This window comes from Salvelinus namaycush, chromosome 7, assembly GCF_016432855.1.
Source record: "Salvelinus namaycush isolate Seneca chromosome 7, SaNama_1.0, whole genome shotgun sequence".
In the NCBI taxonomy this organism is placed as follows: domain Eukaryota; kingdom Metazoa; phylum Chordata; class Actinopteri; order Salmoniformes; family Salmonidae; genus Salvelinus; species Salvelinus namaycush.
The window spans coordinates 58,947,198-59,019,286 of record NC_052313.1 but is presented as its reverse complement, the minus strand read 5'-3'; the positions used below and the strand labels follow the sequence as shown (position 1 = coordinate 59,019,286).

The 72,089-nt window shown below is 42.3% G+C and overlaps 2 protein-coding genes across 5 annotated transcripts; both read left to right on the top strand.

The window, feature by feature from the left end:
• The first annotated feature begins 33,076 nt into the window (after nucleotides 1-33,076).
• LOC120050876 (OX-2 membrane glycoprotein-like) lies at nucleotides 33,077-59,963 on the top strand. The gene is made up of 4 exons (XM_038997400.1): nucleotides 33,077-33,081; nucleotides 37,659-37,858; nucleotides 59,527-59,728; nucleotides 59,897-59,963. The coding sequence occupies exons 1-4, from the start codon at nucleotides 33,077-33,079 to the stop codon at nucleotides 59,961-59,963; spliced, it is 474 nt and encodes a 157-aa protein (XP_038853328.1).
• Nucleotides 59,964-65,256: 5,293 nt separating this feature from the next.
• Nucleotides 65,257-70,265, top strand: LOC120051535 (OX-2 membrane glycoprotein-like). Of its 4 annotated transcripts, XM_038998469.1 has the most exons (10): nucleotides 65,257-65,388; nucleotides 66,320-66,658; nucleotides 67,318-67,623; nucleotides 68,272-68,307; nucleotides 68,479-68,572; nucleotides 68,672-68,734; nucleotides 68,934-68,963; nucleotides 69,047-69,100; nucleotides 69,687-69,725; nucleotides 69,823-70,265. In XM_038998469.1, exons 1-10 carry the CDS (start codon nucleotides 65,337-65,339, stop codon nucleotides 69,848-69,850), a joined length of 1,041 nt encoding a protein of 346 aa, XP_038854397.1. In that variant the 5' UTR covers nucleotides 65,257-65,336; the 3' UTR covers nucleotides 69,851-70,265. The 4 variants fall into 4 exon arrangements, with proteins under 4 accessions (XP_038854397.1, XP_038854400.1, XP_038854398.1 ...); XM_038998472.1 differs by lacking the exon at nucleotides 68,672-68,734; XM_038998470.1 differs by lacking the exon at nucleotides 68,934-68,963.
• Nucleotides 70,266-72,089: the final 1,824 nt, after the last annotated feature.

Here is a 72,089-nt window from a genome sequence, read left to right as displayed (position 1 = left end):
ATAGGTGATTTTACCCACGCACCCCTACTGGAGCACAGTCCATTTTTATAAATGACGCCCCTGGACGTTATTGCCCTGCTGCAGATGTATTAATAAGGCCTTGGTATATAAAGGTAATAATTTAATGATTATAATGTTATATCATAAACATAGCACTGGGTAGGTTCATTTCCTGTTATTAACCTGGAGGACCCGATCTAACACTCTATTGCACATCAAGTAACTCATGCAAGCAGTAACATTAGATATAAAAAAAACACCTAATCGAACAGCAGGGACTGTGAAGCAACACACACACGATAGCATGCGCACTATATACACACGTACACATGGACTTTGTACTGTATATATGTGGTAGTGGTGGAGTAGGGGCCTGAGGACACAGTCTGAATGTATTGTAATGTTTTTAAAATTGTATAAACTGCTTTAATTTTGCTGGACCCCAGGAAGAGTAGCTGCTGCCAAGGGGATCCATAATAAATACATATACAAATAACCATCACTTACATACACTTGATATAAACCCTCCTCAGTCTTGTGGTGGTGTCTATCATCTATCATTGTTGCTGGAGCAGGAAGTGGACCTCTTGATACAGAGTTTATTATTATATGTGGTGGTTGTACCGCATAGCTCCTAGACACAGCCCAAGAGATGTGTTGTCATTGTGAAAGTCACCCATAGAAGATAGAATACATTTACACAGCACCACTTCCTCCTCTCTGCCAGCACCAGATCATGTAACTGTTTCAACCTGTCAAAGGACCATCACTTTGGTTTGCTTTGGTTTGACTTTTGTTCTGCTGTCAGTCTGAGCAGAAAATGTTGGACTAACGTTTGATTCTGCAGTTGGTCATTATGTGTGGAAGACGAGCATTCAGGCTTTCTCTGCTTCTGCTGGTGTGGGGTGTGTGCACAGCCTTTCAAGGTAAAATTTGTCCTTTTCTCAAACACACAGCATGCATGTATAGTTTGTACAACACTGAAAAAGGAATTTGTGAAATGTTAATGGCATTAGCATTACCTCGTATAACAACAGGAGTTCCACTCAGCACAATCTGAACTGAATTTAGATAAGAAGCAACATTTGTGTCCGAATATTCTCTTAATTTATAAATGTGTAATTATTCTTTTTTGTTATACACCTTTCTCTAATGCAACCAACTGTGCATTGCAAATGTAATGCTAGTCAATGCAAAACAAACATTTTAAATTAAACAATATGCTCAAACCATTTTCCTTCATGTTTACAGAGATTCAAGTGAAAACATTGGAAAGAGGAGCAGATTTGGGCACTCTAGCCTGTCCAAAGCAAACCATCCATGACATGACGTATGTAATATGCAAGTTAGATAGAGTGATAAGTGGTGGGAATGAGTGTCAAGTGTCTCTTCGGTTTGACCAAAATGGTACAACCAGCACTTGTGACCCCAGAGTCACACTGCAGACAGAGAGTGACAGAGTGTTTCTACACATCACCAACATACAACCATCTGATGAAGGGATCTACACCTGTGAGTGTGTACATCATGGAGAAACACATTTTTTGCATCTCAATATTTCTGTCAATGGTAAGTGTTTGGTTTGCGTGTCACATTTAGCTTGATCTGTGAATGTTTGGTCTCATTTAGTAAATTCTACCATCTCAGTCCAAGTGAACTGGATTGTAATAAAAATAGTGTTCAAACTGAGCATCTGTCAACAATGTAAATGACCAGAGTGCAGGAAGAGAAACAAGCCATATAGGATCATAATGACTTCTTCTCTTTTCTTTTTCAGGATCACATGTCTCAAACAACCTTTATTTCTATTTCATGATAATAACAGCCTTTGCAGGATTTGTAGCTGTCGTGGTCCTTGTTGGAATAATCATGAGGAAATGTCATCTCAGGTAAGATATTCTTATTAGCTTGTTAAAAGAAAAGTTGATGGGTATTTTACATATTTGGTCATTTAATGAATCAATTCCTTTGTTATGGTACTGTAATAATACACTGTAAGTGCAGTATTGGTTTGTGCTCTCTTGCCAACTAAATATCAATGTTGTGACTATGAGTGAGACAAAGATCTGGCAGGAGAGCATGAACAGATCTAACTGAGGTCATATGAAATACATGAGGGTATGAAATAGGCTACTTGACCTACATTCGAGTCTGACTCGATAAGGTTATTGTAGGTCACTAATAACTGAACTGTTGAGGGTTCTCACTTCCTGCCTTGTCAAAAATGAGTGTCAGAAAAAAAACATGCATGCAGCCACGCACAAACACTTTGCTCCAAAAGCATCAGCTGTGTAAAACCATGTTATGTTACGTTCATTCACTGGTCTTCTCTTCTTTTGCACAGCGGGAAAACACAGCAGAAAGCGGTGTACACCTTTAAAGAGGTGATGCAACAACACTGTCTTTTCTGTCAGGGCTGTTCTTGCTTCCTCTGTTACCTGTAGTCATAATACTGTCAGGGCTGTTATTGCTTGCTGTTACCTGTAGTCATAATACTGTCAGGGCTGTTATTGCTTGCTCTGTTACCTGTAGTCATAATACTGTCAGGGCTGTTATTGCTTGCTCTGTTACCTGTAGTCATAATACTGCCAGAGATGTTATTGCTTGCTCTGTTACCTGTAGTCATAATACTGTCAGGGCTGTTATTGCTTGCTCTGTTACTTGGACTCGTAAGGAATCTGCAGACTATGCTCTTTCACATTTTCAATTGAATTTGCCAACATATTTCCACAGCTCCATATGACATTTTACAGTGTAATATGGTGACATATTGTTAATGTCTTTGTAGGAGGAGCAACAGGACATTGAGCTCTACTGCACGCTCACAAGGAGAGACAATGGCCTTTACTCAACCCTCCAGCTCACACATTCTAACCCCTGACCTCTGGCACCAATGACAACAGGGCATTAGATACCTTTTTCTATCACTAGGGGTTAAATAGTATTTCACCAGCCCTGGATTTACAATTGTACAGTATATCCATTTACTGTATATCTTGATTACTGTAATGCCCCTATTTTTTTACAGCTGATACACTTCAACTTTATATAGTTCCATTGATTGGTTACTGACACCTGGCTGAATAGGTCCTTTACTGTAGATCGTCTTCTGTTGCTGTAAATATCAGCACTTACTGTATGAATCCTGCACAGTATGTTACGTAGAACCAATGTTGCTGTGGACAGATGATATCAGTTACGTGGAACCAATGTTCCTGTGGACAGATGATGTGAATCCTGCACATTATGTTACGTAGAACCAATGTTCCTGTGGACAGATGTGATCATGTGCATTTCCACCAGGTGTCAGTGTATTGCATTTGTAAAAGATATTCCCTGCAGCAGTAGAGATGTACAGTCATCATCACAACAATCTTCATGCTTTTTGGGGGAAGGGGGGGGGGCTTGCCTGTTTTGCATGTTATTTTGGCATTAATACGTGTCACATTTCAGTTTGCGAACAATGTAAAAAAAAAAGATAGGATTGAGTTAATAAAGCCGCATACAAACATGGTTTCTTTTTTGCTTTCTTGAGACTAACATTAGCCTGCTATTCCTTGAGTAAGGCAGCTCCAATATGCAGGTGTTTCAGCCTAGCTCAGTGCTTTCTGTGGTGGTGAGGCAGGCCAGCAGAAAATAGGAGCACGGCCCAGCAGAGTCATTTGGAAGGAATCAGAGGCTAACTGCAAGCGTTGAAAAGAAACCACTAACATTAGCCTGCTATTCAATGGAGTGGCTGTGTTCCCACCAAAAATCCAGAGAATGCCAGACTTTGATGACAAAATTTGCCCACAAAGGACCGCTGTGCCACCTTCACAAGGTGAGTCCGAAAATGTCTTGTATGCTGCTGCATAAATGATGTAATATGCAAGGGAGAAATGTATACTGTAGCTAAGAAAGTAATACTAAGTGTATGTTGTGTAGTACGCTGTTAGTAGCCCATGTGCCTCACCCTAATAATTTGGTCTATTTTCACCAACATAGTATTGTAAACACATCGTTCGTGGTCAGGGGTGTGCTTGTTTGGCTACTTTTTTGTACAGCTTTGATAGTGCAGTGCTACTGATAGTAGTGGTGGTGGTTGGCTTGCACGTGCAACTTCAGCGCACAAAACATTCTATAATAGAATTGTGTTATTTGACATGTAAAATTAAAGCTAATTTAACGCGTCAAATAGTATTTTATGACGTGTATCTTTTTTGACACGCAAAGACCCAAATGGCATTCAATGTCCCTCACCCTAATAATTTGGTATATTTTCACCTCTTAAATTTTGCCTACTGTTCTAACTCGGTGGTGCACATAAAGCCTATAACCTGTTTTAGAGAAATGTAATCATTGAATATTGTAAGTGTCACGTCCTGACGATAGTGCTTATGTGTTTTGCTTGTTTTAGTGTTGGTCAGGACGTGAGCTGGGTGGGCATTCTATGTTGTGTGTCTAGTTTGTCTGTTTCTGTGTCCAGCCTAATATGGTTCTCAATCAGAGGCAGCTGTCAATCGTTGTCCCTGATTGAGAATCATATATAGGTGGCTTGTTTTGTGTTGGGATTTTGTGGGTGGTTGTTTTCTGTGTCAGTGTTTGTGCCACACGGGACTGTGACGGTTAGTTTGTTTTGTTATTTTGTAATTGTATATTGTTTTCATGTTATTAAATCATGGAAACTTACCACGCTGTACATTGGTCCTCCGATCCTTCTCGCCTCTCCTCGTCCGATGAGGAGGACGAAATAGACTGCCGTTACAGAACCACCCACCTAACTCGGACCAAGCAGCGTGGCTACAGGCAGCAGCAGCGGCCCACTACACAGGACTCCTGGACATGGGAGGAAATTATGAACGGTAAAGGACCCTGGGCTAAGGTTGGAAAGGATCGCCTCCCATGGGAACAGCTGGAGGCAGCTAGGAGAGCAGAGGCAACCGGAGAGAGGAACCGGCGTTATGAAGGTACGCGGCTAGCACGGAAACCCGAGAAGAAATCCCAAAAATTTCTTGGGGGGAGGCTAAAGGGTAGTGTGGCGAAGGCAGGTAGGAAACCTGCGCCCACTTCCCATGCTTACCGTGGAGAGCGGGGGTACGGGCAGACACCGTGTTATGCGGAAGAGCGCACGGTGTCTCCTGTACGTGTGCATAGCCCGGTGCGGGTTATTCCACCTCCCCGCACTGGCCGGGCTAGATTGAGTATTGAGCCAAGTGTCATGAAGCCGACTCAACATATCTGGCCTCCAGTACGTCTCCTCGGGCCGGTGTACATGGCACCAGCCTTACGCATGGTGTCCCCGGTTCGCCAACACAGCCCAGTGCGGGTTATTCCACCTCCCCGCACTGGACGGGCTACGGGGAGCATTCAACCAGGTAAGGTTCGGCAGGCTCGGTGCTCAAGGGAGCCAGTACGCCTGCACGGTCCGGTATATCCGGCGCCACCTTCCCGCCCCAGCCCAGTACCACCAGTGCCTACACCACGCACCAGGCTTCCAGTGCGTCTCCAGAGCCCTGTTCCTCCTCCACGCACTCTCCCTGTGGTGCGTGTCTCCAGCCCAGTACCTCCAGTTCCGGCATCACGCACCAGGCCTACTGTGCGCCTCAGCAGGTCAGAGTCGGCCGTCTGTCCAACGCCGCCTGCACTGCTCGTCTGCTCAACGCCGCCTGCACTGCTCGTCTGCCCAGCGCCGTCTGAGCTGCCTGCCTGCCCAGCGCCGTCTGAGCCATCCGTCTGCCCAGCGCCGTCTGAGCCATCCGTCTGCCCAGCGCCGTCTGAGCCATCCGTCTGCCCAGCGCCGTCTGAGCCATCCGTCTGCCCAGCGCCAACTGAGCCATCCGTCTGCCCAGCGCCATCTGAGCCGCCCGTCTGTCCCGAGCCATTAGAGCCGCCCGTCAGTCAGGAGCCGCTAGAGCCGTCCATCAGTCAGGAGCCGCCAGAGCCGCCAGCCAGTCAGGAGCCGCCAGAGCCGCCAGCCAGTCAGGAGCCGCCAGAGCCGCCAGCCAGTCAGGAGCCGCCAGAGCCGCCAGCCAGTCAGGAGCCGCCAGAGCCGCCAGCCAGTCAGGAGCCGCCAGAGCCGCCAGCCAGTCAAGAGCCGCCAGAGCCGCCAGAGTCGCCAGCCAGTCATGAGCCGCCTTCCAGTCATGAGCCGCCCTTCAGTCATGAGCCGCCCTTCAGTCATGAGCCGCCCTTCAGTCATGAGCTGCCCTTCAGTCATGAGCTGCCCCTCAGTCAAGGTGTGTTATAGGTTACAGCTCCCCCTTATTACCGTATTAACCCCTCGTTTCATGTGTCTCTCCTCAGGCCGGTGGTAGCTGGTCCGCTTCAAGGAGCTGAGGTGCGGAAGGTCCCTCAGCCCCCCCTGGACATCGAGGGGGCCCCGGCGTACACAGTACGATCCATACTGGATTCCAGGCGTCGGGTGAGGGGCCTGCAGTACCTCGTGGATTGGGAGGGGTACGGTCCGGAGGAGAGATGCTGGGTGCCGGTGGAGGACGTCTTGGATTCATCTCCGCTGAGTCAGTTTCACCGCCTCCATCCGGATCGCCCTGTGCCTTGTCCTCCAGGTCGTCCTCGAGGCCGGCGTCGGCGTACTGCGGGAGCCGCGCGTCGGGGGGGGGGGGGGTTACTGTCACGACTTCCACTGAAGGTGGCTCCTCTCCCTGTTCGGTCGTCGTCGCCGGCCTACTAGCTGCCACCGATCCATTTTTTTTTTCCTTTTCGTTTGTGTCTGTCTGTATTGTTTCACCTGTGTCCTATTAGTTGATTTCGGGGGGTTTATTTACCTCCGCTGCCTGCTAGTCTTTGTGCGGGAATGTTTGCTGTGGTATCTTTGTTAGGGGTGCGTGTCTGCACCACGGGGTTTTCTTCTTACATGCAGTTTGTACCGTTTGGTATGTGTTTAGGAGTAGAGGTTTCTCCTCCCCGTGTAACGTTTATTTCCCTGTGGGTGGCGACCTCGTTTGGGAGTATTCTCCCCCATGTTGTTGCTGAGCTGGGACGTCTTAAATAAACGATTGTGCCACTGGGACTTCCTTGTTCTCCTGCTCCTGATTCCTGCACCTCCCTCCTTTAAGGAGGCTCTTAACAGCCCTGGCTTGAGAGGATGGAAGTTCAACATGTAGCTAGATGTAGTATGCTAATGTTAACTAGCTGGCCTGGTGTATTATTGTCCATGAAAGGAAGTTAGTCTAGCGAGCAAGTATTTTAGCCAGGTAGCCTAGGACAACAAAAATAAAAGCATGTACTGTATGACAGAGTGATAGTCCGTTTCGGCAACATGAAAGAGGAGGATGTCATTGGCGTTTCTCTACAAGTAGGGTGAGTCAACTTGTTTTTTCTACTTGCACGCACGCACACACAAACACACAAACACACACACAAACACACACACACAGAAATCACTACCATGGACAGCCACATATTTAGCTTACATTGACCGGACTAAATAGTTTTGGGTATCTTTTAGTTATCACTTCATTAGACTAAGCATAGGTGATTAGATGTTGAAATGTTGAAGTTGAAACGGTGCTGGAATAGTGGAGGCAGCTCCTGTTTTCTTTGTGACTTGTGGTAACTCTCCATGGTTCTAAATCAATAGTTGTTTAGTGGTCTGAAAATGTCGGCAACATTAACTTGCTTGACCATTGTCACGCCCTGGCTATAGAGAGGCTTTTTATTCTCTATTTTGGTTAGGCCAGGGTGTGATTAGGGTGGGCAGTCTATGTTCGTTTTCTATGTTGTTTTGTTTCTATGTGTTTGGCCTGGTGTGGTTCCCAATCAGAGGCAGCTGTCTATCGTTGTCTCTGATTGGGAGCCATACTTAGGTAGCCTGTTCCAACCAGTGTTTGTGGGTAGTTGTTTTTTGTTTCGTATCTGTACCAGACAGAACTGTTTCGGTTATTCTTTTGTCATTTTCGTGTTAGTGTTCGGTTATTAAATTAAATATGAACACGCACCACACTGCACCTTGGTCCTCATCTTCTTCTCTTGAATGCCGTGACAACCATGCTGTCGGTCATATGCTGTCGGTGCGTGCGTGCTAGTAGAAAAAACAAGTTGACTCACCCTACTTGTAGAGAAACGCCAATGACATCTGTTTGTTACATAGCAATATGTTTTGTAGACTTCACTGGACAGATGTTGCTCTCCGGTTTTATAATTAAACAAAGATGTGGTTGAATTTATTCTGCCACTGCGTCTTCTTATTATCTCGGCCTTTAGGCCTATATATCACTGTGTCAAGGCATATGAACTAACAGGTTACAGAGCAAACAATGCAATTATCACAACACAGGTTGTAATATGGCTTTTATCTGATAGTGGCTTCCCTGGTGATTTTACCAACGCACCCCTACTGGTGCACACACATTCTGGGGTCTATTTTATAAGTATGAAGGGTTTATAAATGAGGCCCCTGGACTTTATTGCCCTGCTGCAGATGTATTAATAAGGCATTGGTATATAAAGGAAATAATTGAATGATTATAATAATTAGTTATATCATAAACATAGCACTGGGTAGGGTAATTTCCTGTTATTAACCTAGAGGACCAGATCTAACACTCTATTCCACATCAAGTAACTCATACAAGCAGTAACATTAGATCTGCCAAGGCAGCGGCTAATGGGGATCCATAATGAATACAAATAACCATCACCTACATACTTGATATAACCCCCCCCCCCCCATATGTGGTGGTTACACTGCAGAGCCCCTAAACACAGCCCAAGAGATGTATTGTCATTGTGAAAGTCACACATAGAAGCTAGAATACATTTACACAGCACCACTTCCTCCTCTCTGCTTGCACCATAACATGTAACTGGGTCAAACCTGTCAAAGGACCATCACTTTGGTTTGATTTGGTTTGCCTTTTGTTCTGCTGTCGGTCTGAGCAGAAAATATTGGACTAACGTCTGGTTCTGCAGTTGGTCATTATGTGTGGAAGACGAGCATTCAGGCTTTCTCTGCTTCTGCTGGTGTGGGGTGTGTGCACAGCCTTTCAAGGTAAGATTTGTCCTTTTCTTAAACACACAGCATGCATGTACAGTTTGTACAACACTGAAAAAGGAAAGAGGTCCTGTCCTCATGTTTCATTTGTGAAATGTTAATGGCATTAACATTACCTCGTATAACAATCTGAACTGCATTTAGGGAAGAAGCAACATTTGCATCAGAATATTCTCTTTTTATATATATACACACATCTTTCTCTTATGCAACAAACTGTGCATTGCAATTGTAATGCAAAACAAACATTTTAAATGAAACAATACACTCACAAACCATTTCCCTTCATGTTTACAGAGATTCAAGTGGAAACATTGGAAAGAGGAGCAGATTTGGGCACTCTAGCCTGTCCAAACCAAACCATTCATGACATGATGTCTGTAATATGTAAGTTAGATAGAGTGATAAGTGGTGGGAATGAGTGTCAAGTGTCTCTTCGGTTTGACCGAAATGTTACAAACAGCACTTGTGACCCCAGAGTCACATTACAGATAAAGAGTGACAGAGTGTTTCTACACATCACCAACATACAACCATCTGATGAAGGGATCTACACCTGTCAGTGTACATATAATGGAGGACATCATGAGCTTCATGTACATATTTATGTCAACAGTAAGTGTCCAGTCTGATGGGGTTGTTCATTAGAATTGTAAAATGACCCTCAGTATACAGTTAATCTGATGTGTAATGGTAGAGAGAAGAGCCATGCTGGATCACAAGCAGTTTCTAAGGATTTCTTTCTCAGGATCCCATGAGGACATGGACAGCAGACATTTCCATATTGAGATAATAGTAGGCCTAGCAGCAGCTGTTCCTGTCACGGCCTTTGCTGTCGTAATCATGAGGAAAATGCATTTTAAGTAAGAGATTCTCTTTAGCTCTGTTCTGTAATGAGTATTTGTCCATTTTGGTATTTGTATAATTACGTTTTAATGGAGAAACTGTAATAATAAAAGTGCCTACTCAAAAAAATCATATTTATAATTCAGGTACTGAACTTTGTCTCAGAAAGGCATCCAATGCTGTAGCCTGCTGAGAAACAATGTGAAATACCTAAACACTATGTCACATAAAAAGTAGGTCAATTAGCCTAGGTTTTAACTCAGAGTTTGAGGTTTTTGGTCATTAATGTGACTAACAATTGCACATTTGTGGCTTCTCGGTTCCTGTCTTGTCAAAATGTAGTTCACTGAAGGAAAATGAACGCACACGCATGAGCAAACATTTTTTTGCGCCACAAGACATGCACTGAGTAAAATCATCTTCCATTTGGTGTGATGATGATATCTACTGTATCTACGTTCATTCACTCGTCTTCTCTTTTACACAGCAGGAGAACACAGCAGAAAGCGGTGTACACCTTTAAAGAGGTGATGAAACAACACTTTTCTGTTAGGGCTGTTCTTGCTTGATGTTACCTGTAATCGTTAGACTGTCATGGCTGTTATTTCTTTCTGTTACCTGGAGTTGTAAAACTGTCAGGGCTGTTATTGGCTGTTACCTGTTGTCGTGATACATCTGCAGACTATGCTCTTTCACATTTTCAATTGAATTTGCAAACATTTACAAATATTTCCAAAGCCCCATATGAGATTCTACAGTGTAATATGGTGACATATTGTTAATGTCTTTATAGGAGGAGCGACAGGACATTGAGCCCTACAACACGTTCACAAGGAGAGACAATGGGCTTTACTCAACCCTCCAGCTGCCACATTCTAACCCCTGACCTCTGGCACCGTTGACCAATGACGACATGTCATTAGACACCTTTTTCTATCACTAGGGGTTAAATAGTATTTCACCAGCCATGATATACAATTGTACAGTATATCCATTTACTGTATATCTTGATTACTATAATGCCCCTATTTTTACAGCTGATACACTGACTTTATATAGTTACATTGATTGGTTACTGACACCTGGATGAATAGGTCCTTTACTGTAGATCGTCTTCTGTTGCTGTAAATATCAGCACTTACTGTATGAATCCTGCACATTATGTTACTAGAACCAATGTTCCTGTGGACAGATGTGATCATGTGCATTTCCACCAGGTGTCAGTGTATTGCATTTGTAAAATATATTCCTTGCAGCAGTAGATGTGCAGTCATCATCACAACATGCTTCATGACAATGTATTTTCCTTGCTTTCAATGTTCCATCTCCATGTATCATGTAGGCCAACTTGAATTACATGTTCAAGTGAAGAGATGTAACGACAAAACTAAACCATTCATTAAAACTTCATTTCCAAACAGATCCATGACCTCTATAGTAATATGTATACTGTATGGCCTGTATGTATCTAACCCAGCATGTACACTCTAGAGGAAAACTCACTATTATCCACATCAGGCTTATATGATATAAGAACCCTTCAGCCTTGTGGTGGTGCAGAATCTATCATTGTTTGTGTCTAAAGAAGGAAGTGGACCTGTTGAGGTGTCTGCTGTTAATATGTTGGCCTCTCTGTGGTGCTTTGCAAAGACCAAGATGCACTAGCAGAGGTCCAAGTGTTAATGTGAAACAGTAAGACAGGTAGAAACTAGAAAACAGAACCACTTCCTCCTCTCAGCCCTCAAGGTCCATTATAACTAGTCAACCCAAGTTTGACTTTGTTTCTCTATTGAACTGTTAAAATGGCGCCGGAAGAAATGGCAGCAGTTTTACGGGCGCCCAAACAATTGTGCTACTGTAATATCCTATGTTTCACGGAGTCGTGGCTGAATGACGACATGGATATTCAGCTAGCGGGATATTGTTATGAATTTGATGAATAATGACTAAATGATGTATACATTTAACGTAGAACTATAACTAACAGAATTCTACCCTGTCACTGTATGATTGTATGAAATTTATTAGAATCATAAATCTATAAATATGATGTGTGTAGTTTTAGTCAGAATTAGAACAAGGACTTTTTGTTCCATTTTAGTATGTAAGCAGGGTGCAAGTGTGAAACAAATGATAAGAGGAGCTATTGACAGACAAGCTGTACTACTGTGTTCCTTACAGAACATTCTGTCCCCACCCAGGGAGGGGAGAGACCTTGGGCTTGTAGTAGATTGTATAACAGGTGGCAGACAATGTATGAGTAGGAGAAGACTTGTGAACTATATTGTCATTGTCTCGGAGAGGAGGAGGGACATTTATGACGAAATGTGAGGTATATAGACCAATGTACAGGAAATGATTTGCAGAGCTCTCGTAAATAAACATTCTGACTATTGTAGACTGGCCTCTGTCTGTTTCATTTCAACAAGAACCTTACAAATTCTTGGTAACAGACCGAGTAGTTTAATTGAAGTTCAGTTTATGAACACTGAGAACATAGTTATCTTGACAGATATACGCTGCACCGGCAAGATAGAACAGCACACTCCGGTAAGACGAGGGGGCCGGTCTGTGCATATTTGTAAACAACAGTTGGTGCAAGAAATCAAAGGAAGTCTCTAGATTTTGTTCGCCTGAAGTAGAGTATATTTTGATACATTGCAGGGCACACTACTTGCCTAGAGAGTTGTCAGCTATACTTTTCATGGCTGTTTATTTACCACCACAATCAGATGCGGGCACTAAGATCGCACTCAGTCAGCTGTATAAGGAAATAAGCAAACAGGAAACCACTCACCCAGAGGCGGCGCTCCTAGTGGCCGGAGACGTCAATGCAGGGAAACTTAAATCAGTTCTACCTAATTTCTACCAGCATATTAAATGTGCAACCAGAGGGAAAGAAATTCTAGATCACCTGTACTCCACACACAGAGACGCGTACAAAGCTCTCCCTCACCCTCCATTTGGTAAATCCGACCACAACTCCATCCTCCTGATTCCAGCTTACAAGCAAAAATGAAAGCAGGAAGCACCAGTTACCCGGTCTATAAAAAAAGTGGTCAGATGAAGCAGATGCTAAACTCGGTCCTCTGGACAGCGAATGTCACACATCACTGCCTGGTACGGCAATTTCTCAGCCTCCGACCGCAAGGCACTACAGAGGGTAGTGCGTACGGCCCAGTACATCACTGGGGCTAAGTTGCCTGCCATCCAGGACCTTTACACCAGGCAGTGTCAGAGGAAGGCCCTAAACATTGTCAAAGACCTCAGCCACCCCAGTCATAGACTGTTCTCTCTACTATCGCATGGCAAGCGCTACCGGAGTGCCAAGTCTAGGACAAAAAGGCTTCTCAACAGTTTTTACCCCCAAGCCATAAGACTCCTGAACAGGTAATCAAATGGTTACCCGGACTATTTGCATTGTGTGCCCTCCCAAACTTTTTACACTGCTGCTACACTCTGTTAATCATATATGCATAGTCACTTTAACAATACATTCATGTACATACTACCTCAATTGGGCCGAGCAACCAGTGCTCCCGCACATTGGCTAACCCGGGCTATCTGCATTGTGTCCCGCCACCCACCACCCCCTCTTTTACGCTACTGCTACGCTACTACTCTGTTCATCATATATGCATAGTTATTTTAACCATATCTACGTGTACATACTACATCAATCAGCCTGACTAACTGGTGTCTGTATGTAGCCTCGCTACTTTATAGCCTCGCTACTGTAGACAGACTGTCGTTTTACTGTTGTTTTATTTCTTTACTTACCTATTGCTCACCTAATACCTTTTTTGCACTATTGGTTAGAGCCTGTAAGTAAGCATTTCACTGTAAGGTCTACACCTTTTGTATTCGGCGCACGTGACAAATAAACTTTGATTTGAACAACTGACGTTGGATAGACGTTGAGTTCTGTACTCAGTCTGAGCAGACAACATTGAGTAAGTAATGTTTGGTTCTGCAGTTGGCCAGTATGTTTGTATTCAGGCTACTTCTGCTTCTGGTGCAGTTAGTCAATAAGAAATCAACTTTACTTTTTGCTCAATCTAAATTCCATGAAACAGTACACTCAATCTGTTTCCCTTCATGTTGGCAGTGACTGAAAAAAAGACATCTGTCTGCCCAATAATTTTTTGTAATATATAAGACTGAGTGATAAGTGGGGGGAATGACTGTCAAGTGTAATTTCGGACCAACCATAATGGTACAGACTTCACTTGTGATCCCAGAGTCACACTACATATAGAGAGTGACAGAGTGTTTCTACACATCACCAACATACAACCATCTGACATAGGGAACTACACCTGTGTGTACATCACGGAGGAACATAATTCTTTCATTTCAATATTTCTGTCAAAGTGTTTCTACACAGTGTTTGGTCTGATGGTGTATATTATCTTTGCTTACTTCACTGAAATTCAGTGACCTTTAAATTGCTACAGTGTGATAATGAAAGTCACAGTTGACAGAAATGTTATAGGTGCAAAATCCTCTCACAAGCTCCCTCACAGACCACAGGGGCCACATTTATAACCATTGCGTACATTTCACACTAAATATATGCGTGTGCCATTTCTGAAAAGACTGCACACCTGCATGTTTCCCATTATAAATCAGACCTGTCTTGAAACTGTACGTGTGGGAAAGAGTATTAAAACTCTGCCTGAAAATGCTCATCATTCATCTGTGAATGGTCCTGGTGCACCAAAAAAAAAGTGTCAATGGAAGCCAGTTTGGATTTGGCTTCAGACCAATCACATCACAAGGCAAACGTCTTTATTGACAGAAAAAAACGTGAATTGTTGCATCTCGTTGTGTTGTTGTACTCGGGTGGCTAACTAGCTAGATAAAAATCTGCCCTTTCCTAAATTAGCCATGGATGGAGATTTAGACTTGTGGTTTTACTTAATTCTCCGTACTGGCCAATGATTACAACAGCGATTCTGATCCAACCATAAATTAATATATTGTACCCCTGGCTTGAGAGGATGGAAGTTCAATATGTAGCTAGATGTAGAAGGTTAATGTTAACTAACTGGCCTGGCGTATTGTTGTCCATGAAAGGAAGTTAGTCTAGTGAGCAAGTATTTTAGCCAGGTAGCCTAGGACAACAAAAACTAAAAGTGTGTACTGTATGACAGAGTCATAGACCGTTTAGGCAACATGAAAGAGAGGAGGATGAAATTGGTGCTTCTCTACAAATAGGGTGAGTCAACATGTTTTTCTACTTGCACATACACACACAGAAATCAGTACCATGGACAACCACAACATATTTAGCTAACGTTGATCGGACTAAATAGTGTTTTGTATCTTTTAGTTGTCACTTTATTAGACTAAGCATAGGTGATTATATGTTGAAATGGTGCTGGAATAGTGGAGGCAGCTCCTGTTTTCTTTGCGACTTGCTGTAACTCTCCATGGTTCTAAATCAATAGTTGTTTAGTAGTCCTAAAATGCCGGAAACATTACCTTGCTTGACCATGCTGTCGGTCATATAACTGTTTGTTACATGCAATATGTTTTGTAGACTTCACTGGACAGATGTTGCTCTCTAGTTGAGTAATTAAACAAAGGTGTGGTTGAAATCATTCTGCCATTGTCCTCTTATTGTCTCAGCCTTTAGGCCTATATATCACAGTGGCAAGGCATATGAACTAACAGGTTATAGCGCAAACAACTCAATTATCACAGCACATAGGTGATTTTACCCACGCACCCCTACTGGAGCACAGTCCATTTTATAAATGACGCCCCTGGACGTTATTGCCCTGCTGCAGATGTATTAATAAGGCATTGGTATATAAAGGTAATAATTTAATGATTATAATGTTATATCACAAACATAGCACTGGGTAGGTTCATTTCCTGTTATTAACCTGGAGGACCAGATCTAACAGTTGATACACTTCAACTTTATATAGTTCCATTGATTGGTTACTGACACCTGGCTGAATAGGTCCTGTACTGTAGATCGTCTTCTGTTGCTGTAAATATCAGCACTTACTGTATGAATCCTGCACAGTATGTTACCTCGAACCAAGTAGAACCAATGTTGCTGTGGAAAGATGATATCAGTTACGTGGAACCAATGTTCCTGTGGACTGATGATGTGAATCCTGCACATTATGTTACGTAGAACCAATGTTCCTGTGGACAGATGTGATCATGTGCATTTCCACCAGGTGTCAGTGTATTGCATTTGTAAAAGATATTCCCTGCAGCAGTAGAGATGTACAGTCATCATCACAACAATCTTCATGCTTTTTGGGGGAAGGGGGGGGGGCTTGCCTGTTTTGCATGTTATTTTGGCATTAATACGTGTCACATTTCAGTTTGCGAACAATGTAAAAAAAAAGATAGGATTGAGTTAATAAAGCCGCATACAAACATGGTTTCTTTTTTGTTTTCTTGAGTAAAGCAGCTCCAATATGCAGGTGTTTCAGCCTAGTTCAGTGCTTTCTGTGGTGGTGAGGCAGGCCAGCAGAAAATAGGAGCACGGCCCAGCATTGCACCGTGTTTGGCTAGGTGTTCTGTCACTCATGGGGACACTACGTCACCCGCCTTTATTAAAGGGTAGACATCAAGAATGTGAGCCCTTTGGGTCCTGCCATAGACTTAAATTAGAAGTGCCCTTCCATGAAGGCTCAAGGTCATTGGCCACAGATATCCTTGTCATATGAAGAGAAATAATGAAGAGAAATTATAGATAAAACGTATCGTTGCTCATCGGCCATTGGACATAAAGATTACACAACGAGTTTGGAAATCGCAAATTCAACAATGAGTCATTTGGAAGGAATCAGAGGCTAACTGCAAGCGTTGAAAAGAAACCACTAACATTAGCCTGCTATTCAATGGAGTGGATGTGTTCCCACCATAAATCCAGAGAATGCCAGACTTTGATGACAAAATTTGCCCACAAAGGACCGCTGTGCCACCTTCACAAGGTGAGTCCGAAAATGTCTTGTATGCTGCTGCATAAATGATGTAATATGCAAGGGAGAAGTGTATACTGTAGCTAAGGAAGTAATACTATGTGGATGTTGTGTAGTCAGCTGTTAGTAGCCCATGTGCCTCACCCTAATAATTTGGTCTATTTTCACCAACGCGGTATTGTAAACGCATCGTTCGTGGTCAGGGGTGTGCTTGTTTGGCTACTTGTTTGTACAGCTTTGATAGTGCAGTGCTACTGATAGTAGTGGTGGTGCTTGGCTTGCACGTGCAACTTCAGCGCACAAAACATTCTATAATAGAATTGTGTTATTTGACATGTAAAATTAAAGCTCATTTAACGCGTCAAATAGTATTTTATGACGTGTATCTTTTTTGACACGCAAAGACCCAAATGGCATTCAATGTCCCTCACCCTAATAATTTGGTATATTTTCACCTCTTAAATTTTGCCTACTGTTCTAACTTGGTGGTGCACATAAAGCCTATAACCTGTTTTAGAGAAATGTAATCATTGAATATTGTAAGTGTCACGTCCTGACCATAGTGCTTATGTGTTTTGCTTGTTTTAGTGTTGGTCAGGACGTGAGCTGGGTGGGCATTCTATGTTGTGTGTCTAGTTTGTCTGTTTCTGTGTCCAGCCTAATATGGTTCTCAAACAGAGGCAGCTGTCAATCGTTGTCCCTGATTGAGAATCATATATAGGTGGCTTGTTTTGTGTTGGGATTTTGTGGGTGGTTGTTTTCTGTGTCAGTGTTTGTGCCACACGGGACTGTGACGGTTAGTTTGTTTTGTTATTTTGTAATTGTATATTGTTTTCATGTTATTAAATCATGGAAACTTACCACGCTGTACATTGGTCCTCCGATCCTTCTCGCCTCTCCTCGTCCGATGAGGAGGACGAAATAGACTGCCGTTACAGAACCACCCACCTAACTCGGACCAAGCAGCGTGGCTACGGGCAGCAGCAGCGGCCCACTACACAGGACTCCTGGACATGGGAGGAAATTATGAACGGTAAAGGACCCTGGGCTAAGGTTGGAAAGGATCGCCTCCCATGGGAACAGCTGGAGGCAGCTAGGAGAGCAGAGGCAACCGGAGAGAGGAACCGGCGTTATGAAGGTACGCGGCTAGCACGGAAACCCGAGAGGAAATCCCCAAAATGGGGGGGGGGGGGGGGGGGGCTAAAGGGTAGTGTGGCGAAGGCAGGTAGGAAACCTGCGCCCACTTCCCATGCTTACCGTGGAGAGCGGGAGTACGGGCAGACACCGTGTTATGCGGAAGAGCGCACGGTGTCTCCTGTACGTGTGCATAGCCCGGTGCGGGTTATTCCACCTCCCCGCACTGGACGGGCTACGGGGAGCATTCAACCAGGTAAGGTTGGGCAGGCTCGGTGCTCAAGGGAGCCAGTACGCCTGCACGGTCCGGTATATCCGGCGCCACCTTCCCGCCCCAGCCCAGTACCACCAGTGCCTACACCACGCACCAGGCTTCCAGTGCGTCTCCAGAGCCCTGTTCCTCCTCCACGCACTCTCCCTGTGGTGCGTGTCTCCAGCCCAGTACCTCCAGTTCCGGCATCACGCACCAGGCCTACTGTGCGCCTCAGCAGGTCAGAATCGGCCGTCTGTCCAACGCCGCCTGCACTGCTTGTCTGCTCAACGCCGCCTGCACTGCTCGTCTGCCCAGCGCCGTCTGAGCTGCCTGCCTGCCCAGCGCCGTCTGAGCCATCCGTCTGCCCATCGCCGTCTGAGCCATCCGTCTGCCCAGCGCCGTCTGAGCCATCCGTCTGCCCAGCGCCGTCTGAGCCATCCGTCTGCCCAGCGCCGTCTGAGCCATCCGTCTGCCCAGCGCCATCTGAGCCATCCGTCTGCCCAGCGCCATCTGAGCCGCCCGTCTGTCCCGAGCCGTTAGAGCCGTCCGTCAGTCAGGAGCCGCTAGAGCCGTCCGTCAGTCAGGAGCCGCCAGAGCCGCCAGCCAGTCAGGAGCCGCCAGAGCCGCCAGCCAGTCAGGAGCCGCCAGAGCCGCCAGCCAGTCAGGAGCCGCCAGAGCCGCCAGCCAGTCAGGAGCCGCCAGAGCCGCCAGCCAGTCAGGAGCCGCCAGAGCCGCCAGCCAGTCAGGAGCCGCCAGAGCCGCCAGCCAGTCAGGAGCCGCCAGCCAGTCATGAGCCGCCAGCCAGTCATGAGCCGCCAGCCAGTCATGAGCCGCCAGCCAGTCATGAGCTGCCTTCCAGTCATGAGCCGCCTTCCAGTCATGAGCCGCCTTCCAGTCATGAGCCGCCCTTCAGTCATGAGCCGCCCTTCAGTCATGAGCTGCCCTTCAGTCATGCGCTGCCCCTCAGTCAAGGTGTGTTATAGGTTACAGCTCCCCCTTATTACCGTATTAACCCCTCGTTTCATGTGTCTCTCCTCAGGCCGGTGGTAGCTGGTCCGCTTCAAGGAGCTGAGGTGCGGAAGGTCCCTCAGCCCCCCCTGGACATCGAGGGGGCCCCGGCGTACACAGTGCGACCCATACTGGATTCCAGGCGTCGGGTGAGGGGCCTGCAGTACCTCGTGGATTGGGAGGGGTACGGTCTGGAGGAGGGATGCTGGGTACCGGTGGAGGACGTCTTGGATTAATCTCTGCTGAGTGAGTTTCACCGCCTCCATCCGGATCGCCCTGTGCCTCGTCCTCCGGGTCGTCCTCGAGACCGGCGCCGGCGCACTGCGGGAGCCGCGCGTCGGGGGGGGGGGGGGGGGGTTACTGTCACGACTTCCACTGAAGGTGGCTCCTCTCCCTGTTCGGTCGTCGTCGCCGGCCTACTAGCTGCCACCGATTCATTTTTTTTTTTCCTTTTCGTTTGTGTCTGTCTGTATTGTTTCACCTGTGTCCTATTAGTTGATTTTGGGGGGTTTATTTACCTCCGCTGCCTGCTAGTCTTTGTGCGGGAATGTTTGCTGTGGTATCTTTGTTAGGGGTGCGTGTCTGCACCACGGGGTTTTCTTCTTACATGCAGTTTGTACCGTTTGGTATGTGTTTAGGAGTAGAGGTTTCTCCTCCGTGTGTAACGTTTATTTCCCTGTGGGTGGCGACCTCGTTTGGGAGTATTCTCCCCCATGTTGTTGCTGAGCTGGGACGTCTTAAATAAACGATTGTGCCACTGGGACTTCCTTGTTCTCCTGCTCCGGATTCCTGCACCTCCCTCCTTTAAGGAGGCTCTTAACAGCCCTGGCTTGAGAGGATGGAAGTTCAACATGTAGCTAGATGTAGTATGCTAATGTTAACTAGCTGGCCTGGTGTATTATTTTCCATGAAAGGAAGTTAGTCTAGCGAGCAAGTATTTTAGCCAGGTAGCCTAGGACAACAAAAACTAAAAGAGTGTACTATATGACAAAGTGATAGACCGTTTCGGCAACATGAAAGAGGAGGATGTCATTGGCGTTTCTCTACAAGTAGGGTGAGTCAACTTGTTTTTTCTACTTGCACGCACGCACGCACGCACGCACACGCACGCGCACGCACACGCACGCGCACACGCACACACACACACACACACACACACACACACACACACACACACACACACACACACACAGAGAGAAATCAGTACCATGGACAGCCACATATTTATTCGTTTTGGGTATCTTTCAGTTATCATTGTATTAGACTAGGAATAGGTGATTATATGTTGAAATAGTGGAGGCAGCTGCTGTTTTCTTTGTTACTTGAGGTTACTCTCAATGGTTCTAAATCAATAGTTGTTTAATAGTCTGAAAATGTCAGCAACATTACCTTGCTTGACCATGCTGTCGGTCATATAACTGTTTGTTACATAGCAATATGTTTTGTAGACTTCACCAGACAGATGTTGCTCTCCGGTTTTATAATTAAACAAAGATGTGGTAGAATTTATTCTGCCACCGCGTCTTCTTATTGTCTCGGCCTTTAGGCCTATATATCACAGTGTCAAGGCATATGAACTAACAGGTTACAGAGCAAACAATGGAATTATCACAACACATAGGTTGTAATATGGCTTTTATCTGATATTGGCTTCCCTGGTGATTTTACCATTGCACCCCTACTGGTGCACACACATTCTGGGCTCTATTTTATAAGTACGCAGGGTTTATAAATGAGGCCCCTGGACTTTATTGCCCTGCTGCAGATGTATTAATAAGGCATTGGTATATAAAAAGGAAATAATTGAATGATTATAATAACTAGTTTTATCATAAACATAGCACTGGGTAGGTTCATTTCCTGTTATTAACCTGGAGGACCAGATCTAACATTCTATTCCACATCAAGTAACTCATACAAGCAGTAACATTAGATCTGCCAAGGCAGCAGCTAATGGGGATCCATAATGAATACAAATAAAAATAACCATCACTTACATACACTTGATATAGACCCCCCTCATTCTTGGGGTGCTGTCAGAATCTATCATTGTTTCTAGAGCAGGAAGTGGACCTCTTGACATGTGTATTTCCTGTTACGCAGTATATGATGGTTGCACTACATAGCCCCTAGACACAGCCCAAGAGATGTGTTGTCATTGTGAAAGTCCCACTTAGAAGATAGAATACATTTACCCAGCACCACTTCCTCCTCTCAGATAGCACCAGATCATGTAACTGGGTCAAACCTGTCAAATGACCATCACTTTAGTTTGACTTTTATTCTGCTGTCGATCTGAGCAGAAAATATTGGACTAACGTCTGGTTCTGCAGTTGGTCATTATGTGTGGAAGACGAGCATTCAGGCTTTCTCTGCTTCTGCTGGTGTGGGGTGTGTGCACAGCCTTTGAAGGTAAGATTTGTCCTTTTCTCAAACACACAGCATGCATGTACAGTTTGTACAGCACTGAAAAAGGACAGAGGTCCTGTCCTCATGTTTCATTTGTTAAATTTTAACGGCATTAGCATTACCTCGTATAACAACAGGAGTTCCACTCAGCACAATCTGAACTGCATTCATGGAGACAGAAACTGTGTCAAAATGTTATATATACACACACACACACACACACACACACACACACACATACATACATACATACATACATACATACATACATACATACATACATACATACATACATACATACATACATACACACACCTTTCTCTTATGCAACAAACGGTGCATTGCAATTGTAATGCTATTCAATGCAAAACAAACATTTAAATGTAACAATACACTCACAACCCATTTTCAATACACTCACAACCCATTTTCCTTCATGTTTACAGAGATTCAAGTGAAAACATTGGAAACAGGAGCAGATATTGGCACTCTAGCCTGTCCAAACCAAACCATTCATGAAATTATGTTTGTAATATGTAAGATAGATAAAGTGATAAGTAGTGGGAATGAATGTCAAGTGTCTCTTCGGTTTGACCAAAATAGTACAGACAACACTTGTGACCCCAGAGTCACACTGCAGATAGAGAGTGACAGAGTGTTTCTACACATCACCAACATACAACCATCTGATGAAGGGAACTACACATGTGAGTGTGTACATAATCGAGGAACACATTCTTTGCATCTCAATATTTCTGTCAATGGTAAGTGTTTGGTTTGCGTGTCACATTTAGCTTGTACTGTGAATGTTTGGCCTCATTTAGTCATCTCTACCATCTCAGTCCAAGCAAATTGGATTGTATCAAAGTCTTCAAACTGAGCATCTGTCAACAATGTAAATGACCAGAGTGCAGGAAGAGAAACAAGCCATATAGGATCACAATGACTTCTTCTCTTTTCATTTTCAGGATCCCATGTCTCAAACAACCTTTCTTTCCAACGTCCTTTCAATGTCATGATAATAACAGCCTTTGCAGGATTTGTAGCAATCGTGGTCCTTGTTGGAATAATCAGGAGGAAATGTAATCTCAAGTAAGATATTCTTATTAGCTTGTTAAATGAAAAGTTGATGGGTATTTGACATATTTGGTATTTTAATTAATCCAATAATTTGTCATAGAGGTACTGTAATAATATACTGTAAATTCAATCTCAAATAGCAATCTGATCTATAATTCACATAGAGAACTATGGGCCTCAGAAATATGCGGTAGGCTACAGGTCCAATATATGTTTGTGCTCTCTTGCCAACTAAATGTCCATGGTGTGACTGTGAGTGACAAAGATCTGGCAAGAGAGCATGAACAGATCTAACTGAGGTCATGTGAAATACATGAGGGTATGAAATAGGCTACTTGACCTATGTTCAAGTCTGACTCGATAAGGTTATTGTAAGTCACCAATAACTGAACTATTGAGGGTTCTCACTTCCTGCCTTGTCAAATATGAGTGTAGGAACAAATTATGCATTCAGCCACGTACAAACATTTAGTTCCAGAAAGCATCTGCTGTGTAAAACCATGTTATGTTACGTTCATTCACTGGTCTTCTCTTCTTTTGCACAGCGGGAAAACACAGCAGAAAGCGGTGTACACCTTTAAAGAGGTGATGCAACAACACTGTCTTTTCTGTCAGGGCTGTTATTTCTTGATGTTACCTGTAATCAATACTGTCAGGGCTGGAGTCGTAAGACTGTCAGGGCTGATATTGCTTGATGTTACCTGTAGTCAATACTGTCAGGGCTGGAGTCGTAAGACTGTCAGGGCTGATATTGCTTGCTGTTACATGTTGTCGTAAGGCATCTGCAGACTATGCTCTTTCATATTTTGAATTGAATTTGACAACATTCAAAATATTTCCACAAACCCATTGTCAAGTTCCTGACCTGTTTTCTGTTAGTTTTTGTATGTGTTAGTTGGTCAGGACGTGAGTTTGGGTGGGCAGTCTATGTTTTCTGTTTCTATGTTGGTTAATGGGTACCTAATATGGCTCTCAATTAGAGGCAGGTGTTTTTCATTTCCTCTGATTGGGAGTCATATTAAGGTAGGTGTTTTCACACTGTTTGTTGTGGGTGGTTGTCTCCTGTGTCATTGTCTGTATGTTACGCCACACGGGACTGTTCTCGGTATGTTTGTTCGTTCGGTTTTTGTGTAGTCAGTTTTCCTGTTATTGCGTTCTTCGTGTTTCATGTAAGTTCGTCGTCCAGGTCTGTCTACATTCGTTTTGTTATTTTGTTAGTTAATTCAAGTATAGTTCGTTTTCTGTCTTCGTTGTTTTGTCGTGTCTTAAATAAATCATGTCATTTCACAACGCTGCGCCTTGGTTCAATCCATGCTCCTCCTCTTCGGATGAAGAGGAAGAGGAGAACCGTTACAGAACCACCCACCGATCCAGAACCAAGCAGCGTGAGTTCGAGCAGTGGACATGGGAGGACGTGTTGAATGGAAAAGGTTGCTACACATGGGAGGAGATCCGAGCTGGAAGAGATCGCCTTCCATGGGAACAGCTGGAGGCGATTAGGAGAGCGGAGGCAACGGGAGAGAGAGACCGGATTTATGAAGGTACGCGGCTAGCACGGAAGCCCGTGAAGAAACCCCAAAAATGTATTGGGGGGGGGCTAAGAGGTAGTGGGCCAAGGGCAGGTAGGAGACCTGCGCCCACTTCCCAGGCTAACCGTGGAGAGCGGGAGTACGGGCAGACGCCGTGTTACGCAGTAGAGCGCACGGTGTCTCCTGTACGTGTGCATAGCCCGGTGCGGGTTATTCCACCTCCCCGCACTGGTAGGGCAAGATTGGGCATTGAGCCAGGTGTCATGAAGCCGGCTCAACGCGTCTGGTCTCCAGTGCGTCTCCTCGGGCCGGCATACATGGCACCAGCCTTACGCATGGTGTCCCCGGTTCGCCTACATAGCCCGGTGCGGGTTATTCCACCTCCCCGCACTGGTCGGGCGACGGGGAGCATTCAACCAGGTAAGGTTGGGCAGGCTCAATGCTCAAGGGAGCCAGTACGCTTGCACGTCCGGTATTTCCGGCGCTACCTCCCCGCCCCAGCCCAGTACCACCAGTGCCTACACCACGCACCAGGCTTCCAGTGCGTTTTCAGAGCCCTGTTCCTCCTCCACGCACTCTCCCTATGGTGCGTGTCTCCAGCCCAGTGCCTTCAGTTCCGGCACCACGCACTAAGCCACCTGTGCGTCTCCAGAGCCCTGTACACACTGTTCCTTCTCCCCGTATTCGTCCTGATGTGCGTGCCCTCAGCCCGGTGCCACCAGTGCCGGTACCACGCACCAGGCAAATAGTACGCTTTGAGAGTCCAGTGTGCCCTGTCCCTGCTCCCCGCACTAGGCTTGAAGTGCGTGTCTCCAGTCCGGTGCCTCCAGTTCCGGCACCACGCACCAGGCCTACAGTGCGTCTCAGCCGGCCAGAGTCTGCCGTCTGCCCAACGGCGCCTGAACTGTCCGTCTGCCAAGCGCCGCATGAACTGCCCGTCTGTATTGAGCCTTCAAAGCCGCCCGTCTGCCATGAGCCTGCAAAGCCGCCCGTCTGCCATGAGCCTACAGAGCCTTCCGCCAGACAGGAGCCGCTAGAGCCTTCCGCCAGACAGGAGCCGCTAGAGCCTTCCGCCAGACAGGAGCAGTCTGAGCCATCCGTCTCCGCAGCGCCATCTGAGCCATCCGTCTCCGCAGCGCCATCTGAGCCATCCGTCTCCGCAGCGCCATCTGAGCCATCCGTCTCCGCAGCGCCATCTGAGCCATCCGTCTCCGCAGCGCCATCTGAGCCATCCGTCTCCGCAGCGCCGTCTGAGCCATCCGTCTCCTCAGCGCCGTCTGAGCCATCCGTCTCCCCAGCGCCGTCTGAGCCATCCGTCTCCCCAGCGCCGTCTGAGCCATCCGTCTCCCCAGCGCCGTCTGAGCCATCCGTCTCCCCAGCGCCGTCTGAGCCATCCGTCTGTCCCGAGCCATTAGAGCCGCCCGTCTGTCCCGAGCCGTCAGAGCCGTTAGTCAGTTGCCAGAGCCGCCAACCAGACAGGATCTGCCAGAGCCGCCAACCAGACAGGATCTGCCAGAGCCGCCAACCAGACAGGATCTGCCAGAGCCGTCAGTGAGCCATGAGCGTCAAGAGCCGTCAGTGAGCCAGGAGCGGCAAGAGCCGCCAGTGAGCCAGGAGCGTCCAGAGCCGCCAGTGAGCCATGAGCGTCCAGAGCCGTCAGCCAGCCATGAGCGTCCAGAGCCGTCAGCCAGCCATGAGCGTCCAGAGCCGTCAGCCAGCCATGAGCGTCCAGAGCCGTCAGCCAGCCATGAGCGTCCAGAGCCGTCAGCCAGCCATGAGCGTCCAGAGCCGTCAGCCAGCCATGAGCGTCCAGAGCCGTCAGCCAGCCATGAGCGTCCAGAGCCGTCAGCCAGCCCGGAGCTGCCAGTAATCCGGAACTGCCCCTCAGTCCAGAGCTGTCTCTCTGTCCGGAGCTGCCTTTCAGTCCGGAGTTGCCCCTCTATCCTGAGCTACCTCTCTATCCTGAGCTACCTCGCTGTCCTGAGCTACCTTGTCTTGGTGTTGCCCCTTATATTAGGTGGGTGGAGAGAGAGGGTGGTCATTCTAAGGGGGAGATGTAAGCTGGGATTGACTATGGTGGGGTGGGGACCTCGCCCTGAGCCTGAGCCACCACCGTGGTCAGATGCCCACCCAGACCCTCCCCTAGACTTTGTGCTGGTGCGCCCGGAGTTCGCACCTTAAGGGGGGGGTTATGTCACGTTCCTGACCTGTTTTCTGTTAGTTTTTGTATGTGTTAGTTGGTCAGGACGTGAGTTTGGGTGGGCAGTCTATGTTTTCTGTTTCTATGTTGGTTAATGGGTACCTAATATGGCTCTCAATTAGAGGCAGGTGTTTTTCATTTCCTCTGATTGGGAGTCATATTAAGGTAGGTGTTTTCACACTGTTTGTTGTGGGTGGTTGTCTCCTGTGTCAGTGTCTGTATGTTACGCCACACGGGACTGTTCTCGGTATGTTTGTTCGTTCGGTTTTTATGTAGTCAGTTTGCCTGTTCATGCGTTCTTCGTGTTACATGTAAGTTCTTATGTCCAGGTCTGTCTACATTCGTTTAGTTATTTTGTTAGTTAATTCAAGTATAGTTCGTTTTTTGTCTTCGTTGTTTTGTCGTGTCTTAATAAATATCATGTCGAAGTATCACGCTGCGTCTTGGTTCAATCCATGCTCCTCCTCTTCGGATGAAGAGGAGGAGGACTACCGTTACACCCATATTACATTTTACAGTGTAATATGGTGACATATTGTTAATGTATTTGTAGGAGGAGCAACAGGACATTGAGCTCTACTGCACGCTCACAAGGAGAGACAATGGGCTCTACTCAACCCTCCAGCTGCCACACTGTAACCCCTGACAGCGTTGACCAATGACAACAGAGCATTAGACAACTTTTTAAATCACAAGGGGTTAAATAGTATTTCACCTGTCCTGGATATACAACTGTACAGTATATCCATTTACTGTATATCTTGATTACTGTAATGCCCCTATTTTTACAGCTGATACACTGACTTTATATAGTTCTTTTGATTGGTTACTGACACCTGGCTGAATAGGTCCTTTACTGTAGATCGTCATCTGTTGCTGTAAATATCAGCACTTAATGTATGAATGCTGCACATTATGTTACTAGAACCAATGTTCTTGTGGACAGATGATGTGATCATGTGACTCCTTAAATTATATTACGTATAACCAATGTTCCTGTGGACAGATGTGATCATGTGCATTTTCTCCAGGTGTCAGTGTATTGCATTTGTAAAAGATATTCCCTGCAGCAGTAGAGTTGTAGTCATCATCACAACATGCTTCATGACAATGTATTTTCCTTGCTTTCAATGTTCCATCTCCATTTATCATGTAGGTCTCATTAATTACATGTTTAAGTGAAGAGATGTAACGACAAAACTAAAACATTCATTAAAACTTTATTTACAAACAGATCCATGAACTCTATAGTAATATGTATAATGTATTGGCTGTATGTATCTAACCCAGCATGTACACTCTAGAGGAAAACTCACTATTATCCACATCAGTCTTATATGATATAAGAACCCTTCAGCCTTGTGGTGGTGCAGAATGAATCATTGTTTGTGTCTAAAGAAGGAAGGGGACCTGTTGAGGTGTCTGTTGTTAATATGTTGGCCTCTTCGTTGTGTTCTGCAAAGACCAAGATGCACTAGCAGAGGTCCAAGTGTTTCTGAGAAACAGTAAGACAGCTAGAAGCTAGAAAACAGAACCACTTCCTCCTCTCAGCTCTCAAGGTTCATTATAACTAGTCAACCCAAGTTTGACTTTGTTTCTCTATTGAACAACTAACGTTGGATAGACAAGTCCTGTACTCGGTCTGAGCAGACAACATTGAGTAACGTTTGGTTCTGCAGTTGGCCAGTATGTTTGTATTCAGGCTGTATTCAGGTGCAGTTAGTCAATAAGAAATCAACTTTACTTTTTGCTCAATCTAAATCCCATGAAATAGTACACTCAATCTGTTTCCCTTCATGTTGGCAGTGACTGAAATAAAGACATCCTTCTCCCTAATAATTTTTTGTAATATATAAGATTGAGTGATATGTGGGGGGAATGACTGTCAAGTGTAAAAAGAAATTGAAATGGCGCACGCCATGCATAAGCATGTTTACCATTATAAATCAAACCTGTCCTGAAACTGTACACATGTGAAAGAGCATTAAAACCTGTAAGTGGTGCGTAACTGTCAGCAGGGAAGTCAGGCACAGGAGAGCAGAAATGGGTAACAGCCGGAGCATTTTAATGATGCAAAAACAAACGTTACACAGAACAGCAAAATACGGGTGGAAACAACCCGTCGCCAACCAGTCAGAAATGCACCAAACACTTACAACAAATAATTCCACACACAGACATGGGGGGAACAGAGGGTTATATACACGTCAAATAATGAGGGAATATAAACCTGGTGTGTGGGAAAAGAAGACAAAACAAATAGAAAATGAAAGGTGGATTGGCGATGGCTAGAAAACCGGTGACGTCGACCGCCGAACGCCGCCCGAAGAAGGAGAGGAACCGACATCGGTGGAAGTCGTGACAAAACTCCACCTGAAAACGCCCATCATTCAGCTGTCAATGGTCCTGGTGCACCAAAAAAGATATATTTTTAAAAAAGTGTCAAGGGAAGCCAGTTTGGATTTGGCTTCAGACCAATCACATCAAAAGCCAAATGTCTTTATTGACCGAAAAAAACGTGAATTGTTGTATTTTGTTGTGTTGTCCTCCGGTGGCTAGCTAGCTAGCTAAAAATCTGCCCTTTCCCAAATTAGCCATGGATGGAGATAGGGATTTTATTTCTCCGTACAGTCGGTGGAGGTGTGGGGGGGCTTTTCTGGTGACACTGTCAGTGATTTATTTAGAATTCAAGGCGCATTTAACCAGCATGGCTACCATAGCATTCTGCAGCGATACGCCATCCCATCTGGTTTGCGCTTAGTGGGACTATCATTTGTTTTTTGACAGGACAATGACCCAATACACCTCCAGGCTGTGTAAGGGCTATTTGACCAAGAAGGAGAGTGATGGAGTGCTGCATCAGATGGCTTTCACAATCACCCGATCTCAACCCAATTGAGGTGGTTTGGGATGAATTGGACTGCAGGAAAAGCAGCCAACAACTGCTCAGCATATGTGGGAACTCCTTCAAGACTGTTGGAATAGCATTCCAGGTTAAGCTGGTTGAGAGAATGCCAAGAGTGTGCAAAGCGGTCAAAGGCAAATGGGTGGCTACTTTGAAAAATCTCAAATATATTTTGATTTGTTTAACACTTATGGTTACTACATGATTCCATATGTGTTATTTCATGGTTTTAAGGTCTTCACTATTATTCTAAAATGTAGAAACTAGTAAAAATAAAGAAAAAGCATTGAATGAGTAAGTGGTCAATTTTTTTTACTGGTACTGTAGATTGACTGAAATGTATGCTATGCTATGTTCATCAAGTGTAAGCATGTTTAGTTTCTGGGATGGAGCATTAGCAGCCAATTGGTTTGGAACTTGCTGTGGTTACAGCAGCCTTTCGATGCCTTTGATGTGGTGGCCTCTAAATTGTGAACCAAAAAAATGTTACGTCAAAATAAAAACATTTCCGCGTTTATTGTTGCAATGACGTCATTCAGCTTCAGCGTAATGTGCGCCACAAAAAAAAAAAAAAAACTAACAGTTCCTTCATCCTTGTCATGTATTTTACAGTAGATGTCACGTTGTAATTGGTTACGGCCGGGAACCACTGGGGAACGAGACTGATCTATACCCCTCAACAATAAGGGATTTCCTAAAACATTCTTTCCCTTTCGTTGAATCTGACTCACTTCACGTGCAACTAACGAAGCAATATATTATGGTCCAACGTGAGAAAGAAAACCATTCACCAGCTGAGAATGAATACTTTTCTCATTCTCTTATGCTTGCTCTCTGAAGGTAATTAAATTGTTTTCCATGGCTTCTGACTAGGGGTTGATTCTGCTCATATAAGATGAGATAGGTTAGCAACATTTACCAAGTTGACAGGTCTTTGATTATTTTGTATGTAGGCTAAACTTATTTTATTTATTTAACTGTTAACTTGCCTTCTTCCTTTTGTAGCGGTCTCTGTCAACGTCGTAGCTAGAGGAGACAACAGGGTTGACTTCAATGCCGACGCATCATATACCTGCACCCATGCAGACCCGACAGGTGTTCTGCAAGTCACCTGGCAGAGGCTGTTCAAAGACGACTCGGTGGAGAATCTGGCCACCTACAGCAAGCGGTTTGGCGTTAAAATCATAGACCCGCACCGAGGCAAGGTGGTTTTCACGGAGGCATCTCTCAACTCGACGTCCATTACCGTGAAGAATGTAACATGGGCGGACGAAGCCTGCTATATTTGTTCCTTCAATGTTTACCCGAGTGGTTCAAGACGCAAGCAGACGTGTCTTACCGTTCAAGGTATTTAATGCACGGAATAATAACAGTTTTAGGGCTTCCCTCTATTGTTCTCTATTCAGTTGAAGTTATATTTTAATGTAAGTGATATTGTAACTCAAAATAATAATCGTAAATCAGCACAGGTACAAGCACACCTGGTCAACTAATTATCCAGCCCTTGATTAGACCTAGGTGAATCAGGTGTGCTGGAATAGAAGTGAAAGTCACTGGGGGTATCTTTGGAGATTATATTTTTTGGGAAACACTCTTATGGAGCATTCATAAAGACTTCATAAGTAATACCTTCAGTACATTCGGAAAGTATTCAGACCCCTTGACTTTTTGCACATTTTGTTACATTACAGCCTAAAATTGATTTTTTTAAAATAAAGATTTGCAAAAATGTCTAAACATGTTTTTGCTTTGTCATTATGGGGTACTGTGTGTAGATTGATGAGGAATTAGTATTTATTTAATCAATTTTAGAATAAGTCTGTAACGTAACTGAATGTGGAAAAGGGGAAGCGGTCTGAATACTTTCCGAATGCACTGTAGACGCTTCACTAATACAGTTTTAAGCTAAACCACCAATACAGGTTTTATAAAGGTCCTTACATCTGGCGCCAAATATAGAATAATCCTTTAGTCACCCTTTACTGCAGGACATTTGCTAAGGAATGATATATATGAATAATACAGTATGGGCCGTGTAAAGGGTTTATTATGGGTTTTATTAGGGGAATATAAACACTATGCTTTAGAACACCAGCTAACTTCAAATATAAATCACCATATTGGCATTGTTACATCACTGGCAGGATTTCCCAAAAATGTCTGAATGACCATGAACTCTGCATGCATTAATAAGGGACATTTGCTGGTGTCAAAACATATATGAAAACATGATACATATTTTGAAAGCTCTTCTTAATTGATCTGTCTGGTAAAATAAAGGTAAAATAAGTAATATAAATAAACTCAATAAGATCTAATATTCCCTGTTTCATCTATTCAAAGGTGTATCGGAAGTGAGAGCCACAATGCAAAAAGTCCCCAGCACTGAACCTAAAGCAGACATGGAAGTTGTGGTCAGCTGCTCTGCCACAGGTAAACCAGCACCTTGGATCCAATGGAACATTTCTGCAGCAGCACTCATAAAGACACCTAACAACTGGACTGTTATTAACAAAGACCAAACTGTCACAGCCATTAGCAACATCACCCTCCAACTGTTGCCAGGTTCAGGGGGATACGTGGACTGTATCGTAAACAATGGGATGAGGACACAGAGACACGAGCGGGTCCTGCTTCCTATTCTCCCTGGAGAGAGGGAGGTTGAAGAGGGTACGTGATGTTGACGTATTATATACTTTTAGACCATACACTTTTAGCGTGTCAGAATGGTTCAACCTGAAAACAACATTGAGAAAACATCATCCCTAGCTCTATAAACAGCATGCCAAATTCATGATATTAATAATAAACATTTACATTTGGATACATGAATTTGGCGTTCTATTTAACAGGCTACATCATCCCCAGGGGCATGTTGTGATAGCCTTGTGACCAACATCATCGTGCAATAGCGCGACATTCTGTTCCCTGAAAACAGAACGCAGCGATTTCAGGCTGGTTCCAAGAGGCTAATGTTGTGATGCTATTAGTGCTGTTAGTAATGTTATCTCACCAGGTGGGTTTAATGTTGACTACCATGGTAAAGCATCACGAGTCACTCCCTTTTAAAATCACACTGTACTCAAGTGTTGTGTTGATTTCCAAACACATGCTCACTGGAATTTCATGTTTCACCTTCCAGATGACAAGAGGACATCCCCGTGGGCTGTTGCCATTCCAGTATTCCTAATCATTTCCCTTTTAGTCATCTTTGGCTGTGTCGAGCTTCAAAAGAAAAAAGGTGAGTCTGCACAAGATTATCTGTAATATCTAATATCTTTATTTTAATCGTCTTAGTAAGACAAATGGAATGAATTGAGTCATCAACTCTATATATGGTTCTGGCTTTTATCAGACAAACTGTGAGCAACGCATGCCTTAGAGCTCAGGAATGTTTATGGATAACGTCCTTTCAGATTCACTGTAGTACAGTATAGTAACCTTCACATTCTATCTGGCAGGTTGCAGGCAAGCAGCGTTGGCAACCACAGCAGACGAGCAGGACCCTCTTAGGAGCATTGTGTAAACATCTGTCTGTTGTTGCTGACCGTGCTTATATGCACTGTAGCTGACAGCTGTTTTTGTTGAGGACTGGAGCACCTGTTGTTACTGAGCCTGGATGTTGAACCTTGTTGAATCATTCTTACACAGTCATGAATAAGCTAATTAACACATGCATTATACAAGCCATGATATGGTTAATGCTGTTTAGAGGTACTGAAATGGCACTTTTAGGTTTGAGACCTCTTGTAGGTGAGTGTTGTGATATGAGGTAGGTTACTTGTTGCCTGGCTACCCAAACTCCTTGCTCCGGCCAAACATTACGCCCAAGGACGTTTGTTTCTTCTTCGCAGTGAGTCTGGATTTGAGTACCTCCCCAACCTTTCACCGAATGCCAACACATTCGGGGGCCATCTGATTTGTCCGGTAACGATGGGTTGAGTCAGAGCTAGAACACACGTGGGTAAAACAGAGGTTTGAAAATTCATCATTGGCTGTTACTCTGATTGGTTAGAGACAATCCAATCGCTGAAGACATTGTTTTGTACAACGCCCATCGTGCCCCTCGTCACCACAAACAACTTCAATAATAATCCTCACCATATTCATACTAAAGTATGTAGTGAAGGACAAAGCAGTGGAAGAATTTAGTTTGAGTCGTCAGGCTAGGTTACCTCATCTATTAGGACAGCACCACCAACTGTTTGAATGTACTTTATTATAACATACACCAAGTAGAATAGATGTATCTATTTATTTTATGGTTTTAAATAACCTATTAATTTATTTTATTTCAACCCACTTCAATATGATTGACCTTGTTGCACTTTTGTTCAAGTTAAGTTTACAGTGTATTGTTATTATAAATCTATGGAACTACAGATAGTTTTGTTTTTCTTCATGTTATGTCAGTGTAATGTTTGAATGTATTTGAGACCTTAGAATGTAATGGTGATAATGTTTGCTCTTTGATTGTTTGATATATCCTCATGTTTGAGTTCCTATTTATTTAGATTTTGTATGTTGCTTGTTGTGTTCGATTCCAATTTCCACTTGATTTGACACTGTTTCTAAATCAGGCTATTATTCTCGCTTGATCTGTAAAATGTTTTGATTGTTTTTGAATATTAAACATTCTTTATATGGATTGTGTTACCACCTGTTTGATATAAAACTACGCTGTATTTAAAAAAAAAACTGCCCATTGTCACCTTGTTCACAGAAACATCACAATTTACAATCAGGGGAAGGTTCTTATAGCTCTGTTTACAGTAATATCGCCATTTAAAATCAGGGGTAGGTTGTTATAGCTCCTCCTTGTTTACAGTAATATCACCATATCAGGGGTAGGTTGTTATAGCTCCTCCTTGTTTACAGTAATATCACCATATCAGGGGTAGGTTGTTATAGCTCTGCGCCAGGCTCACTTGGCTATGTGTGTGTAATATTTCAGCTCCTTTCTGTTTTATTACCTGAGAAGAGTTCCTTTAACCTTCTCAACTAAAACTGGTAAAACAATGGTTCTGACATTGGCTTACACACTCTGGAAGAAAAACATAAAAAATATATAAATAAAATCTCACCAGCTGAGTTTACTTTTAGCCTGGTGTATGGGGAGGGGCCATATGTGATTCAACCTCATGTTGGTTGGACACAGAGGAGAATTAAAATTCCCTTTCTATAAGAGAACTCACATTTTCACCATGTCTCCTGCACACTACAACTACCTGTTTATTACACTAATAGTCTAGTCATTTCTAAAAGGTGAGGTAATTAGTTTTATGCATGATATACTGCATTTGTCAGGATTGTTTTCTGAATGTACACAATATTGCTGATACTATTGCTTTTCTTTATGAAATGTAGTGCTTTTTACAGCAGTTCAAACCTGTATTTCACTACATTCATGATTTTATTTATATAGGTATAGGCTATATATAGCTATAGGCCACATGTCAAACTCATTCCATGGAGGGCCAAGTGTCTGCGGGATTTCGCTCCACTCTCGCACTAGATTTATGAATTAAGGTCACTAATTAGTAAGGGACTCGCCTCACCTGGTTGTCTGTCTTAATTGAAAGTAAAAAAGAAAAACTTGCAGACACTCCAGGTAATGAGTTTGACACCCTTGCTATAGGCTAAATTAAAGTTAAATGATGAATGTAAAAGTGAAATGCATGTATAGAGTATTGAAAGGCACTGTATAAACTGTACAGTGTAGTGAAAGTCACTGCATAAACTGTACAGTGTAGTGAAAGTCACTGCATAAACTGTATAGTGTAGTGAAAGTCACTGCATAAACTGCATATTGTAGTGAAAGTCACTGTATAAACCCTACAGTGAAGTGAAAGTCACTGCATAAACTGCATAGTGTAGTGAAAGTCACTGTCTAAAAAACTATGATTTAATCAGTGAACAAAGAGGATTGATCTGTAGCCATAGTTCCTTATATTCACTGATGTCAACACATTCTGTAGTTGATGTTACTTTAATAATTCAACACATGAACCCATACTGCAGTCAGTTACTAACCCATACTGCAGTCAGTTACTAACCCATACTGCAGTCAGTTACTTACACATACTGCGGTCAGTTAATTACCCATACTGCAGTCAGTTACTTACCCATACTGCAGTCAGTTACTAACCCATACTGCTGTCAGTTACTAACCCATACTGCTGTCAGTTACTAACCCATACTGCAGTCAGTTACTAACCCATACCGCTGTCAGTTACAAACCCATACTGCAGTGAGTTACTAACCCATACTGCAGTCAGTTACTTAGCCATACTGCAGTCAGTTACTAACCCATACTGCAGTCAGTTACTAACCCATACTGCAGTCAGTTACTAACCCATACTGCAGTCAGTTACTAACCCATACTGCAGTCAGTTACTAACCCATACTGCTGTCAGTTACTAACCCACACTGCAGTCAGTTACGAACCCATACCGCAGTCAGTTACTAACCCATACTGCAGTCAGTTACTAACCCATACTGCAGTCAGTTACTAACCCATACTGCAGTCAGTTAACCCATACTACAGTCAGTTACTAACCCATACTGCAGTCAGTTACTAACCCATATTGCTGTCAGTTACTAACCCATACTGCAGTCAGTTACTAACCCATACTGCAGTCAGTTAATTACCCATACTGCAGTCAGTTACTAACCCATACTGCAGTCAGTTACTAACCCATACTGCAGTCAGTTACTAACCCATACTGCAGTCAGTTACTAATCCATACTGCAGTCAGTTACTAACCCATACTGCAGTCAGTTACTAACCCATATTGCTGTCAGTTACTAACCCATACTGCAGTCAGTTACTATACTAACTCATACTGCAGTCGGTTACTATACTAACCCATACTGCAGTCAGTTACTATACTAACCCATACTACAGTCAGTTACTATATTAACCCATACTGCAGTCAGTTACTATACTAACCCATACTGCAGTCAGTTACTATACTAACCCATACTGCAGTCAGTTACTATACTAACCCATACTGCAGTCAGTTACTAACCCATACTGCAGTCAGTTACAAACCCATACTGCAGTCAGTTACTAACCCATATTGCTGTCAGTTACTAACCCATACTGCAGTCAGTTACTATACTAACTCATACTGCAGTCGGTTACTATACTAACCCATACTGCAGTCAGTTACTATACTAACCCATACTACAGTCAGTTGCTATATTAACCCATACTGCAGTCAGTTACTATACTAACCCATACTGCAGTCAGTTACTATACTAACCCATACTGCAGTCAGTTACTATACTAACCCATATTGCAGTCAGTTACTAACCCATACTACAGTCAGTTACTAACCCATACTGCAGTCAGTTACTATAGTAACCCATACTGCAGTCGGTTACCATACTAACCCATACTGCAGTCAGTTACTATACTAACCCATATTGCAGTCAGTTACTAACCCATATTGCAGTCAGTTACTAACATATACTACAGTCAGTTACTAACCCATACTGCAGTCAGTTACTAACCCATATTGCAGTCAGTTACTATACTAACCCATATTGCAGTCAGTTACTAACCCATACTACAGTCAGTTACTAACCCATACTACAGTCAGTTACTAACCCATACTGCAGTCAGTTACTATAGTAACCCATACTGCAGTCAGTTACTATACTAACCCATACTGCAGTCAGTTACTATACTAACCCATATTGCAGTCAGTTACTAACCCATATTGCAGTCAGTTACTAACCCATACTGCTGTCAGTTACTAACCCATACTGCTGTCAGTTACTAACCCATACCGCAGTCAGTTACTAACCCATACTGCTGTCAGTTACTAACCCATACTGCAGTCAGTTAATAACCCATACTGCAGTCAGTTACTAACCCATACTGCAGTCAGTTACTAACCCATACTGCAGTCAGTTAATTACCCATACTGCAGTCAGTTACTAACCCATACTGCAGTCAGTTACTAACCCATACTGCTGTCAGTTACTAACCCATACTGCAGTCAGTTACTAACCCATACTACAGTCAGTTTAAAAGCCCCTTCATTCATAACTTCCTTCTACTTTACCGAGACTAGATTATAGACTAGTTCTGTCCTCTGTCCGTTTTGAGTACTACATCACAATATTATACTCTAAATTGCAGGAATCTCCAACCATGTTCCTGGAGAGCTACCGTGCTATAGATTTTCAATCCAACTCTAATCTAGCACACATTATTTTAATAATTTGCTGGTTGTGAGTTAATTTAGGTTAGATACAACTGGAGTTGGAGTATAAACCTACAGGAGGGTATCTCTCCAGGAACAGGGTTTTAGAGCCCTGTTCTATTGCTTCCTAAAGATTGATAGAATTGTGTGTCTACTTTGGACCACCAGTCACCCCACCTTTTCAGAGGAATGTGGAGTTTGAAGACGAGGGACTGCAGAACTGCTCTATCGTCATCAGAGGAGTGTCAAGACGAGACGAGTCCTGCTACAAGTGTCTGTTTAACGCCTATCCAGATGGACCTATCAGTGGCAGGACCTGCCTCCAAGTTAATGGTAAAATATAACTAACTGTAAGTGGGGGTTAAAGGGACATTACACTCTAAAATCCAACTTGTATAATGTGGATTCACTTTAACATTAGACTACTTTTGAGGTCTTAAAACAATGTTATGTCCCTTTAAAACAGGAACAGGCTATAGCGCAAACAATTCAATCATCACAGCACATAGGTGATTTTACCCACGCACCCCTACTGGTTCACAGTCCATTTTATAAGTACGAAATGTTTATAAATGAGACGCCAGGATTTATTGCCCTGCTGCAAATGTATTAAAAAGGCATTTGTATATAAAAGGTAATAATTGAATGATTATAATAATGTTATATCATAAACATAGCAGTTGGTAGGTTCATTTCCTGTTATTAACCTGGAGGACCAGATCTAACACTCTATTCCACATCAAGTAACTCATACAAGCAGTAACATTAGATCTGCCAAGGCAGCGGCTAATGGGGATCCATAATAAATACAAATAACCATCACCTACATACACTTGATATAGACCCCCCCCCCCCCCCCATATGTGGTGATTACACTGCAGAGCCCCTAAACACAGCCCAAGAGATGTATTGTCATTGTGAAAGCCACACATAGAAGCTAGAAAACATTAACACAGCACCACTTCCTCCTCTCTGCTTGCACCATAACATGTAACAGTTGGTCATTATGTGTGGAAGATGAACATTCAGGATTTCTCTGCTTCTGCTGCTGTGGGGTGTGTGCACAGCCTTTGAAGGTAAGATTTGTCCTTTTCTCAAACACACAGCATGCATGTACAGTTTGTACAACACTGAAAAAGGAAAGAGGTCCTGTCCTCACATTTTATTTGTTAATTGCATTAACATTACCTCGTATAACAATCTGAACTGCATTTAGGGAAGAAGCAACATTTGCGTCAGAATATTCTCTTTTTATATATATACACACACCTTTCTCTTATGCAACAAACGGTGCATTGCAATTGTAATGCAAAACAAACATTTTAAATGTAACAATACACTCACAAACCATTTTCCTTCATGTTTACAGAGATTCAAGTGAAAACATTGGAAACAGGTGAAGATTTGGGCACTCTAGCCTGTCCAAACCAAACCATTCATGACATGATGTCTGTAAGTTAGATAGAGTGATAAGTGGTGGGAATGAGTGTCAAGTGTCTCTTCGGTTTGACCAAAATGGTACAAACAGCACTTGTGACCCCAGAGTCACATTACAGATAAAGAGTGACAGAGTGTTTCTACACATCACCAACATACAACCATCTGATGAAGGGATCTACACCTGTCAGTGTACATATAATGGAGGACATCATGATCTTCAACTACACATTTCTGTCAACAGTAAGTGTCCAGTCTGATGGGGTTGTTCATTAGAATTTTAAAATGACCCTCAGTATACAGTTTATCTGATGTGTAATGGTAGAGAGAAGAGCCATGCTGGATCACAAGCAGTTTCTAAGGATTTCTTTCTCAGGATCCCATGAGGACATGGACAGCAGACATTTCCATATTGAGATAATAGTAGGCCTAGCAGCAGCTGTTCCTGTCACGGCCTTTGCTGGCATAATTATGAGGAAAATGCATTTTAAGTAAGAGATTCTCTTCAGCTCTGTTCTGTAATGAGTATTTGTCCATTTTGGTATTTGTATAATTACGTTGTAATGGAGAAACTGTAATAATATAAGTGTCTACTCAACAAATCAGATTCATAATTCAGGTACTGAACTTTGTCTTACAAATGCATCCAATGCTGTAGCCTGCTGAGAAACAATGTGACATACCTAAACACTATGTCACATAAAAAGTAGGTCAAGTAATCTAGGTTTTAACTCAGAGTTTGAGGTTTTTGGTCATTAATGTGACTAACAATTGCACAGTTGTGGCTTCTCGGTTCCTGTCTTGTCAAAATGTAGTGTACTGAAAGAAAATGAACGCACACGCATGAGCAAACATTTTTTTGCGCCACAAGACATGCACTGTGTAAAATCATCTTCCATTTGGTGTGATGATGATATCTACTGTATCTACGTTCATTCACTCGTCTTCTCTTTTACACAGCAGGAGAACACAGAAGAAAGCGGTGTACACCTTTAAAGAGGTGATGAAACAACACTTTTCTGTTAGGGCTGTTCTTGCTTGATGTTACCTGTAGTTGTAAGACTGTCAGGGCTGTTATTCCTTTCTGTTACCTGGAGTTGTAAAACTGTCAGGGCTGTTATTCCTTTCTGTTACCTGGAGTTGTAAAACTGTCAGGGCTGTTATTCCTTTCTGTTACCTGGAGTTGTAAAACTGTCAGGGCTGTTATTCCTTTCTGTTACCTGTAATTGTAAGACTGTCAGGGCTGTTATTCCTTTCTGTTACCTGGAGTTGTAAGACTGTCAGGGCTGTTATTCCTTTCTGTTACCTGTAATTGTAAGACTGTCAGGGCTGTTATTCCTTTCTGTTACCTGGAGTTGTAAAACTGTTAGGGCTGTTATTCCTTTCTGTTACCTGTAATTGTAAGACTGTCAGGGCTGTTATTCCTTTCTGTTACCTGTAGTTGTAAGACTGTCAGGGCTGTTATTCCTTTCTGTTACCTGTAATTGTAAGACTGTCAGGGCTGTTATTCCTTTGTTACCTGGAGTTGTAAAACTGTCAGGGCTGTTATTGGCTGTTACCTGTAGTCGTAATACATCTGCAGCCTATGCTCTTTCACATTTTCAATTGAATTTACCAACATTTACAAATATTTCCACAGCCCCATATGAGATTCTACAGTGTAATATGGTGACATATTGTTCATGTCTTATTTGTAGGAGGAGCAACAGGACATTGAGCCCTACAACACGTTCACAAGGAGAGACAATGGGCTTTACTCAACCCTCCAGCTGACACATTGTAACCCCTGACCTCTGGCATCGTTGACCAATGACAACATGTCATTAGACACCTTTTTCTATCACTAGGGGTTAAATAGTATTTCACCAGCCCTGGATATACAACTGTACAGTATATCCATTTACTGTATATCTTGATTACTGTAATGCCCCTATTTTTACAGCTGATACACTGACTTTATATAGTTCTATTGATTGGTTACTGACACCTGGCTGAATAGGTCCTGTACTGTAGACCGTCTTCTGTTGCTGTAAATATCAGCACTTACTGTATGAATCCTGCACATTATGTTACGTAGAACCAAGTAGAAACAATGTTCCTGTGGACAGATGTGATCATGTGCATTTCCACCTGGTGTCAGTGTTTTGTATTTGTAAAAGATACTCCCTGCAGCAGTAGAGATTTAGGCATCATCAGAACATGCTTCATGACAATGTATTGTCCTTGCTTTCAATGTTCCATCTCCATGTATCATGTAGGTCTCATTACATATGAAGAGATGTAACAACAAAACTAAACAATGCATTAAAACTTCATTTCCAAACAGATCCATGACCTCTATAGTAATATGTATAATGTATTGGCTGTATGTATCTAACCCAGCATGTACACTCTAGAGGAAAACAAACCATCCACATCAGGCTTATATGATATAAGAACCCTTCAACCTTGTGGTGGTGCAGAATCTATCATTGTTTGTGTATAAAGAAGGAAGTGGACCTTTTGAGGTGTCTGCTGTTAATATGTTGGCCTCTTCGTTGTGTTCTGCAAAGACCAAGATGCACTAGCAGAGGTCCAAGTGTTTTTGTGAAACAGTAAGACAGGTAGAAGCTTGAAAACAGAACCACTTCCTCCTCTCAGCTCTCAAGGTCCATTATAACTAGTCAACCAAAATGTTACTTTGTTTCTCTATTGAACAAGTAACGTTGGATAGACATTGAGTTCTGTACTCAGTCTGAGCAGACAACATTGAGTAAGTAATGTTTGGTTCTGCAGTTGGCCAGTGTTTGTATTCAGGCTACTTCTGCTTCTCGTGCTGTGGGTTGCAGTTAGTCGATAATATATCAACTTTACTTTTTCACCACACTACTAATGCTCAATCTAAAAACCATGAAACAGTACACTAACAATCTGTTTCCCTTCCTGTTGGCAGTGACTGAAATAAAGATATCATTCTGCCCAACCCAAACACCTTGTGAAATATTTTTTGTGATAGATAAGATTGAGTGATAAGTGGGGGGAATGACTGTCAAGTGTAATTTCAGACCAACCATAATGCAGTTGTGTAAAGTGCTTAAGTAAAAATAATTTCAAGTACTACTTGAGTATTTTTTGGGGGTATCTGTACTTTACTATTTTTATAATTGACAACCTTTACTTCACTACATTCCTTAAGAAAATAATGTACTTTTTACTCCATTATTTTCCCTGACACCTAAAAGTACTCGTTATATTTTGAATGCTTAGCAGGACAAGAAAATAGTCTAATTCACGCACTTATAAAGTGAACATCCCTGGTCATCCCTACTCCCTCTGATCTGGCGGACTCACTAAACACAAATGCTTTGTTTGTAAATTATGTCTGAGTGTTGGAGTGTGCCCCTGGCTATCCGTAAATTTTAAAAACAAGAAAATAGTGCCGTCTGGATTGCTTAATTAATATAAGGAATTTGAAATGATTTATACTTTTGATACTTAAGTATTTTTAAAACCAAAAACTTTTACTCAAGTAGTATTTTACTGGGTGACTTTCACTTTTACTTGAGCCATTTTCTATTAACGTATCTTTACTTTTACTTAAATATGACAATTGTGTACTTTTTCCACCACTGCCATAATGGTACAGACTTCACTTGTGACCCCAGATTCACACTACATATAGAGTGTCAGAGTGTTTCTACACATCACCTGTCAGTGTGTACAACAGAGGAAAATACTTTTTTTCATTTCAATATTTTTGTCAAAGGTAAGTGTTTGGTCTGATGGTGTATATTACCTCTGCTTACTTCACTGAAATTCAGGGACCTTTAAATTGCTACATTGTGATAATGAAAGTCACAGTTGACAGAAATGTTATAGGTGCAAAATCCTTTCACAACCTTTCACACTAAATATCTGTGTGCGCCATTCATGAAAAGACTGAGCACCTACAAAAAGAGATTTATAAACTTGGAGCACAGCATGCATCAGCATGTTTTGCATTATGAATCAGACCTGTCCTGAAACTGTACGTGCGTGAAAGACATTAAAACTCCACCTGAAAAAGCCAATCGTTCAGTTGTGAATGGTTCTGGTGCACAAAAATAAATTAAAAGTGTCAAGGGAAGCCAGTGTGGATTTGGCTTCAGACCAATCACATCACAAGCCAAACATCTTTATTGACAGAATAAAAAAAAAAATTGTTGCATCTCGTTGTGTTGTTGTACTCCGGTGGCTAGCTAGCAAGCTAAAAATCGTCCCTATCCCAATGGAGAATGGAGGTAGGGATTTGGACTTGTGGTTTTACTTAATTCTCTGTACTGGCCAATGATTATAACAGCGATTCTGATCCAACCATAAATGAATACATTGTGCCCCTGGCTTGAGAGGATGGAAGTTCAACATGTAGCTAGATGTAGTATGCTAATGTTAACAAGTTGGCCTGGCGTATTGTTGTCCATGAAAGGAAGTTAGGCGAGCGAGCAAGTATTTTAGCCAGGTAGCCTAGGACAACAAAATGGAATGCTTGTCCAACAGTCTTGAAGGAGTTCCCACATATGCTGAGCACTTGTTGGTTGCTTTTCCTTCACTCTGCGGTCCAACTCATCCCAAACCATTTCAATTGGGTTGAGGTTGGGTGATTGTGGAGGCCAGGTCATCTGATGCAGCACTCCATCACTCTCCTTCTTGGTCAAATAGTCCTTACACAGGCTGGAGGTGTGTTTTGGGTCATTGTACTGTTGAAAAACAAATGATAGTCCCACTAAGCGCAAACCAGATGGGATGGCGTATCGCTGCAGAATGCTGTGGTAGCAATGCTGGTTAAGTATGCCTTGAATTCTGAATAAATCACTGACAGTGTCATCAGCAAAGCACCCCCACACCTCCTCCTCCATGCTTCATCCGTTCACCTACTCTGCGTCTCACAAAGACACGGCGGTTAGAACCAAAAATCTCATATTTGGCCTTGTCGTGGCAATTTCCTGTATTACCAAATGGGGAGAGTTACAAACCACACACCAGTAAGAGTTATACTTAAACTTCATCTATTAATAATATGAGCTTCACCATAGCCCTTTGACTCTCAGATCAATTCAGTGTCTATAATGAATTCTGAGAGTGCCTACAAAAGAATACCAAGATCCTTTATAGCCAAGATACACCCCTCTCAACTTACATGACAAACCACAGATCTTAGGAACAGTTCACAAAGAAAGACTTCTACTTGAGAGAGGAGTATCGCATAGCCAGATAGCATTAGCTATAAATTATCGTTCAGTTTGGTCTCTAAGACGAGGTTCTAATCTCATTCCTGGTACTTCATAGTACAAAAACATTACCTCACTATCTGGAATGCTCTTTAGGCTTTATTGGCCAAAGACATCGTAAATCTCCTCTGTCAGTGCTATCTCATAGAGGCCCATCCTCAGTGGACCACTGAACACACAATAGTCGACAGATTCTAATGCAATACAAAGAATATAATATAATGTTTCAAGCACTATAACATAGTCTTGCAATTTTCCACAACAGACTCCAGACCAAAGGACAGATTTCCAACAGTATAATGTCCATTGCTCGTGTTTCTTGGCCCAAGCAAGTCTCTTATTATTATTTTTGTCCTTTAGTAGTGGTTTCTTTGCAGCAATTCGACCATGAAGCCTGATTCACGCAGTCTCCTCCGAACAGTTGATGTTGAAATGTGTCTGTTACCTGAACTCTGTGAAGCATTTATTTGGGCTGCAATTTCTGAGGCTGGTAACTCTAATGAACTTCTCCTCTGCAGCAGAGGTAACTCTGGGTCTCCCTTCCTGTGGTGGTCCTCATTTGAGCCAGTTTCATCATAGCGCTTGATTTATGCGACTGTACTTGAGGTTCTTGAAGTGTTCCAGATTGACTGACCTTCATGTCTTAAAGTAACGATGGACTATCGTTTGTCTTTGCTTATTTGAGCTGAACTTGCCATAACATGGACTTGGCCTTTAACCAAATAGGGCTATCTTCTGTATACCACCTCTACCTTGTCACAACACAACTGATTGGCTCAAACGCATTAAGGAAAGAAATTCCACAAATTAACAAGGCACACCTGTTAATTGAAATGCATTCCAGGTGACTACCTCATGAAGCTGGTTGAGAAAATGCCAAGAGTGTGCAAAGCTGTAATCAAGGCAAAGGATGGCTACTTTGAAGAATCTCAAATAGAAAATATATTTTGAGTTGTTTAACAGTTTTTTGGTAACTACATGATTCCATGTGTTATTTCATAGTTTTGATGTCTTCACTATTATTCTCCTACTTAGAAAATAGTAAAAAATAAAGAAAAACCTTTGAATGAATAGGGGTGTCCAAACTTTTGACTGGTACTGTGCATGTGTGTGTGTAGTACCAGAGGGAACCATATAATCACTATGGCTCCCTCTGGTTTTAGTGTTGCTGAACAGTACAGCCAGGCCATGAGTGTCTGTCACCTCAACAGCAACATGCATTATTAAATCAGTCATTTTAATTCCTGTTTTTTTTAAACCTAGTTGAATCAGGTGCTACTGGAATAGAAGTGAAAGTCACTGGCTGTATCCTCTTATGGAGCATTCATAAAGACTTCATAAGTAATACCTTCAGTACCTTTTTGCACATTTTGTTACATTACAGCCTAAAATTGATTTTTTTTAAATTAAGATTTGCAAAAATGTCTAAACATGTTTTTGCTTTGTCATTATGGGGTATTGTGTGTAGATTGAGGAATTTGTATTTATTTAATCAATTTTAGAATAAATCTGTAACGTAACTGAATGTGGAAAAGGGGAAGTGGTCTGAATACTTTACGAATGTACTGTAGATGCTTCACTAATACAGTTTTAAGCAAAACCACCAATACAGGTAATATAAAGGTCCTTACATCTGGTGCTTCGCCAAATATAGAATAATACTTTAGTCACCCTTTACTGCAGGACATTTGCTAAGGAGTGATATATCTGAATAATACAGTATGGCCGTGTAAAGGGTTTATTATGGGGTTTATTAGGGGAATAAAAACACTATGCTTTAGAACACCAGCTAACTGCAAGTATAAATCGCCATATTGGCATTGTTACATCACTGACAGGATTATTATTAATTTTTTTTGAATGACCATGAACTCTGCATGCATTAATAAGGGACATTTGCTGGTGTCAAAACATATATGAAAACATGATACATATTTTGAAAGCTCTTCTTAATTGATCTGTCTGGTAAAATAAATAAACTCAATATGATCTAATATTCCCTGTTTCATCTATTCAAAGGTGTATCTGAAGTGAGAGCCACAATGCAAAAAGTCCCCAGCACTGAACCTAAAGCAGACATGGAAGTTGTGGTCAGCTGCTCTGCCACAGGTAAACCAGCACCTTGGATCCAATGGAACATTTCTGCAGCAGCACTCATAAAGACACCTAACAACTGGACTGTCATTAACAAAGACCAAACTGTCACAGCCAATAGCAACATCACCCTCCAACTGTTGCCAGGCTCAGGGGGATACGTGGACTGTATCATAAACAATGGGATGAGGACACAGAGACACGAGCGGGTCCTGCTTCCTATTCTCCCTGGAGAGAGGGAGGTTGAAGAGGGTACGTGATGTTGATGTATTATATACTTCTAAACCATACTCTTTTAGCGTGTCAGAATGGTCTAACCTGAAAACAACATTGAGAAAACATCATCCCTAGCTCTATAAACAGCATGCCAAATTCATGATATTAATAATAAACATTTACATTTGGATACATGAATTTGGTGTTCTATTTAACAGACTACATCATCCCCAGGGGCATGTTGTGATAGCCTTGTGACCAGCGTCATCGTGCAATAGCGCGACATTCTGTTCCCTGAAAACAGAACGCAGCGATTTCAGGCTGGTTCCAAGAGGCTAATGTTGTGATGCTATTAGCGCTGTTAGTAATGTTATCTCACCAGTTGGGTTTAATGTTGACTACCATGGTAAAGCATCACGAGTCACTCCCTTTTAAAATCACACTGTAGTCAAGTGTTGTGTTGAGTTCTGGGTAGTTTCCAGATCCTCAGTGAAGCTACATGATAGATGATATGATTGGATAGATGGGACAGAACATGATGTCAACATGTTATTCAAACTGAATGCATTAAAAAGGAAGGGTGTAAAATTCCTTGTCTTTCTCTTGGGAGTAAATGCTGTCTCTCCAAACACATGCTCACTGGAATTTCATGTTTCACCTTCCAGATGACAAGAGGACATCCCCGTGGGCTGTTGCCATTCCAGTATTCCTAATAATTTCCCTTTTAGTCATCTTGGGCTGTGTCGAGCTTCAAAAGAAAAAAGGTGAGTCCGCACAAGATTATCTGTAATATCTAATATCTTTATTTTAATCGTCTTAGTAAGACAAATGGAATGAATTGAGTCATCAACTCTATATATGGTTCTGGCTTTTATCAGACAAACTGTGAGCAACGCATGCCTTAGAGCTCAGGAATGTTTATGGATAACGTCCTTTCAGATTCACTGTAGTACAGTATAGTAACCTTCACATTCTATCTGGCAGGTTGCAGGCAAGCAGCGTTGGCAACCACAGCAGACGAGCAGGACCCTCTTAGGAGCGTTGTGTAAACATCTGTCTGTTGTTGCTGACCGTGCTTATATGCACTGTAGATGACATTTGTTTTTGTTGAGGACTGGAGCACCTGTTGTTACTGAGCCTGGATGTTGAACTTTGTTGAATCATTCTTACACAGTCATAAATAAGCTAATTAACACATGCATTATACAAGCCATGATATGGTTAATGCTGTTTAGAGGTACTGAAATGGCACTTTTAGGTTTGAGAGATTGATGACCTCTTGTAGGTGAGTGTTGTGATATGAGGTTGGCTACCTGTTGCCTGGCTACCCAAACTCCTTGCTCCGGCCAAACGCCACGCCCAAGGACGTAAGTTTCTTCTTCGCAATGAGTCTGGATTTGAGTACCTCCCCAACATTTCACCGAATGCCAACACATTCGGGGCCATCTGATTTGTCCGGTAACGATGGGTTGAGTCAGAGCTAGAACACACGTGGGTAAAACAGAGGTTTGAAAATTCATCATTGGCTTTTACTCTGATTGGTTAGAGACAATCCAATTGCTGAAGACATTGTTCTGTACAACGCCCATCGTGCCCCTCGTCACCACGAACGACTTCAATAATAATCCTCACCATATTCATACTAAAGTATGTAGTGAAGGACAAAGCAGCGGAATAATTTAGTTTGAGTCGTCAGGCTAGGTTACCTCATCTATTAGGACAGCCCCACCTACTGTTGGAATGTACTTTATTATAACATACACCAAGTAGAATAGATTGATCTATTTATTTTATGGTTTTAAATAACCTATTAATCTATTTTATTTCAACCCACTTCAATATGATTGAATTTGTTGCACTTTTGTTCAAGTTAAGTTTACAGTGTATTGTTATTATAAATCTATGGAACTACAGATAGTTTTGTTTTTCTTCATGTTATGTCAGTGTAATGTGTGAATGTATTTGAGGCTTTAGAATGTAATGGTGATAATGTTTGCTCTTTGATTGTTTGTTATATCCTCATGTTTGAGTTCCTATTGTTATTTATTTTGATTATGGATGTTACTTGTTGTGTTCGATTCCAATTTCCATTTGATTTGACGCTGTTTATAAATCAGGCTATTATTCTCGCTTGATCTGTACAATGTTTTCGGTTGTTTAATATTCAAAAACATTCTTTATATGGATTTATGGATTGTGTTACCACCTGTTTGATATAAAACTATTCGCTGTATTTAAAAAAAAAAAAACTGCCAATTGTCTCCTTACTTAAACTTAAAGTCAGGGGTAGGTCCTTATAGCTCTGTTTCAGTAACATCACCATTTAAGATCAGGGGTAGGTCCTTATAGCTCTGTTTCAGTAACATCACCATTTAAGATCAGGGGTAGGTCCTTATAGCTCTGTTTCAGTAACATCACCATTTAAGATCAGGGGTAGGTCCTTATAGCTCTGTTTCAGTAACATCACCATTTAAGATCAGGGGTAGGTCCTTATAGCTCTGTTTCAGTAACATCACCATTTTAAGATCAGGGGTAGGTCCTTATAGCTCTGTTTCAGTAACATCACCATTTAAGATCAGGGGTAGGTTGTTATAGCTCCTCCTTGTTTACAGTAACATCACCATTTAAGATCAGGGGTAGGTCCTTATAGCTCTGTTTCAGTAACATCACCATTTAAGATCAGGGGTAGGTTGTTATAGCTCCTCCTTGTTTACAGTAACATCACCATTTAAGATCAGGGGTAGGTTGTTATAGCTCCTTCTTGTTTACAGTAACATCACCATTTAAGATCAGGGGTAGGTTGTTATAGCTCCTCCTTGTTTACAGTAACATCACCATTTAAGATCAGGGGTAGGTTGTTATAGCTCCTTCTTGTTTACAGTAACATCACCATTTAAGATCAGGGGTAGGTCCTTATAGCTCTGTTTCAGTAACATCACCATTTAAGATCAGGGGTAGGTTGTTATAGCTCCTCCTTGTTTCAGTAACATCACCATTTAAGATCAGGGGTAGGTTGTTATAGCTCCTCCTTGTTTACAGTAACATCACCATTTAAGATCAGGGGTAGGTTGTTATAGCTCCTCCTTGTTTACAGTAACATCACCATTTAAGATCAGGGGTAGGTTGTTATAGCTCCTCCTTGTTTCAGTAATATCACCATATCAGGGGTAGGTTGTTATAGCTCCTCCTTGTTTACAGTAACATCACCATTTAAGATCAGGGGTAGGTCCTTATAGCTCTGTTTCAGTAACATCACCATTTAAGATCAGGGGTAGGTTGTTATAGCTCCTCCTTGTTTCAGTAACATCACCATTTAAGATCAGGGGTAGGTTGTTATAGCTCCTCCTTGTTTACAGTAACATCACCATTTAAGATCAGGGGTAGGTCCTTATAGCTCTGTTTCAGTAACATCACCATTTAAGATCAGGGGTAGGTTGTTATAGCTCCTCCTTGTTTCAGTAACATCACCATTTAAGATCAGGGGTAGGTTGTTATAGCTCCTCCTTGTTTACAATAATATCACCATTTAAGATCAGGGGTAGGTCCTTATAGCTCTGTTTCAGTAACATCACCATTTAAGATCAGGGGTAGGTTGTTATAGCTCCTCCTTGTTTCAGTAACATCACCATTTAAGATCAGGGGTAGGTTGTTATAGCTCCTCCTTGTTTACAGTAATATCACCATTTAAGATCAGGGGTAGGTTGTTATAGCTCCTCCTTGTTTACAGTAACATCACCATTTAAGATCAGGGGTAGGTCCTTATAGCTCTGTTTCAGTAACATCACCATTTAAGATCAGGGGTAGGTTGTTATAGCTCCTCCTTGTTTACAGTAACATCACCATTTAAGATCAGGGGTAGGTCCTTATAGCTCTGTTTCAGTAACATCACCATTTAAGATCAGGGGTAGGTTGTTATAGCTCCTCCTTGTTTCAGTAACATCACCATTTAAGATCAGGGGTAGGTCCTTATAGCTCTGTTTCAGTAACATCACCATTTTAAGATCAGGGGTAGGTTGTTATAGCTCCTCCTTGTTTACAGTAACATCACCATTTAAGATCAGGGGTAGGTTGTTATAGCTCCTTCTTGTTTACAGTAATATCACCATTTAAGATCAGGGGTAGGTCCTTATAGCTCTGTTTCAGTAACATCACCATTTAAGATCAGGGGTAGGTTGTTATAGCTCCTCCTTGTTTACAGTAACATCACCATTTAAGATCAGGGGTAGGTCCTTATAGCTCTGTTTCAGTAACATCACCATTTTAAGATCAGGGGTAGGTTGTTATAGCTCCTCCTTGTTTACAGTAACATCACCATTTAAGATCAGGGGTAGGTTGTTATAGCTCCTCCTTGTTTACAGTAATATCACCATTTAAGATCAGGGGTAGGTTGTTATAGCTCCTCCTTGTTTACAGTAACATCACCATTTAAGATCAGGGGTAGGTTGTTATAGCTCCTCCTTGTTTACAGTAATATCACCATTTAAGATCAGGGGTAGGTTGTTATAGCTCCTCCTTGTTTACAGTAATATCACCATTTAAGATCAGGGGTAGGTTGTTATAGCTCCTCCTTGTTTACAGTAACATCACCATTTAAGATCAGGGGTAGGTTGTTATAGCTCCTCCTTGTTTACAGTAACATCACCATTTAAGATCAGGGGTAGGTTGTTATAGCTCCTCCTTGTTTACAGTAATATCACCATTTAAGATCAGGGGTAGGTTGTTATAGCTCCTTCTTGTTTACAGTAACATCACCATTTAAGATCAGGGGTAGGTTGTTATAGCTCCTCCTTGTTTACAGTAATATCACCATATCAGGGGTAGGTTGTTATAGCTCCTCCTTGTTTACAGTAACATCACCATTTAAGATCTGGGGTAGGTTGTTATAGCTCCTCCTTGTTTACAGTAATATCACCATTTAAAATCAGAAGTAGGTTGTTATAGCTCCTCCTTGTTTACAGTAATATCACCATATCAGGGGTAGGTTGTTATAGCTCCTCCTTGTTTACAGTAATATCACCATATCAGGGGTAGGTTGTTATAGCTCCTCCTTGTTTACAGTAACATCACCATTTAAGATCAGGGGTAGGTTGTTATAGCTCCTCCTTGTTTACAGTAATATCACCATTTAAAATCAGGGGTAGGTTCTTATAGCTCGGCGCCAGGCTCACTTGGCTATGTGTGTGTAATATTTCAGCTCCTATCTGTTTTATTACCTGAGAAGAGCTCCTTTAAACTTCACAACTAAAACTGGTAAAACAGTGGTTCTGACATTGGCTTACACACTCTGGAAGAAAAACATAAAGAATATATATTTAAAATGTCACCAGCTGAAGTTACTTTTAGCCTGGTGTATGGGGAGGGACCATATACACTGCTCAAAAAAATAAAGGGAACACTTAAACAACACAATGTAACTCCAAGTCAATCACACTTCTGTGAAATCAAACTGTCCACTTAGGAAGCAACACTGATTGACAATACATTTCACATGCTGTTGTGCAAATGGAATAGACAAAAGGTGGAAATTAAAGGCAATTAGCAAGACACCCTCAATAAAGGAGTGATTCTGCAGGTGGTGACCACAGACCACTTCTCAGTTCCTATGCTTCCTGGCTGATGTTTTGGTCACTTTTGAATGCTGGCGGTGCTCTCACTCTAGTGGTAGCATGAGACGGAGTCTACAACCCACACAAGTGGCTCAGGTAGTGCAGCTCATCCAGGATGGCACATCAATGCGAGCTGTGGCAAGAAGGTTTGCTGTGTCTGTCAGCGTAGTGTCCAGAGCATGGAGGCGCTACCAGAAGACATGCCAGTACATCAGGAGACGTGGAGGAGGCCGTAGGAGGGCAACAACCCAGCAGCAGGACCGCTACCTCCGCCTTTGAGCAGGAGGAGCACTGCCAGAGCCTTGCAAAATGACCTCCAGCAGGCCACAAATGTGCATGTGTCTGCTCAAACGGTCAGAAACAGACTCCATGAGGGTGGTATGAGGGCCCGACGTCCACAGGTGGGGGTTGTGCTTACAGCCCAACACCGTGCAGGACGTTTGGCATTTGCCAGAGAACACCACGATTGGCAAATTCGCCACTGGCGCCCTGTGCTCTTCACAGATGAAAGCAGGTTCACACTGAGCACATGAGCACATGTGACAGACGTGACAGAGTCTGGAGACGCCGTGGAGAACGTTCTGCTGCCTGCAACATCCTCCAGCATGACCGGTTTGGCGGTGGGTCAGTCATGGTGTGGGGTGGCATTTCTTTGTGGGGCCGCACAGCCCTCCATGTGCTCGCCAGAGGTAGCCTGACTGCCATTAGGTACCGAGATGAGATCCTCAGAGCCCTTGTGAGACCATATGCTGACACATGCACATTTGTGGCCTGCTGGAGGTCATTTTGCAGGGCTCTGGCAGTGCTCCTCCTGCTCAAAGGCGGAGGTAGCGGTCCTGCTGCTGGGTTGTTGCCCTCCTACGGCCTCCTCCATGTCTCCTGATGTACTGGCCTGTCTCCTGGTAGCGCCTCCATGCTCTGGACACTACGCTGACAGACACAGCAAACCTTCTTGCCACAGCTCGCATTGATGTGCCATCCTGGATGAGCTGCACTACCTAAGCCACTTGTGTGGGTTGTAGACTCCATCTCATGCTGCCACTAGAGTGAGAGCACCGCCAGCATTCAAAAGTGACCAAAACATCAGCCAGGAAGCATAGGAACTGAGAAGTGGTCTGTGGTCACCACCTGCAGAATCACTCCTTTATTGGGGGTGTCTTGCTAATTGCCTATAATTTCCACCTTTTGTCTATTCCATTTGCACAACAGCATGTGAAATTTATTGTCAATCAGTGTTGCTTCCTAAGTGGACAGTTTGATTTCACAGAAGTGTGATTGACTTGGAGTTACATTGTGTTGTTTAAGTGTTCCTTTTATTTTTTTGAGCAGTGTATGATTCAACCTCATGTTGGTTGGACACAGAGGAGAATTCAAATTCCCTCTTTTCACCCTCAAGTGATTATAATAGAACTCTCATTCTCACCAGGTCTCCTGCACACGACAACTACCTGTTTATTATGCTAATAGTCTAGTAATTTCTAAAAGGTGAGGTAATTCGTTTTATGCATGATATACTGTATTTGTCAGAATTGTTTTCTGAATGTACACAATATTGCTGATACTATTGCTTTTCTTTATGAAATATAGTGCTTTTTACAGCAGTTCAAACCTGTATTTCACTACATACATTATTTTATTTATATAGGTATAGGCTATATATACAGTTGAAGTCGGAAGTTTACATACACTACATATACATACACAGGTTGGAGTCATTAACTCCTTTTTCAACTACTCCACAAATTTCTTGTGAACAAACTATATTTTTGGCAAGTCGGTTAGGACATCTACTTTGTGCATGACACAAGTAAGTTTCCCAACAATTGTTTACAGATAGATTATTTCACTGTATCACAATTCCAGTGGGTCAGAAGTTTACATACACTAAGTTGACTGTGCCTTTAAACAGCTTGGAAAATACCAGAAAATGATGTCATGGCTTTAGAAGCTTCTGATTGGCTAATTTACATAATTTGAGTCGATTTGAGGTGTACCTGTGGATGTATTTCAAGGCCTAACTTCAAACTCAGTGCCTCTTTGCTTGACATCATTGGAAAATCAAAAACAATCAGCCAAGACCTCAGAAAACAAATTGAAGACCTCCACAAGTCTGGTTCATCCTTGGGAGCAATTTACAAATGCCTGAAGGCACCACGTTCATCTGTACAAACAATAGTACGCAATTATAAATACGCCGTGTCATACCGCTCAGGAAGGAGACGCGTTCTGTCTCCTAGAGATGAACGTACTTTGGTGTGAAAAGTGCAAATCAATCCCAGAACAATAGCAAAGGACCTTGTGAAGATGCTGGAGGAAACAGGTACAAAACATAACCTGAAAGGCCGCTCAGCAAGGAAGAAGCCACTGCTCCAAAACCGTCATAAAAAAGCCAGACTTAGGTTTGCAGCTGCACATGGGGACAAAGATCGTACTTTTTGGAGAAATGTCCTCTGGTCTGATGAAACAAAAGTAGAAATGTTTGGCCATAATGACCATCATTATGTTTGGAGGAAAAAGAGGGATGCTCGCAAGCCGAAGAACACCATCCCAACCATGAAGCACAGGGGTGGCAGCATCATTTTGTGGGGGTGCTTTGCTGCAGGAGGGACTGGTGCACTTCACAAAACAGATGGCATCATGAGGTAGGAAAATTATGTGGATATATTGAAGGAACATCTCAAGACATCAGTCAGGAAGTTAAAGCTTGGTCGCAAATGGTCTTCCAAATGGACAATGACCCAAAGCATACTTCCAAAGTTGTGTCAAATTGCTTAAGGACAGCAAATTCAAGGTATTGGAGTGGCCATCACAAAGCCCTGACCTCAACCCCATAGAAAATGTGTGGACAGAACTGAAAAAGCATGTGCGAGCAAGGAGGCCTACAAACCTGACTCAGTTACACCAGCTCTGTCAGGAGGAATGGGCCAGAATTCACCCACTTATTGTGGGAAGCTTGTGGAAGGCTACCGAAAACGTTTGACCCAAGTTAAACAATTTAAAGGCAATGCTACCAAATACTAATTGAGTGTACGTAAACTTCTGATCCACTGGGAATGTGACGAAATAAATAAAATATTAAATAAATAATTCTCTACTATTATTCTGACATTTCACATTCTTAAAAAAAGTGGTGATCCTAACTGACCTAAGACAGGGAATTTTTACTAGGATTAAATGTCAGGAATTGTGAAAAATTTAGTTTAAATGTATTTGGCTAAGGTGTATGTAAACTTCCGACTTCAACTGTACCTATAGTCCACGTGTCAAACTCATTCCACGGAGGGCCGAGTGTCTGCAGGATTTCGCTCCACCCTCGCACTAGATTTATGAATTACGGTCACTAATTAGTAAGGAACTCGCCTCACCTGGTTGTCTAGGGCTTAATTGAAAGGAAAAAACAAAAACCTGCAGACACTCAGCCCTCCATGCAATGAGCTTGGCTAAATTAAAGGTAACACCCCTGCTATAGGCTAAATTAAAGGTAAATTATGAATGTAATGTAGTGAAATGTATGTGTAGTGATAGTCACTGTATAGTGTACAATGATTTAGTCAGAGAACAAACTAAGAGGATTGATCTATAGCCATAGCTCCTTATATTCACTGATGTCCACACATTCTGTAGTTGATGTTACTTTAATAATTCAATACATGAACCCATTCTGCAGTTAGTTACTAACCCATACTGCAGTCAGTTACTAACCCATACTGCAGTCAGTTACTAACCCATACTGCAGTCAGTTACTAACCCATACTGCAGTCAGTTACTAACCCATACTGCAGTCAGTTACTAACCCATACTGCAGTCAGTTACGAACCCATACTGCTGTCAGTTACTAACCCATACTGCTGTCAGTTACTAACCCATACTGCAGTCAGTTACTAACCCATACTGCAGTCAGTTACTAACCCATACTGCTGTCAGTTACTAACCCATACTGCTGTCAGTTACTAACCCATACTGCAGTCAGTTACTAACCCATACTGCAGTCAGTTACTAACCCATACCGCAGTCAGTTACTAACCCATACCGCTGTCAGTTACTAACCCATACCGCTGTCAGTTACTAACCCATACCGCAGTCAGTTACTAACCCATACTGCTGTCAGTTACTAACCCATACTGCAGTCAGTTACTAACCCATACTGCAGTCAGTTACTAACCCATACTGCAGTCAGTTACTAACCCATACTGCTGTCAGTTACTAACCCATACCGCAGTCAGTTACTAACCCATACTGCTGTCAGTTACTAACCCATACTGCAGTCAGTTACTAACCCATACTGCTGTCAGTTACTAACCCATACTGCAGTCAGTTACTAACACATACTGCTGTCAGTTTAAAAGCCCCTTCATTCATAACTTCCTCCTACTGTACCGAGACTAGATTATAGACTAGTTCTCTATTCCCCCTTTTGGCCATTTTGAGTACTACATTACAATACTATACTCTATACTGCAGGAATCTCCAACCCGGTTCCTGGAGAACTACCGTGCTATAGGTTTTCAATCCAACTCACGTGAGTTGATTTAGGTTAGATAAAACTGGAGTTGGAGTATAAACCTACAGAAGTGTATCTCTCCAGGAACAGGGTTGGAGTATAAACCTACAGGAGGGTATCACTCCAGGAACAGGGTTAGAGTATAAACCTACAAGAGGGTATCTCTCCAGGAACAGGGTTGGAGTATACACCTACATGAGGGTATCTCTCCAGGAACAGGGTTGGAGTATAAACCTACAGGAGGGTATCACTCCAGGAACAGGGTTAGAGTATAAACCTACAAGAGGGTATCTCTCCAGGAACAGGGTTGGAGTATACACCTACAGGAGGGTATCTCTCCAGGAACAGGGTTGGAGTATAAACCTACATGAGGGTATCTCTCCAGGAACAGGGTTGGAGTATAAACCTACAGGAGGTTATCTGTCCAGGAACAGGGTTGGAGTATAAACCTACAGGAGGGTATCTCTCCAGAAACAGGGTTGGAGAGCCCTGTTATATTGCATCCTAAAGATTGATAGAATTGTGGACCAGCAGTCAACCTACCTTTTCAGAGGAATGTGGAGTTTGAAGATGAGGGACTGCAGAACTGCTCTATCGTCAACAGAGGAGTGTCAAGAGGAGACGAGTCCTGCTACAAGTGTCTGTTTACCACCTATCCAGATGGACCCATCAGTGGCAGGACCTGCCTCCATATTAATGGTAAAATCTTACTGCATAATGTAATGAGTAGGTGTTGACAGGAACAATGATCATCAATGAACCTCAATATCATTTATTTTATTTCCCACATCGATAAATCCACGAGAATTGAGAATTTCAATAAGCATTTTTCTATGGATGGCCATGCTTTCCACATGGCTACCCCTACCCCGGTTAACAGCCCTGCATCCCCCACAGCAACTTGCCAAAACCTCCCCCATTTCTCCTTTACCCAAATCCAGATAGCTGATGTTCTGAAAGAGTTGCAAAATCTGGACCCCTACAAATCAGCTGGGCTAGACAATCTGGATCCTCTGTTTCTATAATTGTCCGCCGCAATTGTTGCAACCCCTACTACTAGCCAGTTCAACCTCTCTTTCGTATCGTCTGAGATCCCCAAAGATTGGAACGCTGCCGCGGTCATCCCCCTCTTCAAAGGGGGTGACACTCTAGACCCAAACTGTTACAGACCTATATCTATTCTACCCTACCTTTCTAAGGTCTTTGAAGGCCAAGTTAACAAACAGATCACCGACCATTTCGAATCTCACCGTACCTTCTCCGCTATGCAATCTGGTTTTCGAGCTGGTCATGGGTGCACCTCAACCACGCTCAAGGTCCTAAACGATATCATAATCGCCATCGATAAAAGACAATACTGTGCAGCCGTATTCATTGACCTGGCCAAGGCTTGACTCTGTCAATCACCACATTCTTATCGGCAGACTCAACAGCCTTGGTTTCTCAAATGACTGCCTCGCCTGGTTCACCAACTACTTCTCAGACAGAGTTCAGTGTGTCAAATCGGAGGGCCTGTTGTCCGGACCTCTGTCAGTCTCTATGGGGGTGCCACAGGGTTCAATTCTCGGGCTGACTCTTTTCTCTGTATACATCAATGATGTCGCTCTTGCTGCTGGTGATTCTCTGATCAACCTCTACGCAGACGACACCATTCTGTATACTTCTGGCCCTTCTTTGGACACTGTGCTAACAAACCTCCAGATGAGCTTCAATGCCATACAACTCTCCTTCCGTGGCCTCCAACTGCTCTTAAATGCAAGTAAAACTAAATGCATGCTCTTCAACCGATCACTGCCCGCACATGCCCGCTCATCCAGCATCACTAATCTGGGCAGTTCTGACTTAGAATATGTGGACAATTACAAATACCTAGGTGTCTGGTTAGACTGTAAACTCTTCTTCCAGACTAACATTAAGCATCTCCAATCCAAAATTAAATCTAGAATCGGTTTTCTATTTCACAACAAAGCCTCCTTCACTCATGCTGCCAAACATAACCTCGTAAAACTGACAATCCTACCGATCCTCGACTTCGGCGATGTAATTTACAAAATAGCCTCCAACACTCTAGTCAGCAAATTGGATGCAGTCTATCACAGTGCCATCCGTTTTGTCACCAAAGCCCCATATACTACCCACCACTGCGACCTGTATGCTCTCGTTGGCTGGCCCTCGCTTTATATCCGTCGCCAAACCCACTGGCTCCAGGTCATCTTTTAGTCTTTGCTAGGTAAAGCCCCGCCTTATCTCAGCTCTCTGGTCACCATAGCAGCACCTACCCGTAGCACACGCTCCAGCAGGTATATCTCACTGGTCACCCCCAAAGCCTATTCTTCGTTTGGCCGCCTTTCCTTCCAGTTCTCTGCTGCCAATGACTGGAACAAATTGCAAAAATCACTGAAGCAGGAGACTCATATCTCCCTCACTAACTTTAAGCATCAGCTGTCAGAGCAGCTCACAGATCATTGCACCTGTACATAGCCAATCTGTAAATGGCCCATCCAACTACCTCATCCCCATATTGTTATTTTTTTTCCTACTTGCACGTTCATCTTCTGCACATCTATCACTCCAGTGTTTAATTACTAAATTGTAATTATTTCGCCACTACGGCCTATTTACTGCCTTACCTCCCTAATCTTACCTCATTTGCACACACAGTATATTGATATTTTTCTATTGTGTTATGGACTGTACGTTTGTTTATTCCATGTGTAACTCTGTGTTGTTGTTTGTGTCGCACTGATTTGCTTTATCTTGGCCAGGTCGCAGTTGTAAATGAGAACTTGTTCTCAACTGGCCTACCTGGTTAAATAAAGGTGAAATAAAATAAAAAATTATATACCTGCTTTATGACTCATGTGCTGTTCACTGTGAACTGTGTCTGTTGTTGTTCTATAGAGCTGTATGGATCCTCACTCGTCATCACACAAACCAACAACAGTCACACCGCTCTGTCCTGTTCTGCTACTGGACGACCTGTTCCTATAGTAACCTGGGACCACATAATGATAGAACATTCCACCACGGTCGATGTCACCCACCCCAATGAACTGTCACAACTACTGCAACAGTGTCCTGTCTACCTTACAAAGACACCAAGGTTAAGTGTGTGGTGCCTTCTGGTGGTGCCACTAAGGAGGTTTCTATGGTGATTTCAGTCAGTGATTAAGTCTTATTGGCTGGTGAAAGATGCCATGGTTTGTCAATACATACATGTTAATTGGCATGATTATAAACATGTTTTTTGTGTTTCTTTTTTGTGGGCTAGGTCAATATCAAATCTCCAATATCTGGATCAGTGGAAACTCAGTGATTGTGATAGTGCCAAGTCATAGTCAACCTATTTACTTACTGTAAAGGTGTCAAGTCCGTCAACCTATTTACTTACTGTAATAGTGCCAAGTCATAGTCAAACTATTTACTTACTGTAATAGTGCCAAGTCATAGTCAACCTATTTACTTACTGTAATAGTGCCAAGTCATAGTCAACCTATTTACTTACTGTAATAGTGCCAAGTCATAGTCAACTATTTTCTTATTTTAAGAGTGCCACGTCAGTTAAATAAATGTCTGTCTGTCTGTCTGTCTGTCTGTCTGTCTGTCTGTCTGTCTGTCTGTCTGTCTGTCTGTCTGTCTGTCTGTCTGTCTGTCTGTCTGTCTGTCTGTCTGTCTGTCTGTCTGTCTGTCTGTCTGTCTGTCTGTCTGTCTGTCTGTCTGTGTCTGTCTGTCCTTTTAGTTGGAAGTTAGGCTTCTTAAGTTTAGGATTCTTCCACAAACTGGTTTTATACAAAATAGACAAACTCAAGATAACATTAGAATAACTCTCTATCATCAACAATATAACATATATCACTCGTTGGTCTATCCTGAGTGGTGCAGCGTTCTAAGGCACTCCATCGCAGTGCTAGAGATGTCACTACAGACACCCTGGTTCGAATCCAGGATGTATCACAAGCCGCTGTGATTGGGAGTCCCATTGGGCAGCGCACAATTGGCCCAGTGTAGGCCGTCATTGTAAATAAGAATATTTTTTTAACTGACTTGCCTAGTTAAAAAAAAAATATATATATACAAATATAGACTTACAGTAGAAAAGGAGAGCTCCATTTTGGTTTAGCCTGACCACCCATCCACATTGCTCTGGCCAAAGCCACGCCTACTTTCTTCTCCACAATTAGTCTGGATTTGCTTTCCTCCCCAACCTCTTCTACAATCCAAACACATTGGATCTTCACCTGATATACATTTCCATCACACCACAATGGATATATATATATATATTTTTTACTTCAACAACGAATCAAAGAGGATCATTCAAACTCTGTATTGTGAACCTCTTGCTAATGTAGTAAATTGACAATTATGGGATAAGATAATTCTAGAAATGGCCATGAGACAAAGTTGACCCCTATATCCTTGCTACTATTTGCATTATCTAACCACTAGCTCAATCCATGTTTTCCAAGTTACTTTGAGGGTGTAAGAGTAAAATAAAATCTTCTAAACATTTAGGATTATTTATTATTACTAAATGTGTCTGTTCTGAGGGCAAAGGGGGTGCAACTCAATATTAGGAAGGTGTTCCTAATGTTTTATACACTCGGTGTATTGTCTTTGGTGACGTGCTGCAGCTCAGCTGTGATATTTGTAACTTCTGACTGTTCTACACCACACGATACTACTAGTCAGCTGCTTATCAAAACCTTGAATATTAGAATCAGGTGTGGTAGAACTGGGCCTGAACAAAAACCTGCACCACCATGTGGAGACCCCTGATTTATATTAAATAAAATTCCTATGTCTGATGAATGTATGTTTGGCTGTAAATTGTGTCTTTGTGATAACTCACTTTTGTTTACATGTATTTAGTGCTACGCCTGTCTTCAGTAAACTTTCAAGTACAAGGTTTATGTTGATGATTTGTGTATTTTACAGAAGCTTGCTCGATTGTCTTGTTAAAAGATATTAGGGAACATTTTTCCAGTTTATCACACATTGGTTTAAATGGGTTTCTGGTCGTTCACTTCCCTCTGGAAAATCGGCTGTTAGAATTTCACAGTAACATTGAATAAATACTAATAACTACCTTATTGCTATTGCCTTTTTAATATTTTTAATACAGATAGATGACACACATTACTAACGGCTTCACACATAACTACAAAATTGGTAAACGTTCCTACATAATAGTACAGCTACATTTCAGGGTTGAATGGCGGGAAACCGGTTACAGAGATTTACCGGGATTAAAACCGCTCCCTTTTACCAGGATAAATGACTGCGAGAAACCGGGAAATTAATAAACTATGTATATGAACAGTATTCCGTAAAATGGAACTGTTAAATGATATGTGATGTTTAAATCTGGATTCTCTATGACCCCTGCTTGATGAATCATCAGACATACGTATCATGGAACGTATCATGGAAACTTTTTTTCTAGTGACAGGTAGGCCTACATTTGCTGCAGCATTGCCTATCCTACAGTAATATAAAGACCAAATGTGTGTCTAATTTACTCATCTCCTTCTGGCTTTCGGGAGTCACCTTGTTTTTCATTTTTTAAATTGCAACTGCAGATTTATAAAACAGCCTATCACTTGAATATTATTGCTTTAAATCAGTGCACGCGTGAGCACTCTGTCTCTCTCTCCGTCAACTCCATTCAAATTGCATCCAAAATAAATAATCCTGTTCTAGATTGACATATAGCCCTATTTATTGATGTCCTAGGCTACCTAAGTCAGGTAATACATTCAATGCAGCATTAGCCTTATATTTAGCTAATTGATTATGGGTTATGCATAATAGGCTCCTAATTTATAGCCTCTGTCGCTTGTGTATTATGCAAGCAGCTGTGCTCAGTTGGCCTCTCCTTAAAAAGCGATCCTTAGCTCTTGGAGTCCTACGCAAGAAAAGCTAGACTATAAATCTTCTTAGGGCTAGGGGGCAGTTCCCTGAATTTCCGCCTGACTGATGTGCCCAAAGTAAACTGCCTGTTACTCAGGCCCAGAAGCCAGGATATGCATATAATTGGTAGCATTGGATATAAAACACTCTGAAGTTTCTAAAACTTAAAATAATGTCTGAGACTATAACAGAATTAATATGGCAGGCAAAAATCCGACCAAATGTGATTTTTTTCAGCTCCCAGGCTCTTATTATGGAAACCTATTGCTTATATATATATATGTCCGTCACCCAAATTGCAATTCCTATGGCTCCCACTCGATGTCAACAGTCTTTATTCAAGGTTTCAGGCTTCTTTTTTGAAAAACGAACAAGTATTTGGAGTTTTTGTTAGGAGAGCACCTGAACCAAATTAGTCTTTCGGCGCGCGAGGGAGAAGGCGCGCGCTTATGAATTTTCCTTTCCAATTGAACATAGTACTTTCCGTGTGAAATATCATAGTTTATTTACATTTAGACTACCTGTGGATTATATAGAAACGTTGCTTGACTTGTTTGGACGAAGTTTACCAGTATCTTTTGGACTTCTTTGTCTGCATGTTGAACTAGTGGATTACTGAAATCAATGGCGCCAACTAAACAGACTTTTTAGGATATAAAGAAGGATTTTATCAAACAAAACAACCATTCATGTTGTGGCTGGGACCATTGGGATTGCAAACAGAGGAAGATCTTCAAAGGTAAGTGATTTATTTAATCGTTATTTGTCATTTTGTGAAGCCTGTGCTGGTTGAAAAATATGTTGACGTGGGGCGTTGTCCGCAGATAATCGCATGGTATGCTTTCGCCGTGAAGCCTTTTTGAAATCTGACAACGCAGTTGGATTAACAAACAGTTAAGCTTTTAAATGATATGAGACACTTGCATGTTCATGAATGTTTAATATTACAAATATTTATTTGAATTTGCGCGCCCTACAATGTCACCGGATGTTGTCGGCAGGTGTCCCGCTAGCGGGAAGCTAGCCCTAAATAACAGCTTGCTGGACATAATTTTTTATTTATTTTTTATTTCTTATAGCAAGACTATTTGAAGACGGATGCAAGTTCTTTTTTGCTGAATGTTAGATACAGCAGAAAAGCGAATGCGTGATGGCAGTACCCTATGGCAGTTATTTATTCAAACCCATAACCATTCAATCTCCCTGAAAAGAAGTGAAAGCCTTCTTCTGCATCTAATTCTAATCCTATATTATTCAAGGATGTCATTAGAATGATGACGATATGGACAACGGAACTTATTTAATTTAACTGTTGAAAGGAGGAAAGAATGAAGCAACAATAGAGAAAGAGAGGAGGTAGGCTAATAACATTTAAGGAAACATTTGACATTTTTAACCTTTATTTAACTAGGCAAGACAGTTAAGAACAAATTGTTATTTACAATGACGGCCTATCCCGGCCAACGCTGGGCCAATTGTGTGCCGCCCCATGGGACTCCCAATCACAGCCGGATGTGATACAGCCTGGATTCGACCAGGGAATGTAGTGACACCTCTTGCACTGAGATGCAGTTCCTTAGACCGCGGCACCACTCGGAAACATGACCTGACTAATAACTACGGGCAGGACACAGTGGCAGGTAAAGGCTGGCAGACAGGTCCTACTATATGGTCCAACAGGTCTCCAGCAACTGACTATCAGAGGCTGTTGGGGATACCAGCAGGGTATCTGTACTAGGGGCAGAGTTGTCAGAGGAAACAGTCTCTGGGTCTGACACAGTCTGAGACTGGAAGGAGGGAGCGCTCTGGGCTCCATTGACAGGAGCTGGCTTGTCCTCTAGAGCAGGACCAGGTAGTAGCTCTATGACAGCGTAAAGGGCTCTGGCGGAGACTCCCCAACCGGACCAGGCAGGGACCTCCAGACGAGGGGAAACTGAGTCTTAGGGTCAGGAGACAGATCTGCAATAATGGCTTTATATAATACTGGACGCTTACATTTTTTCTGGATTTGGGGACTATGAAAAAAACCCTGGTGGCATGTCTGGTGGGGTAAGAGTGTGTTTTAGAGCTGTGTGTAAGTTGACTATGCAAACAATTTTGAATTTTCAACACATTAATGTTTCTTATAAAACATTGAATGTTAGCTAGAGACTGGTATTCAGGCTAGTCCATCTTCCCCTTGACACATTAATATCTTACATGTCGCTCTCACACACACTTGGTTGTGCATGCTGGCTACACATGTATAATATACAGTACTTACAAATCAAATCTGCTTGCTGTGTAGAGCAGAGTTCAGACGCCACCCTTATCTTTGATTTCACAACGGCTGTAGGGAGAGACTTACTTCACAGCTACATCTTTGAGCACGCAATGGTACTGACACACACAAGGGAAAAACCTTCATATATGTTAAGTTCATCTCACCATTAGATTCCCTTAGCTATGCATGATGATACATAATGTTATTACCTCCAACCTTGTAATGGTGTTTTCCTGATACTGTTCTGTGTTTACTTTCACTTTCACTGGAGGAGGAGCTGTAGAGACTAGCAACTGTCCTTTTCTCTGTGGGAGGAGCTGTAGAGACTAGCAACTGTCCTTTTCTCTATGGGAGGAGCTCACAACACAAAGCCACATTCAAAATTGGCCAACAAGGTTGCAGAACAGAGCTTGTTATTTTTGAAACTATCCAATGTACTAAGTTACCATGCCTCACTTGAAAACGGTTCCTAGCTTCAAATAATGCTTTGCCACACATCATCCAGAGGTCCATCACCAAGCCACACATTGCTGCCATGGCTCATGTTAACAGTTACCTTTCTATTCTGCTGCTATTCCTTCCTGAGGGTGAGTTACATCAGTTTTCATATGAAGTACTTGATAAGTCTGTAGGTCTTAAATGTAAGTTATACAGTATAATACATTTCAGAGTTGCGTTTCATTATGAGATGTAGATAACTACACTAAATATATAGGTGCATTATGCATCAGTTGTAACTACAGATAGTCCTTAAAGGTATACAATTAATTCAAAGAAAATTATTATATTTGGCAAATGATTTGAAGCTACGGTGTCTTTTTACTGGTGAATAGCCGGTCCGGTCACCATCAGTATACAAACATCAGCATCTTCCTGTTCTATACTGTAAAACATGCAACTTAGAAAAAGTCCATGTAGCTTAAATATCCAAGTTTCCTGGACATTTGAATTGGCAGATTTTTGAGCTGACATTGAATACTCAGCTTGAAATACATGTGTCTTATTAACATATTTCCCAATGTGCCTCTCTGCAAGATGTATTTTACTTTATTTTGGTACATTTACTTGCCAGGGACCAGTTTACAGTTTAAATATATATATTTCAGTAGCTGCCACATGATGCATTATATCAGCTATAGCAAAAAAGTGGATTTGTTGTCAGGACAGAAAAAAACACTGTCCAGTCAATTAATTGGATAATAACTGAAACTGGAAAGAAGTCAATGGGGACTGTATGTACAACATTAACATACGTGTCTCAAACTTCATAAATATATAACAGCCTACAAATGATTTTATTAGGATCTATTTTAGCCCACCAAGGGCAAGTCTTGTGAGAGTCCTTTGAAATGTACAAACATACAGAATGGGAATTTAAATGATTGATACAATACTGTATATACATTTAAATGTATTTATGCAGTTGTTTAATCCCTTCACAGTGTTCACTGCAGGTTGCTAAAAGGTAGTGCTGTATTAGATGTGTGTACTAAACAGCCTGAAACTGTCTTCATGCAGGGTTCTCTCAGCTGGTGAGAACACAGCATGTTGTCACAGCAACCCTGGGAGAGGATGCTCACCTCAGCTGCAGGCTCATGAAACCCAAAGATGTGCTTCAAGTCACCTGGCAGAAAGTGACATCAGGGGCGACTGAAAATGTGGCCACCTACAACAAACGATTTGGACCAGTAGTCAACCCATCTTTTCAGAGGAATGTGGAGTTTGAAGACAAGGGTCTGCAGGACTGCTCTATCGTCATCAGAGGAGTGTCAAGAGGAGACGAGTCCTGCTACAAGTGTCTGTTTAACGCCTATCCAGATGGAGCTATCAGTGGCAGGACCTGCCTCCATATTAATGGTAAAATATGATCACTGTAAGGAGGGGATAATTCACTCTAAAATCAAAATTGTATAATGTGGATTCACCTTAACATCAGACAACTTTTGGGCCTCCCGAGTGGCGCAGCAGTCTAAGGCACTGACTGGCCGGGATGTTCTAGTCCCATCGCGCTCTAGCGACTCCTGTGGCGGGCCAGGCACATGTACGCTGACATGGTCGCCAATTGTACAGTGTTTCCTCTGACACTTTGGTGCGGCTGGCTTCTTGGTCAAGCGAGCAGTGGTGTCAAGAAGCAGTGTGGCTTGGCAGGGTCATGTTTCAGAGGACGCATGGGTCTTGACCTTCGCCTCTTCTGTATCCGTACGGGAGTTTCAGCGATGGGACAAGACTGTAACTACCAATTTGATATCACGAAAATTGGGAAGAAAAATGTGTAAAAAAATAAATAAAATACATTAGACTACTTTTGAGGTCTTAAAATAATGTCTTATATCCCTTTAAAACAGGAACAATGGCCTCCAAATGCCTTCAATCCATTGTTCTACCTTGACCTGTGTGTAAATGATTAACCCAGGAACAATTCCCTCAAATTATCATGTATCCATTTGACCTTGATGTACATGAAAACATTATAGTATTTACATTCACTGTGACCTGTGTCTGTTGTTGTCCTATAGAGCTGTATGGACCCTCACTCGTCATCACACAAACCAACAACAGTCACACCACTCTGTCCTGTTCTGCTACGGGACGACCTGCTCCTACAGTAACCTGGGACCACATAGAAAACATCAGTCTAGACAAATCCACCATGGCTGAAGTCACCCATCCCAATGAAACAGTCACTGTCACCATAACTGCCATGGTGGCATCGTCCAATCTACCTGACAAAGACACCAGGGTTAGGTGTGTAGCGTCATCCGGTGGTGCCGTCAAGGACTTTTCCATGGTGATTCCAACTAGGGATCAAGCTTCCTTTGCAGGTGAGAAATGGTTAGGGTTAATACCACCATAATATATTGACATGATCAGGAACATGATGAATTACTGCCTGTGTTCATGATGAAGTACTTACTGCATGTGTTCATGATGGAAGTACTGCCTGTGTTCATGATGGAAGTACTGCCTGTGTTCATGATGGAAGTACTTCCTGTGTTCACAAGGAATTACTTCCTGTGTTCATGATGAAGTACTGCCTGTGTTCATGATGGAAGTACTTCCTGTGTTCACAAGGAATTACTTCCTGTGTTCATGAAGAAGTACTGCCTGTGTTCATGAAGAAGTACTGCCTGTGTTCATGAAGAAGTACTGCCTGTGTTCATGATAGAAGTACTGCCTGTGTTCATGATGAAGTACTGCCTGTGTTCATGATGAAGTACTGCCTGTGTTCATGATGAAGTACTGCCTGTGTTCATGATGAAGTACTGCCTGTGTTCATGATGAAGTACTGCCTGTGTTCATGATGAAGTAGTGCCGGTGTTCATGATGAAGTAGTGCCTGTGTTCATGATGAAGTAGTGCCTGTGTTCATGATGAAGTAGTGCCTGTGTTCATGATGAAGTACTGCCTGTGTTCATGATGAAGTACTGCCTGTGTTCATGATGAAGTACTTCCTGTGTATTTCTGTGCTAGGCCAATCTCAGGTCTCTGATGATGACAGGATCAGTGGTAAGTGGTTGTTATTCTAATAATGACAGGTCATAATCAACCTATTGACTGGCTCTTTTACTATTCAACTTTCAGGTGTAGTGCAGAGCCATATTTACATGTATGAGGCTTTGGTGTAGTGTACCTGGGAAGTTGACCTCTGTCTTCTTCTGCCATCTCTCTTATTCACAGGTGCAGTGATGGGTTCCGTAATGGGTTCAATGTGTCTCATTGCTGTATTCTGTGTAATATGGCTGCAAAAGAGGAGAAAAGACACCTCATCCAGGTAGAGATACAAACTATTACCTTGAAACTGAACAGTTATTCTGAATTGAATGTGATTTGACTGCCAGTTGTTTACCAGTTGATCTCTAATCTGATGTAGAAAACCCCCAGTTCCTGACCCTGAAATTAGCACTCCCTTAAAGACACCACCAACATCCAAACAGTAAGATGCTCATTCTAGAGAACATTTAAGGGATTATGATGGATACCCATTTGAAAGAAAACATGAAACATGATAATAAACATTTCAGAGAATGTGCTATACAGGTTAAAACACATTCTTCATGATTAAATAATTATAATGAAAGAATAATGAATGATGTGGTTCTTGTCAGTACATTGTTTATTTTGATTTATTTCAGTGTCACACCAACCTCCAGGCCATCACAAATGTGAGTATCTCTTCAACATTTTTAACAGCTTAACAGATAAATAATAATTTTATTTTTTTAAACAATACCTTTTGTTTTTTCAGGTCACAGGTCACAGGTCACACCAGCTCAACAATCAAGCGTAGGATGACTAAGAAGTAGGTTTACTTTCATAGTCTCTTAATGTTTCTGTAATCTCTCTCCTTGATCAAGAAACTTGGGAATGAAACTTGGAAATGTATTTCTGTGGAGTATGTTTCTTGCTGGTACATTGTCTATTTTGATCTCTTTCACACCAAGCTCCAGTCCGTCACACATGTGAGTATTTTTATAACTTTATTTGATTATCCCGATAGAAAGCGTGAAACAGATGATATTGAGAATGTTACAAAAGCTTTTAGTATAAATTACAATGACCCCAAAATTCAAACATTACTCAAAAATGTACTTTTTGTGGTTCAGGATAGACTATCTTAGCTCCTCAGCCAAGTGTATGATGCAACAAGCACAGATGTTGTAGAGAAGTAGGTTTAAGTTCTCTTGTTTTTTGGGGTGGGGGTTTTATACCGTATTCTCTCATTGAACAAGAAGCTCTGGAATTATGTTTTGAGGTGGTAGTCATGGTGACTGCATACATGCAAATGAGTTGCATTTGTTGCATTGCTGCATTGTTGTTATGTTACTCATGTTACTAATATAGGATACTCCATTCAGTCGATATTTAAATTACCTTCTTTTATACAGATTATCTCCTGCGAGACCAGATGACCTGCAATGTAGAAGGTGAGCTGAAATAATCATAAATAATTACAAAGATGCAGTCAGAAGTATATATATTTTTTAAATAAATATATATCCCATTCTGTTGTATCTATCTTAGGAAACTTTTAGAGGGTGAAGAGAACTGAGTGACTACTATACTGCCTTGGACACATCTGTGTGGTTCGGAGACCGTTTCTATCCATAGGCATTGTGGGTACTGAATAGTGGACTGAATGGCTGACACACATAGGCCTGCTGTTTATTGTACATGTAAATACAGTATGTAAGTATATTTTGTAGTTGGTTAATGATGAAACATGATAAATCCACACTAGACTTGTTTGTGGTTTTATTCTTCACTTTTTTATAAATCAAGTGTTGTGATAATATAGTCTACACAATGTCATAATGTAGACTACTTTCATGGTGTGTGTGTTTTTGTGTGTGTATTGTTTTCTTTCTTCACTTTTTATAAATCAAATGCTGTAATATTCTCAATGTTGTGATGTCCTTTGTTGTGTGTTTGTTTTCTACTTTTCTTAATAAAATATTTAAACAATACTGTAATGTATGTTGTGACATCGCTTGTTATACAATGTGTCATAAATCTGCTGCTGGCAATGCTTCAAGAGTGAATTGTCTGATTCTTCTGCCACTCAAGAGACCAACCAAAAATACAAACAATTGCCACTAGAGGTCGCGTAAATGTAATTTTAGAGAGGTTGTTGAGAAATGGGATTGATACTGTAGTTTTGCAGCGCTCATGCAACTGCGCGCCACCAATGGTACGCTTCATCCACAGTTGACGTGACTGACTCTGACGTCTCTCATAAAGAGGCAGAACGCATCACACCCGGTCTCTTCAGTTTAAGGACTTTTGAAACATGGATTTGATAGTCAGTGTACCAGATTGTTTTACACCATACAGAGGACATACGTAATTCTCACTAACTCCCTGCACTGCTCAATGGTTAAGTAGTTGTTAGAGCAGAGTTAATTTGTTATAGGTCCCAGTTAAAATAAAACGTTGTGTTATGTTTGATATTTAATAAGGCTTAAAACGTTCATAATAACATTGTCGATATTGAATTATTTTCTAAAGGTGATACAAACCTATAGAGTTAGCCTATAGACCCTACATTTATAATAATCAATGTATTTGGGGGGGGGGGGATTGTATAGCCTACTTAGAGAGCAATAGTAATGGTGTATTTTTGTACGCACTAACTCTGTCATTGTTCATTGGGCAAAGACTATGGGGAAAATGTATGGCCTTTTTGTAAGGTTTTTTGATAAAGGCTGAAAATAAGGTCTGTGGTAACACTGGCTTAGAAGATCTGTTACCTTTTGTACTATGAGATCATCTTCATCACATAACATAATTTTTTGTGATTTTTGAAGCATTTACGTAAATATAATAAAAACAACACATGAAGGCTTCATAATTCATTAAGGTCATGTTGACTGACTGGTATATACATAAAGGCTTCATGAATCAAAAAGCAGTAATTTGTAAATGTAGCACTTGGAGATGTGTGAATCTCCTCAGCAGTACTGAGCAGGTCATTGGGGGCAGCAGTACTCACTAAGGAAGCGGCGCGACATCCTTTACTATGGTGCGCAATGGCTCAGATCAACAGTTGTGCTCAGCTCAACACTGGGGGGCTGTTGAGGAAGTTTGAGGGATGAATGTGGCACATGGAGATGTGTGAAACTTCCTCCTCAGCAGGGTCATTGTAAGGTCACTTCCATTTTAATTCCAGATCAATTCAAAAAGTAAACCAAATTCCAATTCTAATTCCAAATGTTCCTAATTGAAAGGCATTGAAGAGAATTGGACTTGGAATTTCAGTGTACTTCATGAATTGACTGGAATTGACCCCAACCCTGCACCTCAAATCAAATCACATGTTATTGGTCACATACACAAGGTTAGCAGATGTTAATGCGAGTGTAGCGAAATGCTTGTGCTCCTAGTTCCGACCATGCAGTAATATCTAACAAGTAATCTAACAATTTCACAACAACTACCTTATACACACAAGTGTAAAGGAATGAATAAGAATATGTACATATAAATATATGGATGAGTGATGGCCGTGCGGCATAGGCAAGATGCAGTAGATGGTATAGAGTACAGTATATACATATGAGATGAGTAATGTAGGGTATGTAAACATTATATAAAGTGGCATTGTTTAAAGTGACACATTTATTACATCCAATTTTTTATTATTAAAGTGGCTAGAGATTTGAGTCAGTATGTTGGCAGCAGCCACTCAATGTTAGTGATGGCTGTTTAACAGTCTGATGGCCTTGAGATAGAAGCTGTTTTTCAGTCTCTCTATCCCAGCTTTGATGCACCTGTACTGACCTCGCCTTCTG

What these genes read in the sequence shown, in the direction of transcription:
- LOC120051535 (XM_038998469.1), top strand. Translation starts at nt 65,337, where the DNA reads ATGGCTCATGTTAACAGTTACCTTTCTATTCTGCTGCTATTCCTTCCT. An exon ending in GCTGCTATTCCTTCCTGAGG is followed by an intron (nt 65,389 to 66,319) that starts GTGAGTTACATC and finishes GTCTTCATGCAG; the next exon opens with GGTTCTCTCAGCTGGTGAGA. An exon ending in GACCTGCCTCCATATTAATG is followed by an intron (nt 66,659 to 67,317) that starts GTAAAATATGAT and finishes GTTGTCCTATAG; the next exon opens with AGCTGTATGGACCCTCACTC.
- LOC120050876 (XM_038997400.1), top strand. An exon ending in GACCTGCCTCCAAGTTAATG is followed by an intron (nt 37,859 to 59,526) that starts GTAAAATATAAC and finishes GTTGTTCTATAG; the next exon opens with AGCTGTATGGATCCTCACTC. An exon ending in TACCTTACAAAGACACCAAG is followed by an intron (nt 59,729 to 59,896) that starts GTTAAGTGTGTG and finishes TTTGTGGGCTAG; the next exon opens with GTCAATATCAAATCTCCAAT.